This window comes from Bos indicus, chromosome 10, assembly GCF_029378745.1.
Source record: "Bos indicus isolate NIAB-ARS_2022 breed Sahiwal x Tharparkar chromosome 10, NIAB-ARS_B.indTharparkar_mat_pri_1.0, whole genome shotgun sequence".
Classification (NCBI taxonomy): Eukaryota; Metazoa; Chordata; class Mammalia; order Artiodactyla; family Bovidae; genus Bos; species Bos indicus.
The window spans coordinates 91,179,043-91,251,131 of NC_091769.1; positions in this window are offsets into that span (position 1 = coordinate 91,179,043).

The following is a 72,089-nucleotide window of genomic DNA, read 5'->3' on the forward strand; positions in this document are numbered from 1 at the left end:
TGGTAGTCTGAAGACTTACAGGAAGTCACTGGGCTAGGGCTCAGAGACGTGGACTCTGGGCCTGACTCTGCTATCCTCCATCTGCAAGGTGTTTGGCGAGTCAGTCAAGTTTCAGACACTTCAATCTGCTTATTTAAAAGACTGTGACTAAGGAAATATTCAGTGTCTATTTCAAAAGGCTGCCATGAGGTTCTAAACAAGGTAATGAATGAGAAATCACTTAATAAATGGAAACCTTGTATTTATGTCATTATGGTGTAGCAGGCACTGAGATGCATTATTCTCCAAGCAGTCAAGGAAAAATTGATGGTCAGACTGCAACAATGTGCTTATCTGTGCTGAACTGGATTAATGATTTACTTGTGAGCAAGTTCCTTGGGGTCATAGCAAAAAAAAAAGGTCTTATACTTATTATGAATTCTGGCCAAGTTGTTGATTGTTTGTTTTTGGTTTTTTAAACCTAATTTTGGAGAGCAAAGACCAGAAGAAAGATGGGAAACTGTCCACAGCCCCTGGTGTACATGATCTCTCCTTATCATTTCCATTCCCACCATGGGATTTTGCTCTGTTGAGGACACAGACCTATTTACTCACAAAGCCTGGGATGCTGAGTCCTGCTAACTCCCCTTAGAACACAACTGATCTCATTACCTAGAAGCTACATGAGGAAGTAACAGATTAAACAAGCTCTTCTGTACATTTTGCTGGATATTTTTGGATTTCTTAGGAAAGTGTTCAGTTACTTTAGTGGTGTCTGTTATCTCTGCGGTCCTAGATCACAAATACACACACTGACATAGATGGGGAAAGGAGGAACAGTTACTACTTTCCAAACCCTTCCCTTCATGAGGAGCCCACTGGCACAAGTGGATATAAAAAAACATTAAAGCAAGAAGAGTCCAGTTGTCCTAAACCGACAACCGTTCAAAGTTTTCATGAAAGCCCTGGTGGCTGTTTCCTGAGACGCTATTATTCCCTTTTATATACATAATATTGAGTATTAGGAGGCTTGGGTTTCCTTATTAAGTCAAGCGTTTGTCAAATTTAGCTCCCAAGGGACAAGAATAAACTTATTTTCTTTCTTTTTCCTCAACCAAATTCCATAGTCCCTCCCCTCCCATACTTCTCTGTTTGCCCGAGGAAATGAGTTTTCGCCCACACTCCCCAGTTCCCAAAGAGGTAACTATGTTTTCTATGTTAGCTGACACCCACTGCTGAAGGAGAGACAGAAGGCGGGAATATGGAGAGAACAGCCAGGCCTGCTAGAGGCCACGATGAAGACAGTCAAAAATATGACCAGGGCTGGGACTGTGCAAACAGCGGGTCACCACTGCTCTCAAGATGGGTAACATTAGAATCCCCAAAGAGTGTTTGGTGACTGCAAAAGTCTACCCTTGAGTTCATGATTCTTGGCCCAGCTGCAACATTCCCCTTCAAAGTCTTCTTATTTTTAGACAGCACCTCCTCCCAGTGGCCTGAGAAGGTTTCCGTTATTTCTTATCCAGAGTGGGAGCGGACTTTACTCTGCAAGTCTGTATGGACTCTAGGTCCACTAATGAGATGCCAGCCTCTTAGGGTTTCAGTCTCCTCCTCCCCGACACACACCCCACTAGTGGTGAGAGAGAATCTGAGCCACCTTCCTTGGAAACTAACTTTGTGAAAATAAGGAAAACAAGTGATGGCTCTCCTCTCTACATGGTACAGCTACTTTTTTTTTTCTCACTGATCTGCTAATATATTAAAGGCCTGTGAAGTCTGAATGGACGCCAGTGACAGAGTCCTGCTGAATCTTCTGCCAGCATGACAGACGCACGTGACCTCTTTGGGTTTACAATTTGGATCCTTTGGTTCTGTTTTCCACCTTAATTCCCCACTGAGGAAGAGCCGCCTTTTTAGAAAATAAGTCACCATGTCATCCACTCTTGACTTCAGTGTCCATTCCCAAATCAGGAACACAAAATGGGAAATTTAAGCAAAACTAAACTTGAAGCTAAAGGTCAAGTTCACAAGGCTGCCTATTGGCTGGGAGAAGAGCTCTGAACCAGCTGACTGGCTTGATGAAGGAGGCATGAGCGTCAGTTGGACTGAACAGTTTAGTCCACAGAAAGAGGTGAAATCAGAAGACCAAGTTTTCCACCTGGGAAGTTGGAGTCTAGGTGTCAAAATTAGATATACACACTGCAGCAGCCTAGAGACAACAGCCAAAATAAAAAAGCAGCAAGCCACTTAGGAATACAGTTTTTTGTTATGAATTTGAAAACATTTCATACTGCTATTTTTTTTTTTTTTTGCTTATATGGCTTTCAAGAACCAGCCCTCTTAGAGGGCTGATTTATCACTCTGCCTGGTTAAAAAAAAAAAAAAAAAAACTGATAACCCTAAATTAGGTAAAAGAAAAAAGTAGTCTTACAGTTCCTGGGAAGCAAAGAGTACCAGACTCCAGCATGGGAAAGCTACTGGGAGGACTTAGCTGATGCAGTCTCATGCCCTCCACAGGGGCAGGAGGAGGCCTTTAGCCCTCACTTGCTCATGAAACATAAAGTTGTTCCCAAGAGTGGAGACGGACACCATCCTTCCAGAAAGCCTTCAGAGACATGCCTTACACAGACAACCACCCAGGAGGCTGCTGGCCGGAGGATCCCCGTGGGGGATATGGCCACACAATCCAAAGGACTAGTAATGGGAAGAATCACTGGGTAGAACCCTTTCTTTTTCTCGGGTACAAGGATTGAGGCTCTGCAGTGACTCTCAGCTGGGCTCACACGACTCTGGTTCTCAGGGGTCACCTGTGAATGCTGTGAAGGTGTGCACAGGACAGAATATGGGGCCAGGACTGTCTTAGGAAGCCTGGCCTGTTGCTACTTTAACCGTGGCACAGCTGGGCAATAGAGGAAGAGGAAAAAAGTAAGAAGATTATTAAGGGCGTTTTGCCAAAAGTTAATTAGATTACTCTATTAACATGCAAATTTCCCTCTCTCATTTGAGCCAAGATACCAGTATGTGTGGACATCGAGGAGTGTATCTGCAGAAGACAGTGGATTTTTAAATTATGAAACAGCATGTTGGCCAACAAGAAATCCATGTGCCACTGGGGGAGAAGCACTCCCTTGTCGCCGGTCGGGCAGGCAGCAGCTGCTAGCCCTGGGGCTTATGTAAGGCACTGCTTCAGCCCTTGGGCCCCAGTGCCCGGTTTCCAGCCAGGATCCAAGGGGTCAGCGTGCCAGGTGAATGAAATCCTGCCTTTGTTTGACTGCCCCAGAGTCTCTCGCCCTGGGACGTTCCGTGCAACAGAAACCCAGACGCACTTATTATACAGAAACCCGGGAGGGGAAGAGGAAGTAGGCTTCTAGGTGCCAAAGGCAGTGGCAAAAACTGAATAGGCAAGAACGTTCTCCCAGCCAAGTCAGCAGAGTGTCCCCAAGTCTCAGAGATTCCACAGTCTATGAGGTTGGGAGAGAGCGTTCTCAAAAAGCAATCCAACTACTGTAACACAGCACACACATCAAAGGTAGCCCTGTTTTAAAACCATGGAGCTCTATACAGAGAATATTTAAGTGTTTTTAAAATGCATTATAATACAGATTTTTAGTTGCATGTATTGACTAGATTGAAGGCTGTTGGGTCCCTGCTAAACAGACACAGACTATGTAACCTGATAATGACATCATGGGTCCATTAAATTCAAGAAGACACATAATTCAGTTTTAGGTAGTGTCATAAATTATATAATTGTGTTTATTATAAAAGTGGTAGAGAAATGGAAAATACTACTTAAAATATCACAAATCTAGCCTGATCACCAGTATATGCAAAACAACATAAAACATTTCAGTTGAGACCTTAACCTCATATTTGAATTAAGTCTGTTCTTAGTCTTGCCTCTTAAGAAGCCAACAACAGCAAAGAGATGCTATACGGGGTATTTACAAACACTCACACATACATAAATATGATAGGAGGCACAGTGAATTTTAAACCCAGTGAAACATCAGATATTTATGGAAACCCTACGGTGTGATTGACACAATATTATTATTATTAATAGTATTATTGCTGCATATCAGGTGATCTGTGGCTCCTACCTTCAAACATAAAGCAAACAGTATAATAAATTCATATTTGCAAGACTTCCATGTTTCAGTTATTTCTTTGATATGTGCTGGAACGCCTGAAGATGTACATCCTTACATCAAGGTGATAGCTTCACAGGATGTGGTAGAGCCCTACCATGAGATGTAAAAGAATAATTAGCCTCAAAAGCCAGGGAGGCAGTCAATAATACTTACCAAGCACCCCACCCCAAGTGCAGCTGGGGCCTGCAAGAAATCTGGTTAACAAGCAGTTTCTGACTCAGTAGGCAATCCACTAAGTGCTGCGAGAAATAAGAGAAGGACACTGAAAGCCCAAGCTCATGAAGGATTTTCTTCTAAACACAAAATCCACACATGGAAATTGACTTGGGAACACTTACAGAGAAGTGTGAGATACTCACCTGCATCTAGCTGATTTTAGAAAATACATATAGGATTCATAACAGAAGAGCCATCAAGTTTAGGCAGGGTTTGTCCCAAGCTTCTCAGAGAAGGGAGAGGTGTGTAGACTGGCTCATTTCATTAGGAAGTCACATGTTTCACTCTGCGCTTTATTTCTGTAATTCAAGGGTTTTATTTTGCTTAATTGCCAAGTTAAAAATTCAATCTGAGAGCACTATTCTCTGACATACTGTTGGAGACCAGGCTTTGTAAGAACACCTGGAAAGAAAGCTTAAGTGACTTGGCACTGCTGGCCAGGGGTTGTAACCCCTCCGAAGCAGTCCCTGAGGCACTCTTTAGGAGGTCTCTCTAGCCATGATTGGTCACGTAGGAAAAGAATGATGGGACTTCAAAGTGCTAAAAAGTCTTTTTTTTTTTTCTCTCTGGGACAGCTGGAGTTTTAAATTAAATTACAAATTTGCCAGTGGTTTCAGCTTTAATTTAATTCTTTAAATATATATTGAATTGGTTCTGTGGGCACTGGAGGAGAGGGTCTGTGATCCATCCCAGCTCTGTGAGATGGAAGAATCTCTGGTAAGCCACACTGGGAGCATCACAGAGGCCTATGGTACCCACAGTCTTCTGGATCAGTCTACAGAGAAACATCCCTATCCTTTGCAAAACAAGAGAGTACTTCAGAGCCATTCCCAGATAGCCAAGAGGAGAGACCAGTGGAGTCAGGAAGGATTGCTTGAGGCCAAGGTTGAGAATGCACTGGCTGTGAAGAGAACCAGGGAGGGGCCGTGGAGACACTAGCCTAGTGGATGAAAACTTTACAGCCTGGGGTTAGTAAGGCAACACCACCAATGACGTCCCTGGTCCTGGAGCTTTGCAACCAAACATTAGAGACCTAACAATGGAGATTCTCAGTAGGCTTTCCTTTTGTTTGTCCTTTATAAGACAAACACTAAAATAATAGACTTCTATGAGTATATTCACAGTATGCAATTTCCAGCTGTAATCCTATTTCTTTCTCATTCAATAGGATATCCCAAAGAATGTATAAATATCCTTGAATCTGTTCTGGTTTAATATTTTAATTGAGATTAGTTTTCAGGGACATAAATTAAACATTTTTATACAGAGGTTACTTTTAATGAGTATGTTCATAGTATATAAAATGTGACACAGTTGTTAAATTATTCTAGATTTTTAAGTATGTAGTCAATTATATAGAAAAAGCATTACCTTTATATATAATAAACTCAGGTATGTAAAAATAAATTGGAAAAAATTTGAGTTTATTTATATTTATTAAAATATCAAGGATATTATCTTCATCACTTCTGAAAGATATGATGTTTTTAAACACTGCTGCTGCTGCTAAGTCACTTCAGTCATGTCCGACTCTGAGTGACCCCAGGGACGGCAGCGCACCAGGCTTCCCCGTCCCTGGGATTCTCCAGGCAAGAACACTGGAGTGGGTTGCCATCTCCTTCTCTAATGCATGAAAGTGAAAAGTGAAAGTGACGTCACTCAGTCGTGTCTGACCCTCAGCGACCCCATGGACTGCAGCCTTCCAGGCTCCTCCGTCCATGGGATTTTCCAGGCAGGAGTACTGGAGTAAACACTAAAGGCCAGTAACTGTTAAAGTCAGGGGAGAAGGGAAAAAAACACGGAAAGATTATGTGCATTTTCTTCTTCCTAAACCTCTAAAATATCACATGCACCATTGTTTCTTAGCTTAACTTGTCTAATTCTAAAATTGCGATCCCTCTTCCCTAATCAGTATTGTACTGGTGAATTGCTAATTCCCTTTCTTCCTCTCTGATAAGAAATGCACTTCTCTTCTTTGTACCTAATTCTGAATCCTGTTTTAGATTTCTCCTTTGTATTTGAAAAAGCAAATTATTTACAATTTTTGGTAGTTTATCCATTAGCAATTACAGTTGCTAATAGCTCATGAATAACAGCAGTACACTGGGAACCACTGTTTAAGAGGACTCGGCTGCTGGGTCCTGTACTGAGAGAAGAAAACCAAAGAGAAAGGGCAGTGTTGAGAAGCAATGCTAAAGACAGCTTAGGTTAGCCCAAGTTTCAGGAATTAGGAAAACACTGATGGAGCCCAATGTCCTGGAAAGTGAGCTGGAAATACATAGACTTTTCCTACTAGGAAATGGCAACCCACTCCAGTATTCTTGCCTGGAGAATCCCAGGGACAGAGGAGCCTGGTGGCCTGCAGTCTACGTGGTCGCACAGAGTCAGACACGACTGAAATGACTTAGCAGCAGCAGCAGCAGCCTACTAGAAAAAGAGAAGTGGCACCTCTTTAGTGAATCAATGCGATGCCCAGCATGTGTATGCACAAAGAAATAGAAACCAATGTATGGCAAAAGAGTAGTAATCAATATTAAGACAGAAAATTGTGTATATGGAATGAGACATAAATTAGTGTTATCTAGGTACTTATAATGGAGAAGGAAATGGCAACCCACTCCAGTGTTCTTGCCTGGAGAATCCCATGGATGGAGAAGCCTGGTAGGCTGCAGTCCATAGGGTCACACAGAGTCGGACACAACTGAAGCGACTTAGCAGCAGCAGCAGCAGCTACTTATAAACCAATATCTAGAGATGTGAGCCCAACAAAAGAAGACTAAAAATAGATAGCATGGAACAGAGGTAGCCAGATTGATATTTAAAATATGTTCCTAGCAAGTTCAATAGTTCTTAAGTGAAGAAAGACACACAATTAAATGTAAACCACACCTCTAGTATTCTATTTATAATCAGTTACATGAGTTTATATAAAATGCCATGTTTTTTAAAATCCAGTATAAGAATTCCTTAACTCATCTAAATCAAGATTCTTATTAAAAAAATAAAAATAATCTTATTTCCAAAGTCTTAATATTTGAGGATTGTAAAAACAGAAACTCTCTAATTTAGGGTGAGCTTGACTAAGAAAGGCAGTGCCAAAGAATGCTCAAACTACCGCACAATTGCACTCATCTCGCACGCTAGTAAAGTAATGCTCAAAATTCTCCAAGCCAGGCTTCAGCAATATGTGAACCGTGAACTTCCAGATGTTCAAGCTGGTTTTAGAAAAGGCAGATGAACCAGAGATCAAATTGCCAACATCCACTGGATCATCGATAAAGCAAGAGAATTCCAGAAAAACATCTATTTCTGCTTTATTGACTATGCCAAAGCCTTTGACTGTGTGGATCACAATAAACTGTGGAAAATTCTGAAAGAGATGGGAATACCAGACCACCTGACCTGCCTCTTGAGAAACCTGTATACGGGTCAGGAAGCAAGAGTTAGAACTGGACATGGAACAACAGACTGGTTCCAAATAGGAAAAGGATTATGTCAAGGCTGTATATTGTCACCCTGCTTATTTAACTTCTATGCAGAGTACATCATGAGAAATGCCGGGCTGGAGGAAGCACAAGCTGAAATCAAGATTGCCAGGAGAAATATCAATAAACTCAGATAGGCAGATGACACCACCCTTATGGCAGAAAATGAAGAGGAACTAAAAAGCCTCTTGATGAAAGTGAAAGAGGAGAGTGAAAAAGTTGGCTTAAAGCTCAACATTCAGAAAACGAAGATCATGGCATCTGGTCCCATCACTTCATGGCAAATAGATGGGGAAACAGTGGAAACAGTGTCAGACTTTATTTTGGGGGGCTCCAAAATTACTGCAGATGGTGACTTCAGCCATGAAATTAAAAGATGCTTACTCCTTGGAAGGAAAGTTATGACTAACCTAGATAGCATATTGAAAAGCAGAGATATTACTTTGCCAACAAAGGTCCGTTTAGTCAAGGCTATGGTTTTTCCAGTGGTCATGTATGGATGTGAGAGTTGGACTGTGAAGAAGGCTGAGCGCTGAAGAATTGATGCTTTTGAACTGTGGTGTTGGAGAAGACTCTTGAGAGTTCCTTGGACTGCAAGGAGATCCAACTAGTCCATTCTGAAGGAGATCAGCCCTGGGATTTCTTTGGAGGGAATGATGCTAAAGCTGAAACTCCAGTCCTTTGGCCACCTCATGCGAAGAGTTGACTCATTGGAAAAGACTCTGATGCTGGGAGGGATTGGGGGCAGGAGGAGAAGGGGACGACAGAGGATGAGATGGCTGGATGGCATCACTGACTCGATGGATGTGAGTCTGAGTGAACTCCGGGAGATGGTGATGGACAGGGGGGCCTGGCGTGCTGTGACTCATGGGGTTGCAAATAGTCGGACATGACTGAGCGACTGAACTGACTAACCAAGGTCATAATTTTGGTGCTTGAACAAGATCTACATTGACTGAGTTTTTCTTAATGAGTACATATATTTATTTATTTATTCCATAGATAGTCTGCCTCCTGAGAAATCTGTATGTAGGCCAAGAAGCAAAAATTATACCTGGACATGGAACAGTGGACTGGTTCAAAATTGGGAAAGGAGTACGTCAATGCTGTATATTGTCACCCTGCTTATTTAACTTATATGAAGAATACATCATGCAAAATGCCAGGTTGGATGAAGCACAAGCTGGAATCAAGATTGCCAGGAGAAATATCAATAACTTCAGATATGCAGATGATACCACCCTTATGGCATAAAGTGAAGGGGAAATAAAGTGCTTCTTGGTGAAGGTGAAAGAGGAGAGAGAAAAAGCTGTCTTAAAACTCAACATTCAAAAAACTAAGATCATAGCATCCATCCCATCACTTCATGCAAATAGATGGGGAAACAATGGAAATGGTGACAGTTTTTATTTTGGGGGGCTCCAAAATCACTACAGATAGTGACTGGAGCCATGAAATTAAAAGACACTTGCTCCTTGGAAGAAAAGCTATGACCAACCTAGGCAGCATATTAAAAAGCAGAGACATTACTTTCTCAACAAAGGTCCATATTATAAAAGCTATAGCTTTTCCAGTAGTCATGTACACATATGAGAGTTGGACCTTAAAGAAGGCTGAGTGCTGAAGAATTGATACTTTGAAACTGTGGTGTTGGAGATGACTCTTGAGAGTTCTTTGGACTGCAAGGAGATGGAACAAGTCAATCCTAAAGGAAATCAATCCTGAATATTCATTAGAAGGACTGATGTTGAAACTGAAGCTCCAATACTTTGGCCACCTGATGCCAAGAGCTGACTCACTGGAAAAGACCCTGGTGCTGGCAAAGATTGAAGGCAGAAGAAGGGGATGACAGAGGATGAGATGGTTGGATGGCATCACTGACTCAATGGACATGGGTTTGAGCAAGCTCTGGGAGAGGGTGAAGGAAATGGAAGCCTGGCATGCTGCAGTCCGTGGGTTTACAAAGAGATGGACATGACTGAGTGACTGAACAACAACAATTTTGTGGCACTTACCTTGATCAAGGCACTGTTCTAGACCCTAGGACTGAAGCAGTGAGCAAGGTAGACAGAATATGCCCTTATCTGAGGCCCAGATAGAAACATTCTGCTATATGCTTTATAGAAAGCCAGGTTGCATTTGACTCATCTTGCAACCTTCTAACCGAGAAGGCAATGGCACCCCATTCCAGTACTCTTGCCTGGAAAATCCCATGGACGGAGGAGCCCGGTAGGCTGCAGTCCATGGGGTCTCTAAGAGTTGGACACGACTGAGCAACTTCACTTTCACTTTTCACTTTCATGCATTGAAGAAGGACATGGCAACCCACTCCAGTGTTCTTGCCTGGAGAATCCCAGGGATGGGGGAGCCTAGTGGGCTGCCGTCTTGGGGTTGCACAGAGCTGGACACGACTGAAGTGACTTAGCAGCAGCAGCAGCAACCTTCTAAAGTCTCCCTAGTTGCAACTATCTTAGAAACTTATCTCCATGTGTTAAACCAGATATCCAATATACAGTTCAAATCAAGGCACAGTGATTTTCTTCCTATGATTTGAGAAGAAAGCTACTTTGGCGATGTGAATAAAGACTTTTTACCCTCCACGAACAAGGAGTTACTCAACACTCAAAAAATAATTAGGCAGATTATTTCCTTCTTCTCTGACTGGATAATTTGCGTGTCTGTGTGTGTGTGTGACCTTAGACTGAAAACTAGAAAGCCAGAATAAAAAGAGGAATGCTTATTAGACATCCCCAAGCCAATCTCCTAAATGTCCATGTTTTGTTTTTTATTGAGTTTTAACCTCAATTCAGCAAAGGCAAACATGCAAGAAAGAAATGTCAAGAAGGAAAAACTGGGGCTGATAAAAAGTACCAGATTTTTATAATAAAATACTTTTCCACTTATTAACTCATTCACAATGTCCTCAAGTGAAATATTCCCCTGGTTGCATGATAATCCAGTTCTGCTCTGAATTGTGGACAAATGACCTTTCAAGGAATACATTTTAGTAACACATAATTTGGGGCAGCATTTGCCTCCACACACAACTGGGATGGGAATTGTCTTCATGTGATTTGTTTTCTCTGGCAACTGGGTTTCCTTGTTATAAGCCTCAAACTTAGGGCAACATAAAAGGTAACTGCATGTTTGCAATTTTTGTTTGTATAATGTATGTATGTTGAATGTGTCTCTGGCACGATGTAAGGACAAATTCCTAGAAACAAAACTGCTGGGTATTAAATAAATATATATATATATAAATTATTAGAAAGCCATAAGAAGCAATTCCTTACAGACATTGTATGAAAAAGAGATTTTATGACACACATATAAAATAAAACCAAATAGGCAAACGAAAAGCGGAACACTTTTTCCTGGTATCCTCTCAATAAATAAATAATTCATCATCAACACCCCGAGTTGCTCCAATCTTTGTACTACTTATCAGACAGGTCAACAATTATATTAAAATATCCTTAGGCTGAAATTCAATCCACTTCCCTCATAAATAGATTATTCTCTTTCCCTGTTACCAAACTAGGGTCAGTAAATTCAGGATTGATTACCCTCACATTCCCATACCACACCCGCAACAGCAAGAAAGGATGCCGTGACTGGTTAGCAATCATCAAGCTATAAGTCTGTTGTTGTTTTTTTTTTTTTTCAGTTGGAGTGTAATTAATTTACAATGTTGTGTTAGTTTCTGCTGTACAAGGGAGTGAATCAGCTGTATGTATGCACATATCCTCTTCCTTTTGAATTTCCCTCCCACTGCCTTCCAATAACTCTTTGAAAGTATGCTCTCCATAGCCTTCCAGGCAATCCTGAGCAATCCACTGGGGTGGCCACAGATACGAAATCTCTTTGCCATCAAACCAGTCAAACTGAGAAGATGATTTTAGGGAATGAAGTGAGCACATGTGTCTGCCAGGAATATCCAGATAGTTAGAAAATTCAATTAATTATCTGCTGAACATTTGGAAAATCCACAGCACTTTGTTAGGAGAGGTAACAATGTTTTTTTTTTTTTTTTTTAATGTATGTCATCTTGTAAGTCAAGAGGATTGCAACCTAGATGAGGAGGCAAAATTAGCCTATAAACATAAATAATATGTTCTCCATTGCATAGATACAGAGACACATTGCATGCACGGTCAGTCATGTCCGACTTTGCGACCCATGGGGTGTAGCCCACCAGGCTCCTCTGTCCATGGGATTTCCCAGGCAAGAATACTGGAGTGGGTTGCCATGTCCTCCTCCAAGGGATCTTCCTGACCCAGGGATCGAAACTGTATACTCTGTGTCTTCTGTATTGGCAGGCGGATTCTTTTACCACTTAGCTACTTGGGAAGCCAATTGCTAAAGAAATTCAAAACAGACTGAAATCAGCCCGGTCTGGAGTTATGAGTAAAATTTTCATGGATGAAACTTGAAATGGAATTTAAGCTGAATAAATTTTTAACTATAAAAAGGGGAATTTGAGCATTCCAAGCTACAGGGAAAAAATCTAATAAAAAGCAAGGATGTGGGACTAGGTATGGTATAGTCATCAGAAAACAAGAAGACTAGAGTCATTAGAAAGGAAGAAACATGGCAGGAAATCAAAGAGTAAGTGAGAAATAAGATAAAATGGATCTGAAAATGCAAGACCAGAAACAAAAGACACGCATACTTAGAGCTGATACAGGAAGAAATGAGTCCGTGAGAATGTTCTCCTTTTCACATCAACTCAGTAAGTTTTTAATAGGTATGTGAACTGGGATCCTGATATATGAATTGGAATCCTGGGACTGCCACTTATTAGCTCAAAGGTTAACCTCTCTGCCTCAGTTTCTTTATTTTTAAAACAAGGATTGTATTATCACCACAAAGTGGAGGTCAGGAATAAATGAGTTAATATTTGGAAATGTCAAAGGACAGTGCTAGGTATATTGTAGGTAGTGTCTGGAAGTGTTAAGTGCGTGGAAAGTGTGATATGGTCTTCAGAAACAAGAATAGATCTGAGATATCCAGAGCAGAGCAGAACCTATGGCCCATCGTCTTTTCTCTGATTTTTTTTCCTACTCCTCTTAAAAGTGGTGTCAAGGAAGGTCATCTGGCTGAAAGTACACGACTCCTGAGTGTGAAGACATAAATCAGGCTCCCATAGGCAATTTGGAGTACTGAGAAATGGAACACACCCATGGTTTCAAAGGATGCTTTATTTTTTCAAAGGACACTTTATTTTATGTTCCTGGAGATGGAGGGGAGGCTTGAGCAAACAACCTGCCAAAATGATCTTGGATTTCTTTGAATGTGGAAATGAACTCTCACATATGTTCTCTCAATTTCACACTCCATGAGATACCACGATGCCAACCACAGAAGCTCAAGAGGTCAAAAACTCCCTCTTTTTATACGGAATTTTAGAGTATGTTTGCATAAATTGGTTCCCAGAATAATACCCGAATCTGTGAGAGGTATTCTCTCATCATATTTTGCAGAAAACAAAACAAGTCATATTGAATGGGTGAACATTATGACCGGTTGTCATAAAACTAGTCTGGGTGAGAAGGGGACCCACCCACTACAGGAAGCTGAAGACAGGGTAATGCAGTGATGGAAGCGTCAAATAGATGCGAGCTCGAACTCAGTCTGCAGCTCTAACATTTAGCTCTGTACTAACTGTGTGACCTTAGTCAATTTATTTTACCTATCTGAGCCTAAGTTTTCAAACAACACTTACCTTACTGGGCAATAGGGAAGAATAGATGAGACAAGCAGACACACACACACACACACACACACACACATACATATATAATATTATATAATGTATATATTTACAGACACATGATGTATAATAAATAATTGTCAACTTCTATTTTTATTACTCTAAAGCTTACTGTTTGCACAAGCAAAATGAAAGATGGTGAATTTCTATCTGCAGAAGGTACTAAGTCTATTTCAGTGGGATCAGAGTGACACAGGGGTCAGAAATCAAGTTCCCTCTCTCCTCCGCTGTACTGGAAAGTACCATGGGACTAAAACGGCTGGGTCTGATGCTCCTCTAACACTTGCTGTCAGATCTTGGGAGAACGCCCTACACTCCTCCAAACTTCTAACAACCAACAAAAAAGGCAGAGAGTGGGGAGTGGATGAGGAGTGTAGCAGTGATGGAGAGTGCACACAGAGCCTACCCTGCCTACTCGTCAGCGCTTTACAAAGGACGAAATGTGACGATGTATGTGAAACTGGCATACTAAGGTCAAGGGGGCAGGTGGTTTGGTGGTTTAGTTGCTAAGTCATGTTCAACTCCTGTGACCCCTTGGACTGTAGCCTGCCAGGCTCCTCTGTCCATGGGATTTTCCAGGCAAGAATACTGGAGTGGATTGCCATTTCCTTCTCCAGAGAATCTTCCCGACCCAGGAATCAAACCCAGATCTCCTGCATTGCAGGCAGATTCTTTACTGACTGAGCTATGAGGAGGAGGAGGGGGCAGGTAAATGCCAGGAATTAACTCAGGGAGTTTTGAATGTCTTCTACTGGCTCTCTGTTGCATGTACTTTTTACAAGGTTGTGTTTTCTCTTTAAAATCTGTAGCTAACATTTGATCAAATAAAACTCCACAATACCTTTGGCAGTGATTCCCTTTCCAGCACACACTTGATTTTCCTCCCCATCAGCACTCACCTACCTTTTGTGGAGGTGGCCAACTGACCTGCCTAAGTTCCCTACCCTCAACTATCAAGGAAACTCTCCCACCTTTCCCTATTTTGCTGCCCACGAAAGGAATGCAGCAAACAACATCAAGGTGATCCCAATCTCCATATTCACTGCAAGTTGTAAAACGTCTGGGGCAAAGAACCCAGAAGTGAATGAAGAACTCCATGTCTACCAGGAAGCTTGATGACTTGCTTAGTCAGGGAGGATCTGATGCAGGTACAATAGGCTCACCCTGCCCAGACCTGGTGGGATCAGTTAGACTCAGAAAGGCAACTTAGAATCTTACAAAGGAGAAATGGCTCTTTCTGGTAATGAAATCTATTTGAGAATCCAAGGTTAACAGATGTTTTTTGAGTACCTGATATGCACAAAGCACTATGAATACTATAAGGACATCAACACTACTTTTAAGAAGGCTGCAACCAAATATGGTATATCAAACTCACATCTTAGAACAGGTTTTGTTGGAATGTAGGATTCTGATAGAAAAGTAATGTGGAATATATTTCGAATCATGCTGTAGAAGGCTTAGGATACAGACAGCTACTGTTTTTTGAGTACATTTTACCTAGTATCTAACATTAGAGAAGGCAGTGGCACCCCACTCCAGTACTTTTGCCTGGAAAATCCCATGAACGGAGGAGCCTGATAGGCTGCAGTCCATGAGGTCGCTAGGAGTCGGACATGACTAAGCGACTTCACTTTCACGCTTCACTTTCATGCATTGGAGAAGGAAATGGCAACCCACTCCAGTGTTCTTGCCTGGAGAATCCCAGGGACGGGGAAACCTAGTGTGCTGCTGTGTATGAGGTCGCACAGAATCGGACACGACCGAAGCGACTTAGCAGCAGCAGCAGCAGTATCTAACATCTTGTTGAATCGTCCCCAAATTCCTAAGAAATAGTTATCATCACCTCTGTATCATACATGAAAACTTTATTTCAGAGATATGAAATAGCTTTCCCAAATCACCTAGCTAGAAATAGGCCAAACTCAGATCTGAACCCAAGTCTCTGATGCCAATGCTAATGGAATTTCCAAAACACCTCCCTCCCTCCACAGATGCCTGCACAAGACACTTTTATTAAAGCCTATGTAGTTAAGAATCATTGAAAATTATTGAACAGGGAAGAAGAAGATCAATTCAACATTAATTAGTAAAATAGATTAGAAACAGGGGAGAGATAATAAGGGAGATGGCTCAAAAGCTGTTTTAATTGTCTGGCTAAAGGAGATGAAGGTCTGATCTAGAATCCGTGGCAACAAGATGCAAAGAAAGGGCAGAAACAAGAAACACTGCAAAGATTAATTTACTAGGCATGGCAAATGTCTAGCTGTGGAGAAAACCACACTGAAATGAGATGGGTCACTGCTGGCTGAAGTGAGTACCTCCATGAAAGATGCCTTAGAACAGCACGGTGACCTTGTGCTTGACCTTCCAATGAGATAAGCTCCTTTTTAACTGCAATGTTCTACGATTTTTAAGTTGGGTCAATAGGGCCTATTGTGCTGCAAAACTATTCAGATAAACACAAGAGTCACTCCAGTTGGCCTGAATTCATGGTCCACCTCTCCAAAAAGTTTATTCGAAGAATAGCCTTGGTCCCCACTGACTCCAACTAAGGATATGTAATCAATGGTCATCTTGTCACAAAAGGGTCTAGCTGGTCAGGTGACCAGGAGTTCTGGTCCAACACGAGCTGAAGTTTGATCCCTAACCTCATAAGAAAGCTTTCAAGCATTTTAAAATATGTAATTTACTTTTTTTTTTTTTTTTCAAAAAGAATAAAGGAGGAAGAGAAATAAGAATTTCTGAATTTCAAAAAAAAATGCTGTTTTCCAAGAGAATGTGCAATTGTAAAGCTTTTAGACAGTCATTTTAGGTAATACTTATCTCTTTTTAAATTAATAGGACTTGCTGCCTCCAAGAATCTCTCTGGTCACTTAGGATTTGTCCCACATGTTGTTAGCAAGTGGCAATATATAAAAGACAAGATCTAATACTCAAAATGCTTGTAATAGCAAAGTCCTGCCTGCCAATTTTAATAGCATTAAAATGATCTCACTCGTCTAGTAAATCTGCTGCCTTTCAACAACTGGAAGCAGACCAGATTCACCTTCTGTCTGCTGCATGAAGCCAGAACTCTGAAGACAAGAAAAAAAAAATTAGTCCTGGTATTAACTCTGACCTCCTGACGTTCTATTACCCCCATTAGACTCAACTCAGATCAAAGCCCAACTTTTCTGTCTTTCTAAAAAGGGACAGCTGGATAGCAGAAAACAAGGGTATCCAGGGCCTTGTAAAATCACTGAGATGACACTGCAGAGAGGAATAAATGAGGCAGATGCACCCTTTCCTATGTACATGGAAAAGAAATTAGACTTCATCAAAAGTAATATGTATAGAACGGAGACAAATGTAGGAAAGGCCTTTCAGCTGTACCAGGATGGAAACCAAAAATGATCTAGGGTGGACTAGAATTGGGGTGAACACCAAAGAGTAGAACCGGAATGTTACTGAGCACCAAAGTAAAAACCAAGGCAAAGAAGAGAGAACCATTTCTCAAGGAAGAAACTGGTCATCCCAGAGAAGCTCCTTAGTTACGCATCCTTGCTAAGTCCACAGTGAGGAAATCAAGGAAAAACAGAGTTCTCACTGGAAACACAGTGAACTACACACAGAGGCAGCTGGGTGCCCATCTTGGTCAAGCTAGTAGGTAACCTGAGCAAGTTATTTAAATTATCTAGTCCTTCCTTCCTCAGCTGTAAAGGTGGTCCCCTTCCAACTCTATGGTTTTGTACACTAATTGAACATCTATGCGTTTCTAATCTGACCTCTAGAAGTTGGAGGATTGGAAGAGCTTTTGAAATCATTGAGTCCAGTTGCTTTTTCCAGGACTTAATAAGGGCAATAAAGGGAGATGGAATTTTGAGACTGATTTTTCTTTACTTAATCCTAGAACATTCTGATAAGTGCAAATTAATCTAATGAGAAATTTTACATAAATTACCTTTAAAATTCCTTTGAACATATCTTACCAGTGCTAGTGCTGTGAGCTCAGTCATGTCTGATTCTTTGTGACCCCATGGACTATAGCCCGCCAGGCTCCTCTGTCTGTGGAATTTTCCAGGTAAGAATACTGGAATGAGTTGCTGTTTCCTTCTCCAGGGATCTTCCTGCCCCAGGGATCAAACCTGCATCTCCTGTGTCTCTTGCATTGCTGGCAGATTCTTTACCCTCTGAGCCATCAGCTTAATACCTGAATAAAAATTATACATGCACCTAGCCTAGGAAAAAATGATGTGGAAAATAAATTTATAAAACCAACAAGTCAAACGGCAACTTCTTTATAAGCAATTCACCTTAGCAATCTTTTGTGTGGAAATTTTCCTTTTCTGGAGCATTTAAAAACTAAATTTGGTCAGGCAAAAACAAATTCCAACAGAAAATGTTTGTATAAATCTAAATGCCCTCAATAAAATATATTCAGAAAACCGCTCTAGAGTTGAATTGTTTTGTATCGGGGTCAAGTTCTGAAATTACAAAAACATATCTGCATTTTGTTATAAATATTTTACCAAAGATCTAATTGCACTGAGAGTAAATGTCAAATTCCGTACAATGACCTGCAACCCTACCACATCTCTCCAACAGCTCCACTGGGTACCACTTTATCTTCATCTCCTACCCACGTCTCCCACTCTGCCCAGGCCACGATGTTTATTTTTCTCCAGCCACACTGAACTCCTCAGTGTTCCTATAACATACCAGGTACGGCCCTGCCGGAGAGGCTTTGAACTTGCTGTTCCCTCTGATCAGAACGCTCTTCCTGCCAGATATCCAAACAAATTGTTCTGTTCCTCTCAGTGGAGTCTTCCCTAGAGGCTCTATGTAAAATTGCAAAATGCTTTAACACTTTTATTTTCTTCCTTTTCGAACACATCACTATTGACAGAGAGGGAGGGGATATATGTATGCACACAGCTGATTCACCTCATCGTACAGCAGAAATGAACACAACCTGATAAAGTGCTTACAGTCCAATGTTAAAAAAAAAAGATCCAAAGAAATTAGAACACATCCTATCAAATGCACGAGACCTTTTACTTATGCTCTAGGATGCAAGGTGTTTTATCTGTTTTGCTGTGTTTTAGCACCTTGAGCAGTAGTGGCATGAATAAGGTCAGTCCAGTTCAGTTCAGTTCAGTCGCTCAGTCGTGTCTGACCCTTTATGACCCCATGAATCGCAGCACGCCAGGCCTCCCTGTCCATCACCAACTCCCGGAGTTCACCCAAACTCATGTACATCGAGTCGGTGATGCCATCCAGCCATCTCATCCTCTGTCATCCCCTTCTCCTCCTGCCCTCAATCCCTCCCAGCATCAGGGTCTTTTCCAGTGAGTCAACTCTTTGCATGAGGTGGCCAAAGTATTGGAGTTTCAGTCTCAGCATCAGTCCTTCCAATGAACACCCAGGACTGATCTCCTTTAGGATGGACTGGCTGGATCTCCTTGCAGTCCAAGGGACTTGCAAGATTCTTCCCTAGGACCACAGTTCAAAAGCATCAATTCACTGGCGCTCAGCTTTCTCTACAGTCCAACTCTCACATACATACATACATGACCACTGGAAAAACCATAGCCTTGACTAGATGGACCTTTGTTGGTAAAGTAATATCTCTGCTATTTAATATGCTATCTAGGTTGGTCATAACTTTCCTTCCAAGGAGTGTCTTTTAATTTCCTGGCTGCAATCACCATCTGCAGTGATTTTAGAGCCCCCCAAAATAAAGTCTGACACTGTTTCCACTGTTTCTCCATCTATTTCCCATGAATAAGGTAGGTACCTAATAAATATTTGCCAAATTAATGAATTATTAAAAAAAACAGCACTGTGGAATTTATTAAACATCTACTTCTGCTTTATTGACTATGCCAAAGCCTTTGACTGTGTGGATCATAACAAACTCTGGAAAATTCTTCAAGAGAAGGAAATACTAGACCACCTGACCTGCCTCTTGAGAAACCTGTATGCAGGTCTAGAAGCAACAGTTAGAACTGGACATGGAACAACAGACTGGTTCCAAATAGGAAAAGGAGTACATCAAGGCTGTATATTATCACCCTGCTTATTTAACTTCTATGCAGAGTACATCATGTGAAATTCTGGGCTGGAAGAAGCACAAGCTGGAATCAAAATTGCCAGGAGAAATATCAATAACCTCAGATATGCAGATGACATCACCCTTATGGCAGAAAGTAAAGAAGAACTAAAGAGCTTCTTGATGAAAGTGAAAGAGGAAAGTGAAAACGTTGCCTTAAAACTCAACATTCAGAAAACTAAGATCATGGCATCTGGTCCCATCACTTCAGGGAAAATAGATGGGGAAACAGTGTCAGACTTAATCTTTTTGGGCTCCAAAATCACTGCAGATGGTGATTGCAGCCATGAAATTAAAAGACACTTGCTCCTTGGAAGAAAAGTTATGACCAACCTAAACAGCATATTAAAAAGCAGAGACATTCCTTTGCCAACAAAGGTCCATCTAGTCAAAGCTATGGTTTCCCAGTAGTCAGGTATAGATATGATCGTTGGATGATAAAGAAAGCTGAGTATTGAAGAATTGATGCTTTTGAACTGTGGTGTTGGAGAAGACTCTTGAGAGTCCCTTGGACAGCAAGGAGATCCAACCAGTCCATCCTAAAGGAGATCAGTCCTGGACATTCATTGGAAGGACTGATGCTGAAGCTGAAACTCCAATACTTTGGCCACCTGATGTGAATAACTGAGTCATTTGAAAAGACCCTAATGCTGGGAAAGATTGAGGGCAGGAGGAGAAGGGGATGACAGAGCATGAGATGACTGGATGGCATCACTGACTCAATGGACATGAGTTTGAATAAACTCCAGGAGTTGGTGATAGACAGGGAGGCCTGGCGTGCTGGAGTCCCAGGGGTCACAGTCAGACCCGACTGAGCAACTGAACTGAACTAAAAATGACATTCCTCCAAAAAAATAAAATAAATAAAATAAAAATGACATTCCCTCATTCATTTTGGGGTTTCCCTTATAGCTCAGTTGGTAAAGAATCTGCCTTCAATGCAGGAGACCCCGGTTTGATTCCTGAGTTAGGAAGATCCACTGGAGAAGGGATAGGCTACCCACTCCAGTATTCTTGGGCTTCCCTTTCGGCTCAGCTGGTAAAGAATCCACCTGCAAAGCGAGAGACCTGAGTTTGATCCCTGGATTGGGAAGATCCCCTGGAGAAGGGAAAGGCTACCCACTCTAGTATTCTAGCCTGGATAATTCCATTGACAGTCCATGGGGTCACAAAGGGTTGGACATGACAGAGCAACTTTCATGTTCACTTCACTTCATTCATTCATTTTACAAACTATCAACAATGAGAAACAGGGCATAGGTGTACTCATTGAAGGAGTTTCCCAGGTGGCTCAGTGGTAAAGAATCCGCCTGCCAATGCAGGAGATGTGGGTTCAATCCCTGGGTTGGGAAGATCCCCTGGAGAAGGAAATGGCATTCCACTCCAGTATTCTTGCCTGGAAAATTACACAAACAGAGGAGTTTGGTGGGCTAATGTCCATGGGGTCAAAAAGAGTTAGATATGCCTTAGAGACTGAGTATGCAGTATGTACTCATTGAAAGAATAGTTGTGAATCATGTGATTGGAAATGCATATTTGTGGAGTTCCTAATTTGTTAGGAAATACATGCATGTTTGTTCAGTCACCCAGTCAGATCCGACTCCTTGTGATCTCATGGTCATCAGTCTCTGATGTTGGGAAAGATTGAGGGCAGAAGGAGAAGAGGGCATCAGAGGATGAGATGGCTGGATGGCATCACCGATGCAATGGACATGAATTTGGGGAAACTTCAGGATATATATATATACACACACACACACACAGTTGTTTATATATATGCATACATGTATTGATATATTGATATTTAGTCTTAATTCAAAAGGGTTCAAAACAGATGTTAACCTGACAAATGATATACTTATAGCCTAGCTGTAACTACGTATAAACTTTCACTAGTCAATACAAATATTAGTATTTGATAAGTTGACTTATTCTCAAGACTTCTGGTATTGTTTCAAATGGAGAAACACCTCAAACTGAGATAGAAATGCCAAGAGATCTAGGCTTCATGTTTGGTTCCATAAAATTGCAAGGCTTATTAAACCATGATTTACTTTCCTGTTAAACATTTCCCTCAATGACTGACGTAAATCTAGAGGTTTCCCTGCATCAATGGCAGCTGCATTCATCAGAGTTTGTGAATCTCTCCTAAAGTGTGGCTCCATTGCCACCCTCTAGAGGTGATTCTGTCTAACCCATCCTACATTATCCTATGGAAAATAAGAGCAGGATGAAGACAAGTGTCCTTGACCTGGTTTGAAAATGGATACAAGTACCTCCCTGAATAAACCCATAATTCTCTTCATCTCCCTTCTCATAGTTTTAGGTCACTTTCAATGTTGATTAGAATGTGTCCAATGGAGGACAAGGCTAAAGACTTTCAAATTTTGCTGTACATTGTTGATTTGGTAGAGAAGGAAGGCGTTTGTCAAATTCTTTCTTCGTATAAAGTAAAATTATATTTTACTATGATATCTTTCAAATATCACACAGCCTAGTGATAGATAAGACTGTGGACGTCAAGAAAACTCACAATCATAATCTCTTTCTTCATCACATCTTGTAATTTAACTAATTCACACAATTTTTAAAAAAATATTTAAGTACTTTTTTAAAATTTATTTTTAATTGGAGGATAAAGTTAGCCACACAATTGTGTGCAGCTCTTTGTGACCCCAGGGACTGTTGCCTGCCTGGTTCCTCTGTCCGTGAGATTCTCCAGTCAAGAATACTGGAGTGGGGTGCCATTTCCTTCTCCATGGAGGATAATTGCTTTACAATATTATGCTGGCCTCTTCCATACAACCATGTGAATCAGCCTACCCATCCTGTACATATGCCCCCTCCCTCTTGAACCTCCCCCCATCCCCCACCCCATTCCACCCCTCTGAGTTTTCACAGAGTATCTAGGTGAGCTGCCTGGGTCATACAGAAACTTCCCACTAGCTGTCTATTTTATATATGGTAATGTATATGTTTCAATGGTACTCTCCCAATTCGTCCCACCTTCTCCTTCCCCTGCTGTGTCCGAAGTCTGTTCTCTACATCTGCATCTTTATTCCTGCCCAGCAATTCTGTTCATCAGTACCATTTTTCTAGATTCCATATATATAATACACCTTTATGAAGAGTGATGTAAAGAGAGCTAGTAACCAACCTTTCTTTCTGAGCAAAACATTTCTAACTTTCCTTTTTCCTCTTTCTCTAGAAAATTGAATCGATTTTCCCTTCCTTAGGCTAAACATCTCAAATTCCTTACTAGTGGGGGGTCAGACCACACTGGTTCATGTGTACCAGTTAATCTGATAAAATCTCTTTTGCTGAATTTTCAAGCATGAAGCACCCTAGAGAAAGGTAAACTGGGTTGGACCCATGGGCTGAGTTTTGGAATAAGCCCTAGATTATGAGTCAGATGACCCGAGTTCCCGTCTTGTACTGTCAGTCACTAATTCTGGGAGGAGGGACAAGTCATTTAACCCCACTGAACCTCAATTAACTTTTCTATGTAATAAAGGGGGGAGATATTGTGCTTTTTATTTCACTATCTGATGGATATTTGAGCACTAAATAACACATTGTCATTACACTGTTTTATAAACTGAATGATATCATATAAATGTGATAAATTATTATAATTGCTCCAACTTTTGCCAGCTGAATTTTGGTCCATGCCTCATTTCCGGTTGTGCTGTGTTCTCATTATTTATCATTAGGTCATTACCTTTCACTATCCAAAACCTGCAAAAATTATTTAGCTGCTCTGGACATTTGTAATGGTTAATATTGCTGGGGATAAAAAAAAAAACAAAAAAAGGTCTGAGGATGCTCTTTGCTGAGATTTTCTTGTGTTTTTTTTTTTGTTGTTGTTGTTGTTGTTGTTTGAGTTAGATCAACCCTGGGAAAATTTATTTTATTTATAGCACATCCCATTATTCTCTGGCAAGACCAGTTTTCTCTTTTCTAGTGTGTCTAATGCTTCGTCTGGCTCTAATGCCAAAAGAAAACCTTAATCCAGTAACTGTGGTACTTTATCCTTGATGGCCCACGTAGATGGCATCCCCAGTGATCGCCCATTCTCTTATACACATGTAGCTGGCTAGCGCTTCATTCTTGACCACTAGAATCTGAATAACTAGTTCAGTTCAGTCACTCAGTCATGTCCGACTCTTTGTGACCCCAAAGACTGTGCACGCCAGGCTTCTCTGTCCATCACCAACTCCTGGAGCTTACTCAAACTCAAGTTGGTGATGCCATCCAACCATCTCACCTCTGCCGACCCCTTCTCCTCCAGCCTTCGAGCTTTCCCAGAATCAGGATCTTTTTTAATGAGTCAGCTCTTCGCATCAGGTGGCCAAAGTATTGGAGCTTCAGCTTAAGCATCAGTCCTTCCAATGAACACCCAGGACTGATCTCCTTTAGAACAGACTGGTTGGATCTCCTTGCAGTCCAAGGGATTCTCAAGAGTCTTCTCCAACACCACAGTTCAAAAGCATCAATTCTTCAGCACTCAGCTTTCTTTATAATCCAACTCTCACATCCATACCTGACTACTAGAAAAACCATAGCTTTGACTAGATAGACCTTTGTTGGCAAAGGAATGTCTCTGCTTTTTAATATGCTGTCTAGGTTGGTCATAGCTTTTCCTACAAGGAACAAGCATCTTTTAATTTCATGGCTGAAGTCACCATCTGCAGTGATTTGGGAGCCCAGAAAAATAGTCTCTCACTGTTTCCATTGCTTCCCCATTCATATTCCATGAAGTGATGGGACCAGATGCCATGATCTTAGTTTTCTGAATGTTGAGCTTTAAGCCAACTTTTTCACTCTCCTCTTTCACTTTCATCAAGAGGCTTTTGAGTTCCTCTTCACTTTCTGCCATAATTGTGATATCATCTGCATATCTGAGGTTATTGATATTTCTCCCGGCAATCTTGATTCCAGCTTGTGGTTCTTTCAGCCCAGCGTTTCTCATGATGTACTCTGCATATAAGTTAAATAAACAGGGTGACAATATACAGCCTTGACGTACTCCTTTTCCTATTTGGAACCAGTCTGTTGTTCCATGTCCAGTTCTAACTGTTGCTTCCTGACCTGCATACAAATTTCTCAAAAGGCAGATCAGGTGGTCTGGTACTATCTTATATTTTACTTTTCATCTTCATGCCCCTGGGCCTAGAAAATAGCAGGCACTTAATAAATATTAAATGAATTGACAGGCTCATTGATGGAAAATTCATGTTTTTTATTAGGGAGACTTTACTTTTGAATCACCTCCTGAAGGTGATCAAAAAGGGTCAGTGGGAGTTCTAACCTGCAAGCAAAATTTGACCCTCATTCTGGCTATTTTGAATAAGAGTGGATTTATTTAAAGGACTTTTCAGGTAAATGGCAGCAGGCATTCACCAACAAATGAACTGGATGCTGGGAGATCAGCTTATAAACTGAAATAAGGGTACTATCGATATTTGAAACCAGAAGAGAAAATACAGTTATCTCTTGGCAAAACAGGAAAAGTTGGTCTGAATGTCCCTTCTGTTGCCACCAGCAGTATTGGCTCTCCTTCCTCTGTAACTTCCATGCCTGTTTATGTGCTGAAATGAATGTCGTCTCCAAACACTATCATCTTTCTGTGTCAATAACTAAAGTGTAGAGCCTATCTGGGTCATAGAAGTTTGGAGGGAACAGGGAAATGCTTGTTTGGCTAAGCTCAGGTCATATGCCAGACATGGATAAGAGAAGGATTTTCAGTGGGAAAAGACCATAGCAGGCAAGTGCAGGTGTGAGGAATTGCAACCCAACCCAGACTATTTCCATTTAAGAGAAAGAATTCCATGGGAAAATCAAAGGGATAAATTCTTGGCATCAAAAAAATCTCATTGACATCAACTACCAGCAAGTAAGAAGTCAACATAATTTCAGCTAAAAAGAAAAAGATCTGAAAATAATAGAAGAAAATAAGAGGAGAACATTGAGACTACTTCTCAAAGATCCAAGAAGATGTGTGAAATACAGAGATGATAAATTCTGCTCAGGTTCAGATGTAAGGTTTAATATGGACTCTGCCAGTCTTTCTACATCAGAAGAATCATTTATGAATTAGAATCCCACTTAAGCTATTTTTTTGGGGGGGAGGGGGTGACTATCATCATCTATGACTAGCAAAGATGGAACACTATATTCCCCAAATAAACCTATGCCAGAAGTTAGAGGTCAAAAGCTAGATTAACAGAAAAAAACTTATTTAGCTATTAACTTATTCAGTTATTAGAATGCAATGCAACTGGATATTGTAGCCATATGCTTAACACATTGAAAAGAATCAGATTATTAATACTTACTGTCACATGCTGCTCTGTAGAAACTTCCATATCATTTCCTGACTCACTTTTCATTGAAATTTAACTCAGCAGTACTCATATCTGTGTATATGGGTCTCTCTAAAGTGAGTAAAATCCAGGTGAAGCTGAGGAGGAGAAATGAAGAAAGTAGGGCTCTTGTCTGCAGGTAAGGTGCCCTCCTCTGGTCTAGGAGGTTGTTTTCTGCAGGGTAAGTCCTGGTGCAATCATAAGAAGAGAGTTTAAAATGAGAACATCTGGGTGGGCGGCATGCTGCGGGCGGCGCTGAGCCACGTGCCGATACTGATGAGCCGCGCGCGGCCCCGCGGGCCCAGCCCAAGGTGGCTGTGGGGTCGCCGGGCCCGCCTGCAGGCCGCGGGGACAAGGCGGGCCTGGGGGTGGGGCTGGCGGCGCTTGAGCTCCGAGCCGGGACCCGGGCCGGCGCACTACCAGCTTGTCTACACCTGCAAGGTCTGTGGGACCAGGTCCTCGAAGCGCATCTCCAAGCTCGCCTATCACCAGGGTGTGGTCATTGAAAAATAAAATAAAATAAAATGAGAACATCTGGCTGGGGAGTCCCCAGAGGTTAAAGACTCTGTGCTCATCCCAAGCGGGTCATCACTGAGGTTATGAGAGATGTTTATTCTCTTGCATTGTCCAGCTTGCATTGCAAACAGGCACCAGGTGCTCCAGGCCTCCTCTGCTGTACAATTAGTAGCAAACCATGCATGGAGTACAATCGCCTGGCCCCTGAGTGATTTGGCTTTTTCTACTGGAGAGGCCAAGAGCAAGTTGGCACTTCCCCCACCACTCAAATCCCAGCTGGCTTCTCTTTGCACAGGACGCCATCTCTACCTCATCAGTGCGCATCCAGCCTGCCTGGGTTCAGGGAATCTTGGAGGGAACAGAAGGGAACATTTTAGCTTGATTGCCTTCAAGGACAATTCACCACACTGATTGTTCATCTATAAAGGGAAGTGACAGTGGGTCTTAAGATTTTATTTTACTTGCAGAGGAATTTATACCAATACAGTCAATTGTTCAAAATAAAGCTGCAAAGGAGGGGTCATTTATTCCACATTTTTATTGGCAAAAATTAAACAGGAAAAACTTTTTATATAAAAAGAATGAACCAAATCCTTGAACTCAGGATGACTTCAGCCATTTATCTACATGATCTTTTAAAAAGCATAAATCAGATTATGTCATTCAGTGGCTTAAAATCCCCAGTGGATACTCTTGTGCCTAGAATAATCCAAATACTTTACCCACCATGTTCATTACTGCTTCAGGACCATTACTCTCAATCTTCCCTCTTAATTTATTCTGTCCTCAACCCGTTGCATAGAAAACTTCTTTGACCAGTGATTGAACCTGTGGCCCTGCAGAGGAAGCCCAGAGTTTTACCCACTGGGCCACCAGGAAAATCCTTCTTTCTGCTTTAGATGTTTTCATCCCCCTCTCCCAACATCCCCAACCTGGTTGGCTCATTCCTACTATTTGATTTTCAACCCAAGTGCGACCTCATGAGAGAGATCGTTTCTGATTATTTTAATGGGCATATCCCAAGCCTAGGTATTTGCCACCTTGTTTTGTTTTTAGTTTAGCTTATTTCTTGGGTTTCCCACTAGAACAGAGACTGCATGAGGCAGGGACCTTGATTACCATATTCACCATGGTAGCCCCACCTCTTGGAAGAGTGCCTACTACAATGTTAGGCACTCAGATGATTTGTTGAAATATAGCAACTCACACACTTTCAACAGTTTGAAATATACATATGTAATACAAAGACAAATTTTTATATTTAAAATATAAATATATAAATCATATATAATAGTTACTACAATATGTAGTAAGGGAACCTTTCTACCTATGGTAAAGTGTAAAATAAAGTAAAGTAAAATCACTCAGTTGTGTCCGACTCTTTGCAACCCCATGGACTGTAGCCTGCCAGGCTCCTCAGTCCATGGGGTTTTCCAGGCAAGAATACTGAAGTGGGTTGCCATTTCCTTCTCCTCTATGTATGGTAATTGTATCAATTAATGCCATTAATTGATAATACCTAGTAAAGCATACTAGGGCAGCCTAGTGTGCTTAAGATTCATCTTAAATTGCTATTCTGGTGGCTTCATGGCTTGTGGAAGCATAACCAGTCTCTGTCTACATCTTTACTTGCCTTCTCTCCTGTGTTCCTGTGTTTCATCTCAAATCTCCCTCTGCTTGTGTCTTGCAAGGACTCTGTCATTGGATTTAAGGCTCACTATAAATCTAGGATAATTGCATCTCAATATACTTCATATCTGCGAAGAGCCTTTTTCCAAAATAAGGTCACATTTACGGGTTCTGGAGGTCAGAACTTGGACATGTACTTCAGCGGAAGGTGCAGGCACTATTCAATTCACTACCCCTGTACTCAAGATAGCCTCATTTCACTTATCTTCCTAGTCACATGCAAGAAGCCGGAAACTGACAGTCCCCATGTCCACCCCAGTGGGCTTAATGCCTGGGCATCAGGAGAGAAAGAGAACCAGAGGACAGCACACCTCTGGGTGTGAGCACATTCCAGTCCAAGAGATCAAGACAGACTGGTCCTTCTAGCCATGAGTAATGCCCTCCATAGAGAAAGGTGACCCACCGGAAGTAGACTTCTCGCCATTCATATTCATGACTCCTCATCCTTGGAGAGTATTCAGAAAGATACAGGAGGGAGCCTGGATAACCATTCCAAACCATTCCCGAGCTCCTGGGAATGAAAGAAGTCTTCCACTTATAGAAATTCATAAAAAGAGAATATGGGATCCTGTACTCACATCTCCTTTTTCTGGCCTTTAAAAGAAGCATTAACATGAACAGCTAACAGTATAAGTCAGTCTAGAATGTTAAAAAATACGGCTTCTGGAGGTTAGAATGAATATACATAGGTATATTCATTTAGTCATTTATTCAGTAATGTGTGTAAGTGACACCTAGGTTCTGTAAATGCAGTGGTGATTGAGGCATTTATGGCCCCTGGCCAAATAGGATATATATTGTGGTTAGTGGGACAACATGCTGTATTATGTAATTGTATCTTCCATTGTCTAAGTGTTGTGATACAAGAACATATACTAGGGGCTTTGTAATATAATTTTAAAGGGGTTAGGGAAAGTAATGGCATCAAGACTTAGAATAAGACTTAGAACCAAAGACTTCACCAAAATGTCTGGGTGAAGAGAAGCAGGTTGGGGCAGGTGACAGATGAGGAAGAATCTGGAATTGCAGCAGCTGATGAGATAAACAAGAATGAAAACAAAAGGGCCTTGTGAACGTGCTAAGGTATTTGGACTCGTCCTACGAGCTAGTGGCATAATTAGATTGCATGTTGAAAGGTTCACTCTGACTATAGCATGAAGAACTGACTAGAGTAGCATATACCAGCGGTGCAGAGGCCAATTTAGAGTCTCTTGAGATAAACCATAGTGTTTATTGGCATGTTAGATACCAAAATAAATCAAAATCCCCTGTGGCCCCCCTATTTAGCCATCCTCATCTCTAATTCCCCAGTCTGTGGGTTACAATGGCCAGTCCAGGGAAGAAGGAAGTTAAGAAACACTGCTTGAAATTCACTGAGTTGCATCTTTTAGCTTCAAATTGGAAGTCAAAATAAGAGATTATTGGCCTTTGTAAGCAAAAATTGGCTTCCAGCATAGCTAGATCTGGAGACTCAATATCGTCAGGACTATGTCTCCATTCTCTTTCCATTTCCTAATTCTGTTCTGTTTTATGTTGGCATCATCTTTAGTCAGGTCTTCTCCAGAGTGGTGTCCCCTACATTGACTCAAGGCACATCTTCCTCATCCCGTGGTCAGTAGGAAGAGTACATTGTTTCTTGAAATGATTGTGACAAAAGTCCTCTTATTGGTAAAAATTAGATCTTTCCAATTCTGAACCAACAAATATGGCAATAAAATAGAACACATTTGTTAGGTTGAAGTCAGGTGCTCATCCCTAAAGTGGGGCATAGATCCATCTTATATAACATACATAGAGTGAGGGACGGGTAATTTTCAAAAGTAAATTCTAAGTGTCATTATCAGAAGTAAAGAATGTTGATTCTGGACTAGCAAAGCTAAAAGCTGTCTACCATACATCCTTATTCTTCCAACCCACCGAACACAGACTTACACTATCAATATGCAGTTTTCCATTAATAATTTCAGGTTGTGGACAAGAATCCTGGCCTTGGGAAAGAAAGGTTAGAAAAGCTTGGACTTTTTTTTCTGAGTAAACCTGGCTTCTTAGCCCAACCAGGCTGTGGCATTATCTGTGTGTGGCATCCAGGTGGACTGCATTTTAGGGATGAGAAGAGTGCCAGCTGATTATTGCATGCCCTAAATTCCAATTCAGGTCTTAATGAAAAGGATTAGCTCCTTGACTAAAGTTATCTTGTACTCTGGAAGTGAAACCCAGAGAACAATTAATAATACAAAACCCAGGACTTTGTCTTTCTCATTGGAGAACTCTCACATTTCATATAGAGCAAAATTTCATTCAAATTTCATTCCCAGAAAGTGCAACTCTGTCAATGAAAGTATCTGTGGGGGATACAAAAATTACCTTGGCCGAATCAATTTCCAAGAGTCTAGGAGTAAGGACTCTGGCCAGACAGAGATGTAAGGAGGCCATTTTGGCTATAAAACCCCCCTGGAAATCCAAAAGTAGCAGTGAATATAGGAGAATTCTTGGTAGCTAACACCATTGAATAGCATCAGATTCTGATATGTCTTATCTCTGGTTACTCCTCTTTGGCCAAACAGTCATGAAGTTACAATGGAAATAATGACTTTTCTTTAGGATATGTTATTATTGAAATTTTGGACAATGGACCAGAACTTGGCATTGGTTTCTATGTGTTTGCAATAGATATCTGTCTTTTCTATCTGCTTAAAGTTTATTTCCCTTTACTGTAATAATATCCCCATCTCAGTGATTCGGGTGAAATTCCAGGAGAGAATATGTAGCCCTGGCCTGAGAAAATACTTTGGCCATCAGTGATTGGGTCATTGATGAGCATGTGACCTAACTAAGGTCAGTGAGAGTCAGACCAGGGAAGAAATTCAGCTTTGGCACCCTTTAGCAATAAGCAATTTTACCCCCTTCTATATAGGCCCAGCAGCATTAGGGAATTCTGAAGACAATAGTTTTATTTCCATTATCTACTGCTGCCTAGCAAATCATCTCTCAAAATTTATTCAGTTAAAAATGCAATTATTTTATTTGCTCATGATTCTATGAGCTCTGGCAGGTACAGTGGGGGTGGTTTATCACTGCCTCTCAAGGCCTGGAGCTGTCAGTGAGAGGGCTCAAGTGGTGAGGGGTGGTTGAACAGAAGTCATGTGTTTGGAACCCTGGTTCTAGTTCTTTCTCAGATTTCTCAATGCACTTTCTGGCCTCTGTACATGACTAACTTGGGCTCTCTCATGGCATGGTAGATTCAAGGTAATACAATTTCTTTCCTGACAACTGGATTCTAAAACAGAATATCCAATAGAACAAGATATTGAATATCCAGCATTTGTACAAGCACTTACTAATCTATGACCTGAATCTTTTTTTGGCTAGAGTCACATGGTCAAGGCCGGAGTCAATATAGAAGGGGTTAAAACAAGAGCATAAATACTGAGTAATGATGTTCAGCTGTGAGGAAGGAACACTCATACACCAAGTCTACTATAGGTTTAGATGCTGAATTTCTCACAAAGATAACGAACCTCTCTTAAGTTGCTTCTCAGAGGCTATAGTTAAACGGTAATTACTCAATCAGGAAAGAAAAATCATAGTAGCCAGCAAAATATTGCTATAGCTCAAAGACTGTCTTGTACAAGGAAAGCTTTACCTTGGGCTGTCTGAGAAATAACATGATATCACACATGCATGCATGCTAATTCACTTCAGGCATGTCCAACTCTTTGCAATCCTATGGACTGTAGCCCGCCAGGCTCCTTTGTCCATGACATTCTCTAGGCAGGAATACTGGAGTGGGTTGCCATGCCCTCCTCCAGGGGATCTCCCCAACCCAGGGATCAAACCCACATCTCTTATGTCTCCTGCATTGGTAGGTGGGTTCTTTACCACTAGTACCACTTGGGAAGCCCACAGGATATCATGAGGAGTTCTAATTTCCTACTTGAGCTTGGTGCCCTACAATTTTGGTGTAAATGGAAATGCAACGTCCTTTTCTAGTTAAAATGTGATGAGCTCTGAACCTAGGACTTGCAGAGAATAGCAACAATAGCAATGATAAATATGTGGTATTTTAAAGCCCAGACAATTTCTTTAGCTGTCACCCAGTTCCTCCACATAACATCTGAGTCCGATAAAGCCAGCATTTCTATAATATTTTAGAGCAAACTAATCAAAGAAGTATAAACTCCTTCATGAGGAAGAGTACAAACTAACCTGTGATTTTAAGAATTATAATAAACTTTTATTACAGGGAGTCAGCTCTACTACAACTTATCAAAGTAAATATTTTCTATCTTTTCCTCATTAGTCTAATGTTGGTTCTATTAGCCAGCGTTCTCCAGAGAAACACAATCAATAGAATATATACAGATATATAAAAGAGATTTATTGTAAGAGGTTGGCTTGTACAATTACAGAGTCTGAGAAACCCCATGATCTGCCATCTGCAACCTGGGAGTCCAGGAAAGCCAGTGATGCTGGTGGTTAAGGCAGGAGAAGATGGATGTCCCAGCCCAATAAGAGAACAGATCTGCCCTTCCTCTAAATTTTTGTTCTACTTAACACCCTAAGTGGTTCAGATAACATCTGGTGGCCTTGGTGAGAATGATTTGCTTACTTAGTGTATGAATCAAATGTGTCTCCTCCAGAAACACACACAGATACAGACACACTCAGACACACCCCAAAACACTCACAGACACACTCAGAAATAATGTTATACTACCTATCTGGGCATTCCTTAGTCCAAACAAATTGATGCATTAACTTAACCATCTCATTGGCTGCTGCTGCTGTTGCTAAGTCGCTCCAGTTGTGTCCAACTCTGTGCGACCCCAAAGATGGCAGCCCACCAGGCTCCGCTGTCCCTGGGATTCTCCAGACAAGAGCTCTGGAGTGGGTTGCCATTTCCTTCTCTTTGGCTAGGACTACACAATCTGCTTTTCTAAGAGGAAATGCTTCTGAAGGGATTTGACTTAAAAGCTTACCACTTGTCCTTTGCCCTTAACTCGTCTCACCAACAAAAGGAAACTCAAAATTGGCCTCCTTTACCAGTTACTGGTGACAACGGCAGATCTCTTTGAGAAGAAACCAAAGTGAAAATTGACAGCTCAAATGGGAGGGTAAGTTGAACCCCATGTGATATTACTATATGTTTCAAAGACATCCCTCAAAAAAAAAGTAGTCTGCTTGATATGAGAAGTTCCCAGTACGGGAAATATCATGAAGAAAGTGTGTCATCTCCACATATGAGATGAGAAGACTGACATTGCCTATAGAAAATAGAGTCCTTCTTATTCTAGTTTTGCTTTTTTTATTCCTTTCTTCTGGCAAACTCTCTTTCATTAACACATTTCAGCCAGGCTGAATGTCAACCATTTAATTTGTACAAACTCGGTTGGACCACAGCGAAGGAGTATAAGACTGATCTAATGAAAGACAATATCACTCCTGAAACTAACACAACATGTACGTCAACTACAGTGCAATAATTTTTTTAAATGAATATCAAAACTTCTCCTCTAACATCTATCCTCTTCAGCATTAAAAGTCTTTGACTTTGGTTAGTTAGCCATCATATTTGTACAGCATGTCAAGTGTACTAGGTACTCCTCTAGGTGATTTTCTAAGTATTCCTCTAGGATTACAGGAGTGAAGAAAACAAAGCTCTTGCTTAAGGACTTGCATTTATGTGTGCAGGAGGGGCAAGGAGTGAGGGGAAAGACAGTGTACACACAAAAAAAAATAATTAGAATTCATGAATTGATTAGTGCTATGAAGAGTATAAAATGGAGATAGGATAGCAAGTGCTAAGGGAAGGAAGAAAAAATGGGCTGAATGAGAACAAGGACTTGGGTAAAGGAAGATGAGGTTGTTTTAGCTGATACTGAGACTCATTCTGAGACCAGAGGTTGGTAAATAGCTAGTGTGAGGTCACAAATGGGCAGTCTAGGACTATCACCTAAGTCTTCTGACTCCAAGGGCTTTATAGTGACTGTGTAATTTATTGCTGTTATGACTTTGCCAAATTAACATTTGTTCAGTGGAACACAGGACGCCAGATGATGAGCCATGGTTCAACCACTGATTACAAGAACAACTGAAATAAACAAGTTTATCACAGGTCTTGGAGGAAGTACACAGCATGCCTTAAGAGCCACGCAGGGGGCTCAAGGCAGACAGAGAAGGAGGCCGGACCTGGAGTACATGTCCATAGGTGGAGTGCTTTGGGGTTCTCAGGCTAGGACTTTATTGGTCAATTCAAACCAAAAGAGCAAGTTTTGACCAGCCCCACACGGGCCTTAACTAAGTGGAACATAGGCCTATAGGTATGGGAGGCAGCAGAGATCATTGCTCACAAGGGCTACTGGGGAAATTGTACCAGGAACCCACATTTTTTTGTGACCCCACGGCTGCTATGTAGGGCATGTGTTTGCATGAGGGGCTACTGTCAATTTAAGGCCCCTGCAGGCTGCTTGACCTAGTAAAATGGCAACTGAGGCATCAATACCATCGAAGAGCTTAGAGAAATTGTCAACACTTGTCCAAACAGGGATGCTTCTGAGAGCAACAAGGGGGCACGCATGAATGAAAAAGGTGATAATAGCTTAAGTATGGTATTTATCTCTGGAGGAATTTTGGTCCTTTCACATATATTATTCAGCCTATTCTCCTAAGGAAGAGAGAGCTTCTCACAAATAAGAGACCTGTTGCAAATAAAAGACAAAATATTTCACAGAGATTTCAAGAAACATCCTTACATTTTACAAAACCAATATAGAAACTTGAGAGGCCCTAGGTAAATGAAATACAAAGGATCTCAAAGGGAATACATATGAATATCAAATTAGGAAATATTTACTATGCACATAATAAACACCAGGACCAATGCTAGGTTCTGGGAAACAAAGATAAATATGAGACTATTGCCTGGAGAAACCCTATTCAGCCAGCTAAAGAATACTGTCTGCAACTTAAGAATATGTCAAAAATAAAGACCATGAACGGTTTCTGCCTTCTGTTTTCTCTTCAGTTCAGTTCAGTTCAGTCACTAAGTCATATTCAACTCTTTGCAACCCTGTGGACTGCAGCACGCCAGGCTTCCCTGTCCATCACCAGCTCCTGGAGTTTACCCAAACTCATATCCATTGAGTCAGTGATGCCATCCAACCATCTCATCCTCTGTTGTCCCCTTCTCCTCCTACCTTCAATCTTTCCCAGCATCAGGGTCTTTTCAAATGAGTCAGCTCTTCACATCAGGTGGCCAAAGTATTGGAATTTCAGCTTCAGCATCAGTCCTTCCAATGAACATTTAGGATGATCTGCTTTAGGAGATCTGGTTGGATGCTTTCTCTTATGTTTGCATAATCTCTAAATGAGAAGACTTTGACTACCATTGGGTACACACTCCTAACTGGCCACTTGTACTACTGTTCCCAACATGTCTGTGAAAAAGTGAAAGCGAAAATCACTCAATCATGTCTGACTCTTTGAGACCCCATGGACCGTAGCCGGCCAGGCTCCTCTGTCCATGGAATTCTCCAGACAAGAATACGGGAATGGGTAGCCATTCCCTTCTCCAGAGTATCTTCCCAACCCAGGAATCAAACCCAGATCTCCTGCATTGAAGGTGGATTCTATACCTTCTGAGCCACCAGGGAAGCCCTAAGTATTCCTCCAAAAAAGAATATTATGATAGCTATGACTTCCATCTTCACAGCAATGTTTGGAAGACAAAAGAGATAAAGATATGAACACTGTTATGAGAAAACTGTCTAAGGGCAAACCTTGAGGATGAAAACTTCTCTGGGTATCTCCAGTTTAATTTTTTTTCTTCCCCGCCATGGAATTCTCCATGAAATCAGTATCTACTTCTAGATTCCCTATTCACTATGAAACTCAAGCCTTGGGGACAAATCTGATGTATATCAAGTTGAATCAACTGGCTTCTCATCCCTGGGTATTCGTGGCTCAAAACTTATTACTAATTACTAAAGAAAGGCTTTGTTCTTGGTTGGAGAAATTTCAGAAATCCTGGAGAGACGACGGAAGAGGAGTCCTGAGAGGTAAGGTGCCTGTTCAGATGAAGTGAAAGCCTAGCAGAAGGGAACACTGAATCCAAGATATTCCAGGAGAAGAAGGGCTTTCTAATATCCCAAGGGCCCTGAGAGATGGCCATGCCTTTCAGAAGGTGAGTCTGGGAGTGGTGGTGGAGAGAAGGTGAAAGAAAACCAAGGCTGACATTGTGAATAGTCCCACTTTCTCCTCTTTGTGACCACTTTTAATAGAGTGATGGATTCCAAATGTTTTCAAAGTCACTCAGCAAGCTGGCTTGGCTAATAAATCAGAATCTATAAAAAGCTGGTATTTATTTTCTAAGAAAGCCATAGGAACTCAAACTTAGGAAATGCTTTCCCCCATTCATTCCTTACTGACAGGAGATAGTGAACCAGGACCTCCAAGGCAGCAGGGCAACAACCTGTCAGCTTGTAAACCCAGACGCTTCTGGTTCGAAAGGGATTTGTGTTACTAGCCTGGCTTGACCGCCTGCACATTATGTAACTAAGTTTCTTCACACGTAAAGTTGGGGAAAGAGTAGAAATTTAACCAGAGGACGGTTGTACAGGTTTTTGTTAAGCCAAGGGCAACAGAGAACGTGCACTGAGAAAAGTCAATACACATTTGTCAATTGGCTTGAAATGAAAGAGAGTCACAGTGGGAAGACTGGTGAGTTGTAACCTGCCCAGTCTTCCACTCCTGTGAAGTAACAGCCAGCCTAGAGGGAGAGGATGGTCCAATAAACACCCTGATGATTGCACCCCTTCCTTGCAAATCACTCCAATGAGACCTCCCAGGTGGGTGTAGATGAGAGGAACCCCATTGCCAGAAGAAGGGGGCCAATCTGAAGACCAGGAAAGGAGCTCAAAACACAGCCAAAGCAACTGCCTCCGTGTCTTCATGATGCCTCCTTTATGCATTCACTCTTTCATGCGTTCATTCATTAAAAGAATGAGCATTTATTAAGTTTCCACTCTGAGCCAGGCATTGCTCTGGGCATATGAACTCAAGACCCTGTTCCTGCCCACAAGTTTACAGGGCAGTAAGGGAAGACATAATTCAGTGAGTGATGTAAGTGTCTTGACAAGGACACGGGGAAAACCAGAAGAGGAACACCTAGCCAAAACATCTGGAGGGAGAATTAGGTAAACCCTTCAGAGGAGGTGATGTCCAACCTGAAACTGAATGACATGAGTTATTCCAGCAAAAGTGTCAGGAGTAAGGGAGTAGTGGTGCTGGGAGAGGCTTTCAGAAAGGGAAATCATATGCCCAGAGGCTCAAAGACCTTTGTAGAGTGGCCTCTACAAGGTAAGCAATGTACTAGATACAATGTGGTATATTCAGATGAGCAAGGTACTACTCTAGGAAGCAAAGAACATAAAGCCTAACGAATAAGATGGCTTCAACAGTGCGATAGGCAATAATAGTCTTATTGCACCTCAGTGAGTCAACATTGCTTTACTCTGTCTAATCAGTAATCTGAGCTTCTGTAACTATTACTTCTGCATCCTCTTATTCACCATTTACCCTCAACTACCTTATCTTGTAACAGTGACAACAGTAACCTACAATGACCAGAGCACATTGAAAAGGCCCTGTGGGGAGAGCCTCTGGCCCCGAACTTGTGTGTTCCCTGTTCAGTATCTAACACAGAGACATCCATTTCAGCAAACATTTGTTCACTCATTAATGGCTTTACCCAGGGCATGAGAGTGCCTGAGAATAAGGAGTAAATATCTGAATGGTACAAACACCAAAGAGGAAGGGCAAGCCATTGGTCATGATTCAAGGACATAAAGTGAAGAGTTGCAACTGGCCCAGGAAATTGGCTTCTGAATGCCCAGTAATGCTTTCAATCTGATGGGCCGTGGGCTATCGCTTCCAAGAATTACTGAAACCCTTAGGGCCCTCTAGATGCCGCCTGACCTTGAATAACACTGGAGAAGAAATCTCAAGGACTACTGCGATCTCTCCCTGGCTCCTGGTAAATGGAGCACCTGACCTTTCGTCTTTCCCATCTCATGGTTCGGGATGATTCAACTGGCCTGGAGCTCCGGTGGAACACTGTCTGCTTCAACTCTGGTGTCCTGCCTCATGGCCTCGGGTCTAGCTGCCGAGTCCCCGTGGCAGCCTGAATTCCTGGACTTCTGGTTTTTCCTTGTCATCATCTGGTTGTGAAATAAAGTGCAGCCTCTGCTCTCCTGGCAGTTTCCAGTGTTTGCTCCATTTCATTGCATGGACTCCACTGGATTTTGACAGGTTGCCCTCTACATGAAACCACAGTTGAAAGCAGTCTCAAATGAGGCTCTGACAGACTCTCTCTGGGAGTGAAAGAGAAGCCGATGACAAATAAAAGCAAATCTTTGAAGCAGAGCATTTAGAGGTAACGTTCCTGGTTGTGATGTCCTCTCTCTGCCTTGTCACTTCCTTTGCTCTGCTTATGTTCCCTTCTTCCTAGTGAAGTAGCTCAGTCGTGTCCGACTCTTTGTGATCCCATTGACTGTAGCCAATCAGGCTCCTCTGTCCATGGAATTTTCCAGGCAACAGTGCTGGAGTGGGTTGCCATTTCCTTCTCCAGAGGATCTTTCCCACTCGGGGATCTAACTGAGGTCTCGCACATTGAGGGCAGACTCTTTACCGTCTAAGCCATCAGGGAAGCCTCTTCTTCCAAGTAGATACTAACTGATCAGTGAAAAGCCACATAAGCAAAGACCTATCAGAGATCTTGAGGAATATGCAACCTGTTTTACGTGTTCTGATGATATGGCAAGTAGCTTCAGAGCTACATTTTAGAACTGGTATCATCTTGGTTGATCCAAATTCTCCTTTAGAGTGTTGTAGAAATACTATGGGCTTTCAGCTTCAACAATGAGAAGTTAGAAAGTTTTACCTCTGCCTGTAACCAGAGTACATAGCCCTTACTTGAGAATCAAAATGCCAGCCCTGCATTTCAGAACATTCTTCAACAGAGGAAAGTCACTTTCATCTCTGCACCCCTGTCTGCCATTCTTATTATGGTTCTAAACATCACTCTCTCTTGCCACCTCAGAAGTTAACAATGAAACAAGAGCCTATCTTGAGAGAATACAGAATATTTTAAGCAAGTCTAAATGCATACTGTGGAGATAAAGGATTTACTGTTGCCAGAGCAAATCATAGATTTGTTATCCTAGGCTAAAATTATTATTTGAAATACAAATATCCAAAATATAAATGATGATTCTCTTGTGGCAAAGTTGTGGGGAGGGTAGTTAAGTTTAGCATTAGTATTCTCCTCGGGGTTATTGTTTTTTATCACTAGGGATGCCTGAGTTGCTAAGCTCACCCAAGATTAGAAATGTTTCCAAACTGCCTCAGTGTGCACACAGGTCAGAATATGTCCCCGTGGGACCACTGGCTCTTAACTTCAACTCTTAATCAGGTTCCTCTGGGGCACTACTATGCCACAGTTTCATGAACATCATTATCAAGCCTGATTTTTGCCCTGTGGCTGCAACAATGGACTTTTCACCTAGTACATGTTTTCACTCTCCGAACGAAGTCACGTGTTTTCTTTTTTTCCCCCTCAGGTGAGATTTTTGGGAGGGAATGTGACATAGAGTTCTGGATTTATTCCAATAATTTTGGTAAAATAGTACCTTAACCTTCCTACCTTGGGATTCCCTGGTGGCTCAGATGGTAAAGAATCTGCCTGCAGTGCAGGAGACCCAGGTTCAATCCCTGGGTCCAGAAGATCCCCTGGAGAAGGAAATGGCAATTCACTCCAGTATTTTTGCCTGGAGAATTCCATGGACAGAGGAGCCTGGCGGGCTACAGTCCATGGGGTCACAAAAAGCTGGACACGGCTGAACGACTTCCACTTCACTTCACTTTGACCTTCACTTTCCTGATTCCTTATAACATATGTCCTTCTTCTCATGGGGAAGTAATCACCAGATTCCCGGACTGGGGAGTCTCAAGGTAAACACTAGGGTTGGTGCTTACAAATCAGGGCTGTTCAAATTCAAATATGGGCAGAGGAAAGCGAACTCCATCCTCTGCTAACCTTCTCTTTCAACAAATTCTTCCTTCTTGACAGAACTACAGCTGACTGAAAACATAGATCCCATCTCTTCATGGAACATGACGCCTCAATGTCCAGTTCTTCCTTAACATCTTCTAACAATAACATCTACCTTCTACATTTCAGGCAGATTTTTAATGAAGCTTTGGATTGGGGTGTCAGAGCAGCAAGTGGCTGGACTGGTATTCAAACCCTGACAACTTCTTCATGAGGCAGAAGAGTGAAGAGGTAAGGCTGGGGGCTGGAGGCTGATGTTTTCAAGGCTTTGAAGTCTCTCCTCCAGTCAACCCCTTGCCCGTGCACCTATTTGGGAAAAAGAACCCAATTCTAGAAAGGTGGAAGCATGGAGTGTTGTATTGCTGGGAGCTGCATGTGGAGGCAGGGGAGAGGCCAAGGGTGGGGATGTCTTGGACTACTCCTGTTCCTAAAGCACTTAAGAATATCTGGTGACGAGTGATCCCCTCCTATCCCACCTCCTGCTGGAACCTGGGAGAAGGATCTGGCTTGACCATTGCTAGCAAGATGTATAATGCATGGGAATGAAACCAAAACTGATTTTAAGAAAAGTCCTCTTAAATTATAAAGGAAACTCTGGGGCTTCTCAAGTGGAAAGAACAAAGTAATAAATGACAGTGACTCTGCCCCGAAAGCTACAAGGTACAGTAGAGCCTCTCAAATGGACATGGATTGTTTGATTAATGCTAAAAAGGCTCTGCCTTCTTCCCAGGGGACAGAACGCAGGTGTCAGAACACAGGTGAACGTCAGAGAGTTGGAGAGCTGACGCAGCTGCTGAAAGTTTTGATATTCATTTACTCAAGCAAGGTCATCATGGTCCTTTACTCAATTACAAGGTCACGGTGGAACTAACTTAGGTATTTTTTCACTGCGTCACCAAAATTCTTCCTCTCTATTATATTATCCCTATTCGGAAAACATACAAACGTACCCTAATAGTATCTTCCTTTAGAATTAAATTCTTTGTCTGGTTATATCTGATTTTCTGTTCCCTCCACAGGAAAACTTCCAGAAAGTTGTCTATGTGCTGTCTCTATATCCTCACTTACATTCACCTTTTTGCTTTTCCTATTATTAATGGCTTACCAGTCCAACCTGGCTTCGGTACCATCATCAAATTCCACTGAAACTGCTCTTGTCAAAGTCAGTGACCTTCATGTTGTCAAATACACACAGCACTTTTTTCCATCCTCCCTCTTGTATAAAACACTCCCCTTTCTTGACTTCCAGGATAATACTCTTCTGGGTATTTTCTCCCTCTGTTACTGGCCATTCCTTCTAACTTTTGTTGTTGCTGTTGTTGTTTTTTCCTCTCTCTTTAACTTTCTTCATACAACTCCTTCTTCATAATACTCCTTCAGTATTCTTGCCTTGAGAATCCCACAAACAGTATGAATAGGCAAAAAGATACGACACTGAAAGATGAACTCCCCAGGTCGGTAGGTACCCAATATGCTACTGGAGATCAGTGGAGAAATAACTCCAGAAAGAATGAAGAGATGGAACTAAAACAAAAACAACATCCAGTTGTGGATGTGAGTGGTGATGGAAGCAAAGTCTGATGCCGTAAAGAGCAATATTGCATAGGAACCTGGAATGTCAGGTCCGTGAATCAAGGCAAACTGGAAGTGGTCAAGCAGGAGATGGCAAGTAATTGAATTCCTACCTCTGTGCTAAATATTCCTTTGTTTCTGTTTTTGGCCCATACCTCTTCCCTGAGCTCCAGATCTGTTCACCCATCTGCCTGTTTGACAGCTCCATAACCTCATGGTCATTCGAGGATCCACATTCCAAGGCAGACTCCTGTTTCCTCCTGAATTTCCCTTCTCCATGTCAGTAAGTAAGATCATCAGTTATTTAACATTAAAGTTATAAATGGAAGTGCAATATCCTCCCTTATTCTTCCTTGTCCCTCTTACCCTTCACACCTGATCCACTTAGTGTTTCAGTGCTAGTCACTCAGGCATGTCTGACTCTATGCGACCCCAGGGAGCATAGACCACCAGGCCCCTCCATCCATGGAATTCTTCAGGCAAGAGTACTGGAGTGGGTTGCCATTTCCTTCTCCATGGGAAGGGATCGAACCTGGGTCTCCCATGCTGCAGGCAGGCTCTTTACCATCTGAGCCACCAGGAAGCCCAATCCATCAGACCCTGATTATTTATCTCTAACATGAATCTCAGCTCTGTCCCAGATGCTACATCTCCATTGTCACCTCCACATTCCAACCATCATCCTCTTCTGTCCTAATGATCATAGTAGCCTCTTGGCATATCGCCCTGCTTCCGTTGTCATTCATCTCCTGCCAATTTTCTTTACCGCAGAGACAATGATCTTTATAAACATGTAAATAAAATTACATTGCCTTCTAATTCAATTCCTTGGATGAGTGCCCGATGCATTTAGAATAAAATCTGGACACCTGCAGCACCCTGATCTGATCTCAGTCTCTCTTTTCAATGTACCTCATTCCTCATCATTCCTTCAATGTGCCAATCTTCCTCATCATTACCCTCCAGCCATCAAGTATATCCTCATCATTATCTCACATCATAATCCCATGCTTATTTTCTTCATAAGGCATTCAGTAGGCTTAAAAATATTTCCTTAAATGATACCCACATTCTAATTCCTGGAATATGTGTCATTTTATGTGGCAGAAAAACCTTGCAATGGTAATCAAGTTAAAGATCTTGAGATGGGGAGATTATCCTGACTTCTCCAGAGGAAAGTTAAATGCCATCACAAGTGTCCTTTATAAGAGGAAGGCTGAAGAAGATGTTACCATGAAAGAGAGGGTGGCAACATGTCATGGACCCAGAAACTGGTATGATGAGGCCACAAGCCCAGGAATGCCGGTGGTCATTAGAAGCTCAAAGCGGCAAAGAGGGGCTTCCCCCCAGAACCTCTAAAGTGACGGCAGCCCTGCTGACACCTGGATTTCAACCCAGTGATACTTATTGGTCCTCAGGAGCATTAGCAAATACATTTCTATTAAGTTGCTGGCTTTGCGGTCATTTGCTACGGCAGCAATGGCACCCCACTCCAGTACTCTTGCCTGGAAAATCCCATGGACGGAGGAGCCTGGTAGGCTGCAGTCCATGGGGTCGCAAAGAGTCAGACACGACTGAGCGACTTCACTTTCACTTTTCACTCTCATGCATTGGAGAAGGAAATGGCAACCCACTCCAGTGTTCTTGCCTGGAGAATCCCAGGGACGGGGGAGCCTGGTGGGCTGCCGTCTATGGGGTTGCACAGAGTCGGACACGACTGAAGTGACTTAGCAGCAGCAGCAGTTACAGCAGCCACAGGAAAACGATTCAGGGTTATAATAACTTGTGATGATTTAATCTATTTATTTTAGTCATGTTCTCCCTTTTTAGTCTGTAAGCACTATGAGAGCAGAACTACATCTGTCTCTACTGTTTTCCATTGTATGACCAGTACTTTGCCATTAGTAGTTCAGTAAACGTATTCTGGGTGAATTGATTAATTTACCTTTCAATAAAGTGTTGCACTTTAAGAGATCATTCAAAAGTTTTACATCCAACCTTTTGTCTATAGGCTGTGATATCCAATATCAGTCAATGAAGCAGGAAACTTTTCTTCCTGTCTCAGCTCCACCCAACCCAAAGCCAATCCATTAGCCACTCTCCAGTCCTAAATGTGTATTTGAGTTGCCCGAAAGCTTTGTTCAGGTTTTTCTTTGTACAGTTCAGTTCAGTTGCTCAGTTGTGTCCAACTCTTTGCAACCCCATGGACTGCAGCACACCAGGCCTCCCTGTCTATCACCAACTCCCAGAGTTTACCCAAACTCATGTCCATTGAGTCGGTGATGCCATCCAACCATCTCATCCTCTGTCAGACCCTTCTCCTCGTGCCCTCAATCTTTTCCAGCATCAGGGTCTTTTCAAATGAGTCAGCTTTTCTCATCAGGTGGCCAAAGTATTGGAATTTCAGCTTCAGCATCAGTCCTTCCAATGAATGTTCAGGCCTGATATCATTTAGGATGGGCTGGTTGGATCTTGCAGTCCAAGGGACTCTCAAGAGTCTTCTCCAACACCACAGTTCAAAAGTATCAATTCTTTAGTGCTCAGCTTTCTTTATAGTCCAACTCTCACATCCATACATGACTATTGGAAAAACCATAGCCTTGACTAGACGGACCTTTGTTGACAAAGTAATGTCTGCTTTTTAATATGCTATCTAGGTTGGTCATAACTTTTCTTCCAAGGAGTAAGTGTCTTTTAATTTCATGGCTGCAATCGCCATCTTCAGTGATTTTGGAGCCCCCCCAAAATAAAGTCTGACACTGTTTCCCCATCTATCTACCATAAAGTGATGGGACCAGATGCCATGATCTTCGTTTTCTGAATGTTGAGCTTTAAGCCAACTTTTTCACTCTCCTCTTTCACTTTCATCAAGAGGCTTTTTACTTCCTCTTCACTTTCTGCTATAAGGGTGGTGTCATCTGCATATCTGAGGTTATTGATATTTATCCTGGCAATCTTGATTCCAGCTTGTGCTTCATCCAGCCCAGTGTTTCTCATGATTTACTCTGCATATTTCTTTGTAACCAACCCAATATAGCTTTCTCCAACATCACCCCACCTCCACTCTACTCCAAACTCCTAGACTCTCTTCTTGGACTAAAAAAAACCCTTCTTAACTGGTTTACCTACTTCACTTCTTTTCCCTTTCTAATCTGAATTAAAAATGACCTAATAAATAAAGTTGGTCCCATAACATTATGTTTAGTGTCCTTCAGTGACTTCTTTGACCAACATCATTAACACATTTTACAAAGATTTTACTGTTTGTCCACTCCTACTTCTCCAGCATTTCACCATGAAACCCACTTCTTACCTTTGTGCAGTAGCATGGGGACTCTTACTTTTGTACAGTAGCACGGAGGCTTAGGCTGACTAAGATATTCAGTTACTGTTCAGCCCCTTCACCAGACTGTGCACTCTAAGAGGGCATGAGGGTAGAAATCATATATTTTATTAAAATTATTTCTGTAGTCACAGAATTTATCAAAGGGTCCAATTTAGCAGTAGTTTCTTTCCAACAATTAAAAGATGTTGAATGAGTGAATGGTAACAAATAAAAATATTTTAACTTTTTTAAAGAAATGCTTTAATTTTTATGGAGACTTTAAATATTTTAAAGTGTTTTTACACACTATTGCACTTAATATTCCTAGGGATCCTGTAACAAAGACAGAATAGGTAATGTAATTCTTTTCACTTTTTGTAAGAGGAAGAATTGGGCTCTCAGAGGTTTAAATGACTTAGCCAGTATAATGTGGCTAGTAAGTTTTCAAAGAGGTAATTATGCCACACACAAGTGTAGAACACAACCTGCACTTTATGTCTAAGCATAAACTTACTGTCTGGATTGTAGCATGTCAAGCAGTGTGCACTGTAAGTGCATTAATTAATTTAATCCAGAAAATAACCCCATGAAGCAGGTACCCCTGTGTTCTCATTTTAAGGTTGAAGAAATTGATTTGTGGTTGAGTAACTTTAAAAAAAAAACCCCACAGTTGATGTTTGGGAGAAACAAGGCTTAAACTTAGGTCTGTGTCATTCCAAAGCCCCAGATTCTTAGTGGCTCACCTGGGAGATTCTTGTTTAATACTGAGGTGTTTCAGATATACAAAAAGCATAAAAAATAACATAATGTGATCCATTAATTTGCCATTCAGCGTAAGAAATAAAGCATCACAGATAAAAGGGTGGTTTCCCAGGTCTCTTATGATATTTTCTTCTCTCACTGATAGAGTTAACTAGTCTTCATTAAGAGTAACTTCAGTATAACGTTTACACCGAGAAGAGCAATCAGTCTTTGGAAGGAGGAAGATTTCTCTATTGTTCTAATCCATGCATGAGAAAAAAATGTACAAGGAAGAGTAGCTTGTGCAAGCCCCCGCCCCCCTACTCCTCTCTCATCCTCATTATATCACTGCAGCATTTAGGTTGAGAAAACAAATCATTGTCCAAAGTCAATTGATCTTTTGTCAAGCCTGATCCAATATGCTTGGTCAATGAGGAGCACCCTGTAAGCAGCCCTTTGGAAACTGCCTCATATTCCGGACACTTTGCAAGTCTCCTCTGACTAATGTAGCTCTGGACCCTCCTGGGAATAGCAAAATGTTTCTGCCACATCTCCTTAATCCCACATAGGGCTAATTCAAACTTTGATAAGATTTTAGATGTGGTAATTTTTAGAATACTTGGAAACCAGATCTTTGAGGGAGTTAAGCTTCTTCACCAGTCAACTGGTTCTTGGAAAAAAATCAATTAGGTAGAAATACCACCCTATTTTTTTTTTTTTTTTAACCAACTAATGGAATCTTTGATACAAAGAGGACATGATTATAGAATCCATGGAATGCTCCTTGGGCATTGCCCTACTTAACTTGGAGAGAGTCTACTTGCAAAAAAAAAAAAAATAAAGAAGTGCAGCAGATTGCTGTTTTCCATGACACAGATGTATAAAACATTTGGTCTTGAATTCTCTTTCAACAGCTGGTATTTTGAATCTGAACTCTGGGTTGTACTATTAGTTCAAAAAGCTTGTGATGCTCTGACAGTGTCCACTGGCTGTAATGTTTTCCTTAATTGTGCCTGCTGGCTAGTGTACCCTCTTCATGGGCTCTTCCATATTCTGAAAAATCGTACCAGTCCTAATAAGTGAAGCAAAGACCTATTTAATTAACTGATTATCACATATCATCTGTCAGATAACTGGAATATGGAATCATTCTGTAATCAGTCTAGGTCTCTAAAATACTTGCATACTTGTAAAAACAAAGAGAAAATTGGGACATAAAAAAGTAATAAGCAGCTTGTTTTAACTACAGGCTTGAACTGAACACTCTTTGGTTCTTCTTCAAGCAAATTTTTCCTTCTTTTTGCATAATAACATTGAGTTTAAGATGAGGACTGGATCAAAAGAAAAACAAACAAAGAAAAGAGGAAGAAGGGAAAGTTCCATCCATCCTTGGTAAATTAATACCCCTGAAAGAAAAGTCCAATATGGATATTCCTCTAAGGAAACCTGAAAAAAAAAATGCTTTTTAGTGCATGTCTCTGGAAGGCCTTTTACAAAGTCCAAGGACAGACTGACCATGGGAATGGACATGAGACAAGTCATTCTGGAACAGTCGAATGAACCTTGCTAAATATCCCCAAATCAAATAATGAGCACGCTTGGTTCCAGGCAGCTGCAGGTGGAAATGTGCCTGACATTGGTCACCAGTGTTTGCTCTTGTCTGGGATGCTTTCACACTTAATTCTCCACCGCCTGCCTCCCTCCCCTCCCCTCTGCCTTTTCTATTCCTTACAGTCAAGAAAGATTCATAATGGAATGTTGACTTGGTGATCTCATTCCAAGGCCCTGTCTATTTAGACACAATAATTTGAAGAGGAAATAAAACTAGTCATATTGGAAAAGGAAAACTAATAAAAAGGTTTTAGTCAGTCACTTAAAAGGAAGAAACTGAATTCAATCTCTGTTTCATTCCCAAGCTGGTTTGTGTATGTAGGCCAAGCCTGGATAATAACACAAGCTCAACAAATCAGGATTCTGTTCTTGAGAAATTCAACATGTAGCTGCAAAGCCCTCATCTGGGGGCCCTTCACTAATAGCTGGTTTGCAGTCATTTCTGAAGTGGAAGGTAGCAGCTGTCTCCCAGCTGGCTAACATCATGGACTGGTGATAGCACCAGCAAGTGACAAATAGCCTTTTGAATTTCAACTGTCAGATTGATGAAGGAAGAAGAATGTACTTCACAAAACCTTCAAGGAGGAATCTGGGTAAATTTTGTATTCAATGGTGCCGATATTAACAAAGAGACTAATTAGCCATGGAAATTCAGTTATAGTTTTACCCCTTCTAGAAACTGGAGTTGCTTCCTCAATACACAGAAGCCAAAAAGCTAAAAACTCAGGAATGATAACTTTCAACCAAAAGCATATTTTTAAATGAAAGTTGGCTTTTATATGTATTTCTTGGTATAAAATATTAAAAAGATATATATAGAGAACTAATATCTATTTAACACCTACTCTGGGTCAAGCATGATACCTGGAAATTCATACACATAACCCAGTTAAATTGCCACAACAGTCCTATGAGCTTCTGCAAAAAGAATAAAAGTCCTTCAGCAGTGTCCCACTGTGGAGTCATACACAGAAAGAACTAAGGTGCTTTCTAACAACACAACACTCAATGAGATTAACGTTGGTGATAAAACACAATAGAGAACAGATACATAGTCCTCACATTTACTCTAGACAGGGAAGAGCTTTTGAACTTCAGCTGAATTCTGACAACTCTCCTAGTGGGTGAGATACTTGGTCCTGGGGGACAAGTCTTGGGGGACAAAAGAATTCTCCATAAACAGTGGAAAGAAAGAGGTTATTTCAGTGGGAGAACTGTAAAAAGTAAGAAGGCAGCTCATTTAATAGGATCCAAAGAGACTTAATTTGGAATTAAACTAATAGATAATTCTAAAACTCCCAAAGCCATTTGCCCTCTGATCTTCAAATGCAGATAAAAGATAGAACTATTTACTTTGTGATACAGTGGGATTCCTATAATGATAACCAAAGTGTGGTTCTTTCTTTCAAATTACTTGCTATATAACTATTTATGGTTTATATGGAGTGTAGGTAGAAAAATTGCAATCTGAGTGGAAAACTACAGAGTTCTCTTAATTAAATTAGCGATTTTTTTTAAAAAATTTTAAACAGCTTAAAATAAGTAACTTTTAACCATCCCAGTAAGTTTTTCTAATGATGTTTTCTAATCAAATCATTCAGTAATTTTAATATTTAAAAGATAAGGAAACTGGTACTCGGAACAATGAAGTGACTTTCACATTTTCCATGGCTTCTCGGAACCCGGCTTTATTTCCTGGTTGCCTTGTATCCAGTGTGGTTTTTCCTATACCACTGGGTCTCACTGTGCCGAACTATTTCTCAACTCACTTCAGAGCCATAATGAATTAATTAAAACTATGGGTTAATGTATTTATTTACCTATAATTTTAAGGGGGTGAGTAGTTGTATCAGTAACTGTCCAGTTCAACTCACATGGTCAACCTTACAGCCTTAGGTACACCAAGCTTCCAAGAATTTTCTCATGGCATTAGGAACGTGTCAGTGTGTAAAGCTGTTTGTCAGAGACCAGCAGGAACTCATAGTCAGCCTGTTTGGTAAGATTCGTGTGACTAAATCTGATAATGGTGTCAGTGTTTTGGCAGCATAACCACAAAAATTACAGGTCAAATCCAGCCACTTATTATCCCATCTGGAGTTCCCTGATGAGAGAGGACATGCTATATTGCCAGGCCCATATGAGATTAAGGTAATCATCTTAATAGTAAAAGACAAAGGCGTTGGGAAATATTTATTAGCAACTAGTAAGCAATTCTACCTTGGATTTTGGCTTGAGTGTTGCACTATCATTACAGTATACCTGAATTACATGACTTGGATATTTTGACATAATCAGAAGAGTAATGTGTCCTGAATACTGTGTTGAGACCACTACCCAAAATATGGAGGGATATACATTTACGATGGAGAATTCTGATAGATTTGAAGGAAAAAAAAATTTGGAACTCCACCGAGACTCTTTATAATACCCTTGAAACTTTTCACTGACTCATGGTTTTGGGATTAAAAACCAGGCAACCTTGTTAAAAGAGTTGATGCCTTCTGAATGAATTCAACAGCCATTGTTTATCTTGGAAAATTATCTCAATGCTCAGCAGGCATTGAAACCATTGGGCCTAATGTCTAACTAAGGTAAATATCATCTTTGGAAGAGATAAATAGATTTCATTACAGTAGTTTCTTTCAAGTTTCTTGGAAAGGATCTAAGGTGAGATGCTGGAAGATTGGTTATCTACCTAAAAGATCAGCTTAAGCCTCTCTTAATCATCACAAAGGTAAAGCTATTAGGAAAGGGAATGAATGAGTGCATTGAATGGCAATCTCACTGTTGTCTCAAAGACAAGCTGGCATTGCCCGTTTGACTTCCCACTTCATGTTCTGCCCTTCATCTTATGCACTGGTCTCTTCCAAGGCTGCTCTGTATACTCATTGCTCCTCAAATATCCCTAGAATTTCACTTTTTCCATAACGTCTAAGTGTGATGTTCTGACTAGGTAATCTTATTGTCTAGAGCATAGGAGTAAGTGGTCATTTTGATTCTCTTTGTATAATGATTATGTTAAATGTTTTAAAATATGCAATGTTGTATATCTTACAGTTTGTTAAATATATGTTAGTAAAAATTATCTTAAATAGGATAATGATTTCCTTCTTTAAAGTTCTGAGTTTCCCATGTTTTCCTGCATTGAGGTGAAAAGAATTCTCAAAAAGCATCTAAAAAGCAAAATACAGATCACTGAGATTGTCATCTATCTGGCATTTAGGGAATAAGATGGACTCTTAAAGTTCTTTAAGACATTTGTGTCTAATGGCCAATTAATTAACTATTTTTTCATGGAACAATCAGCTATCAAAGTCATCGTGAGTCAATGATTTAGCGTGTGACTTCCCTGGATTTGAAATCTGCCTCCTTCCCTTTACAGGCACCTGGTCATAAGCAAGTAAACCAACATCTCTGTCTAGCCTTCCTCATCTCACAAAATGAGAACAGTAGCAGGTTCACCTCACAGGATTATTATAAATTAGATTAATACACATGTCTATGTTATATATATTATGTTGATACAAGTGAAGTGTTTAGAACGACATTTGGCACAAAGTAAGAACTCAATAAGCAAGCTGTTATTATACTTTTGGAACTAGTTCACTTTCACTCACTCAGATCAGCACTTTTTACTTCCCACCTAACTCATCTTCCTGCTAGATTCCTCTTCTGATTGACCCACGCCAATACCTCACCCTGACTCATAGTACCGCAGAAACTCCTTAGTAACACAGAAACTTCTTGAAGACCACATCCTTTACTTCTTGAAAATTTCCCACATGATCTAACATTATATTCAGCCTAGGATGGGTAAAAACTAAGTATTTATTGGAACCAATTGCCCTAGTCATCCCCGAACAGTAAATGGTCAGTCAGGCACAGTTCCCTCTCTGGTTCCTTGGTGAGATGACCCAGTGCCATCTTGAGAATTATTAGATGTTATAAGCCACATGACTCTAATTAAGCCTTTAAATCTTATAGGGTGTGATCTGCAATATATTCATGACTTTGTTCTCAGAGAGTTATTGAGCAAAAGGACAAAAGCCAAGAACACATGTGGAGATAGATGCCAACTAATAGACTCTGATATTCAGATTATGAACTAGATCAAATTGTTCTTTTGAAAAGAATAACCACATTATTAATAAGAGGTAGGCTGGAGAGAAATCAAATTACAAATCACTGACATGTAGCCAAGAATCCAGTCTACCGAGATACTTATTTTCTATTAATACCGTACCTACTTACCTGCGTGAGCTGAGAAAACAGCCATAAGTAAACATGTAGACAATTCAATCAGTGCTGGAAAAATGAATTAGAAGTGTTGCTCAACAAAAGTCATGTCACTTTACCACTTTCTACTTGGTTTCTTTATTTTTTCCTTCCTCATCTATATAGAAACAGAGGAAAGTTAACCTATTACATGATATATGAGGATTTTCCTTCCAGCTTAAGCTTTCCATGATTCCAACTTTGACCAGGCATCAGAAGCAGACTCTACAGGATCTGACATGGTCCGTGACTATAGGAAACAAAAGTAGGACCAAAGGAAGTGAAAATGAGTCTTGCAGAAGAAGTCAAAGCCATGCTTGTAGTACAGACCTAGTAAAATGACTTCAATGATACTTGTAAAAACAAAAGCGAAAGAGGAGAATCATCTTACTGGTTAACCTTATCTCTCCAAACGTTCTAAGCCAGGCATCTTTAGATTGGGTGGGGTTGACAAATAAATATGAGAAGTGTATATATTTTTTAATTTAAAACTGATATTTTTGGAAGTGTCTATCTAAATCAATGTTTTACGAATCTGGTAGTTGAAACTACCAGTTAGAAAAATTTGATATTTAAAGTAGCTCGAGGACTTCCCTGGTGGTACAGTGGATAAGAATCCACCTGCCAATGCAGGGGACAGAGGTTCCCTCCACGGTCCAGGAAGATTTAACATGCCATGGAGCAACTAAGCCCTGAACCACAACTACTGGAGCCCATGTGCCCTCCAACCCATGAACCACAACTACTGAGCCAAGTGCTGCAACTTCTGAACCCCACACACTCTAGGGCTTGTGCTCCACCAAAGAAGCCATTGCAACGAAAAGCCGATGAACTGCGACAGGCTGAAGAGCAGCCCATTAGCCACAGCTAGAGAAAGCCCTCCTGCAGCCAGGAAGACCCAGCTCAACCCGAACTCAGTAAGTAAACATAATAAAGCAATCTGTAATGATTCTTCCTACATAGCACATGATTGACAACTCATATATATGATTGAAATTTTCACTTCTTTCATTAAGTAGAGTGCATCTCTACCTCAAAAAGTAGTGCCACACATTGTTGGCATTCCAAGTTTGGGAAGTCCAGTAACTGAAGACAGTAAATATAGAGTCCATTTGTGGGGGGAGGGGAGTGGGGGGGTGGGGGAAGTAGTGCCACAATGTCAAGGATTCTTATCAGGTTTATTCTTGCCTTTGTTTTGTGAGGATTAAGCAAGTTAACATACAGTAAAGCCCTTCAGAGGGAGCCTGAAGCACAAAACACTCAGGAGTGTCAGCTATTGCTATTCTTGTTGCCTTTTTTTTTTATGGTAGTATGTCCATAAATTTCCAACTATTCCCTAGTGAGGTGGGTTAGAGAAATCTCTTTCTTATTTACTCCTTTTCTGTGAACCTCTCCTCACTACCAAACTCTCCCTGAAGCAAGTAAAAGCTCTAACTGGAAAAACAGGATTCAAGTAAATTCTTCAGAGGATTTCACAATCAGATTTTGCTCAGGCAATGCATAATTCATCACACTAAGTTCATATTTTTGCTAAGACAGAAAGGCGGCTATTAGCTTTAGTGATATTGATTTAAGTAGTAAAATCACACTTTTAATTCTATGTAGCCTTTTCTTGTCACATTTAATTGCTTGTTTATCTGCTTTATCACCTATAAAATTGTTCTATTTATTGACCCATTGTTCTATTTCTTTTAAATTTCACAAGGGGTTTTGAAAATCTTAGAACCTAAACCCATGCTTCCAATTTTGATAAATGCTACCAATTTTTCTTTTTAACATGCTACTGATTCTAATATAAAATACAGAAAGAGGCAGTATAGAATTAAAAGATGGGTTTCGGAATCAAAATTTAGTCCTTTCATTAATCATGATTTTTAGGCACATTACTTATTCTCGTCCAGCTTCAATTTCCTCATTTTTAATATAGGGACAATGATAGTTCAGAGTTCATAGAGTTATTGTGGGGAGTTAAATAATTTAAAATAAATGTCAAGGACCTTGAATGTGGTAAATTTTCAATGCTTATAATTTTATAGAAAGAACTGAGCAGGGCAGAATCCCAGAGGTCTTTAGAGTAGCCTTTAAAGAAAATTATTAGCCTCAGCAACTATTCTTTTAAAAGAATAAATGGAAATATAATATATACATTGCTCTTTAAACATGGATATTTACACTCAGTTTGAGTTAAGTGTACATATGTACACAGAGGCACACATTCAGGTAGCAGTGTATTTATATGTGCATTTACGTAGACAACGTGTATTATTGGTCTGTAACTTTCTCTGAACACGTTTGAGCATACATTAATGAGTCTCTTCTGAATTCAGAATTGGCCCAGTATGTCCTCAGTAAAACTCAAATTTTCGGTGATCTAACGTTTTCCTACAACTTTTAAAATATTTATAATGTTTATTCTTGATCCATTATCTCTTTGGTTTCTAACACTTTACATTTAAATCTGTACCGCCCCCATCAAAACTTTGGAAAGAGCATCCTCTTCCCATAATTATCTCCAATCCACCTGTTTTCAAATACATTAATCATATTTCAAGGTCACTTCCAAGCCCTGTTGTGTTTATTGGACAACACCAAAACTACTCTTGCTAAAAGTAAGAAAACCACCCAAGAACAGAAGAGCATTCAATTGATTTCCATATTGGTAAACTGGTTTTTATCAATGGTACAGAGTTAAGTAACCTACTCATATTTAGCAAATATATAATAATAATTAAGATGATGCTACTGACTTATCTTCATAACATAGGTGCTTTGAATTATTTTCCTAGTGTTGTCACAGATTATACAAACTATGCATATTCTCCTTGTTAAATAAATTCTGCCCACACACTCTGCATGCCTGCCACCAGCACTCCATTTATTTCATGACCAAATACACTGATGACAGGGGTAACTGGGGGTAACTGGTCTTAAAAGTATAACACATGTCCTCCAATAGATAAAACTTCACTGACTCATACTGACCTCATGATCCTGCCTTTGTTAGGAGCTTATACTCGTTAATGAAGCTAACGGGCCTACATGCAATTGATATTAATTAGGTTATTGAATTGGAGAAGGGAATGGCAATACGCTCCAGTATTCTTGCCTGGAGAACTCCATGGACAGAGAAGCCTGGCGGGCTACAGTCTGTGGGGTCACAAAGAGTCGGACACGATTGAGTGACTAACACAGGTTATTGAATAAATTGAATTAACACGAATATGGTTTCTATGCCCTTATGGTCTCAGGAAAAGGCCTGTCAAATGAAGTTGTATTATGCACACCCTTCTACATAACTAACCTTGCATGTGGGGACTTACACAGATGGTCTCTGACCCTTCCGGGTTCATTTTTCTCACTAATCGGTGCTTTTTTACATTGTGCGTGTGTCAGCTGTTACTGTATTTAGAATTATTTGAAGCTTAAATCTCATTGTTTTTCTTCCCTATTTCCCTCATTATTTGTAAACATGCTATTTTATATGGCATTATATTTCTGGTTTTCTGTGATATTGGTTGTCTCTGTATTATTATCTTGCCTCTACCTCTCTTTTAGAAATGTATCTTCTGTTTTCCCTATAAATTTACTTTCCACTGCTTTCTGAATTTTCATTTAAGGCAGATGCGCATAGAGTGGAATTAAGACAAAAGACAGGAAGATATGCACTCACCTAAACTCGTCAGGAAAAAGAATTCATGCAGGCTAAGAAGAGGTGGCAAGAATACACAGAAGAACTGTACAAAAAAGAGCTTCACGACCCAGATAATCACGATGGTGTGATCACTCACCTAGAGCCAGACATCCTGGAATGTGAAGTCAAGTGGGCCTTAGAAAGCATCACTACGAACAAAGCTAGTGGAGGTGATGGAATTCCAGTTGAACTATTTCAAATCCTGGATAATGATGCTGTGAAAGTGCTGTACTCAATATGCCAGCAAATTTGGAAAACTCAGCAGTGGCCACAGGACTGGAAGAGGTCAGTTTTCATTCCAATCCCAAAGAAAGGTAATGCCAAAGAATGCTCAAACTACCACACAACTGCACTCATCTCACATGCTAGTAAGATAATGCTCAAAATTCTCCAAGCCAGGCTTCAACAATACGTGAACTGTGAACTTCCAGATGTTCAAGTTGGTTTTAGAAAAGGCAGAGGAACCAGAGATCAAATTGTCAACATCTGCTGGATCATCGAAAAAGCAAGAGAATTCCAGAAAAACATCAATTTCTGCTTAATTGACTATGCCAAAGCCTTTGACTATGTGGATCACAATAAACTGTGGAAAATTCTGAAAGAGATGGGAATACCAGACCACCTGACCTGCCTCTTGAGAAACCTGTATGCAGGTCAGGAAGCAACAGTTAGAACTGGACATGGAACAACAGACTGGTTCCAAATAGGAAAAGGAGTACATCAAGGCTGTATATTGTCACCCTGCTTATTTAACTTCTATGCAGAGTACATCATGAGAAATGCTGGACTGGAAGAAACACAAGCTGGAATCAAGATTGCGGGGAGAAATATCAATAACCTCAGATATGCAGATGACACCACCCTTACGGCAGAAAGTGAAAGTGAAGTTGCTCAGTCATGTCCGACTCTTTGCAACCCCATAGACTGTAGCCTAACAGGCTCCTCTGTCCATGGGATTTTCCAGGCAATAATACTGGAGTGGATTGCCATTTCCTTCTCCAGGGGATTTTCCCAACCCAGGGCTCGAACCCGGGTCTCATGTATTGTAGACAGATGCTTTACCGTCTGAGCCACCAGGGAAGGCAGAAAATGAAGAGGAACTAAAAAGCCCCTTGATGAAAGTGAAAGAGGAGAGTGAAAAAGTTGGCTTAAAGCTCAACATTCAGAAAACGAAGATCATGGCAACTGGTCCCATCACTTCATGGGAAATAGATGGGGAAACAGTGGAAACAGTGTCAGACTGAAATTAAAAGACGCTTACTCCTTGGAAGGAAGTTACGACTAACCTAGACAGCATATTCAAAAGCAGAGACATTAATTTGCCAACAAAAGTCTATCTAGTCAAGGCTATGGTTTTTCCAGTGATCGTGTATGGATGTGAGAGTTGAACTATAAAGAAAGCTGAGCGCTGAAGAATTGATGCTTTTGAACTGTGGTGTTGGAGAAGACTCTTGAGAGTCCTTTGGACTGCAAAGAGATCCAACCAGTCCATCCTAAAGGAGATCATTCCTGGGTGTTCATTGGAAGGAATGATGCTAAAGCTGAAACCAGTACTTTAGCCACATGATGCGAAGAGTTGACTCATTGGAAAAGACCCTGATGCTATGAGGGATTGGGGGCAGGAGGAGAAGGGACGACAGAGGATGAGATGGCTGGATAGCATCACCGAATCGATGGACATGAGTTTAAGTGAACTCCCGGAGTTAGTGATGGACAGTGGGGCCTGGCGTGCTGCAACTCATGGGGTCGCAAAGAGTCAGACACGACTGAGTTACTGAAATGAACTGAACTGAAGGTCTGTTTTGGGGAGATTCTAATTTCAATTCAGGAATCCACAGATGAAATTAAGGGATTTAAGATCAGCATAGAGGCTTTGTATTAAATAAAAATAATAATAATAATGAATTTATATTAATATAATATAAAATAATTTAAATAGTTCAAGTCAGAGTAAATTATAATATAGAGTAATATTATAAATCTACAATAATATCACCTAATAATGTATATTATATGTAGTTGTATATTTCTATTATAATATGGATGTGAGAGTTGGACTGTGAAGAAAGCTGAGCACCAAAGAATTGATGCTTTTGAACTGTGGTGTTGGAGAAGACTCTTGAGAGTCCCTTGGACTGCAAGGAGATCCAACCAGTCCATTCTAAAGGAGATCAGTCCTGGATGTTCTTTGGAAGGACTGATGCTGAAGCTGAAACTCCAGTACTTTGGTAACCTCATGCGAAGAGTTGACTCATTGGAAAAGACTCTGATGCTGGGAGGGATTGGGGGCAGGAGGAGAAGCGGACGACAGAGGATGAGATGGCTGGATGGTATCACCGACTCGATGGACGTGAGTTTGAGTGAACTCTGGGAGATGGTGATGGACAGGGAGGCCTTGTGTGCTGCGATTCATGGGGTCGCAAAGAGTCGGACACCACTGAGCGACTGAACTGAACTGAACTGAATATATGTCAATATTAATTCATAGAATTAGAATTGCTATGATACTAATATATGGTCTTATTTATATTAAATAATATGGTTTTAATGTTATTAATTGACTTATATGATTAATTAATTCCAAGCACAGCATCTTTTATGCTATTTTTAGTTTCATTGTGACATTTGGCAAATCTAACTCAGGCACCAGCAGATATCCCATTTATCTCTTCATTCATTTCTTTATCCATTCATTCAATTAACATGCACTGAATCCTCTTCTCTGCGCTCCGTACTTTGCCAAGAACTGAGGACACAACTTAGAAACAAGACTGAGAAGCACCCTGATGCCCTTATGTAATTGGCATTCTAATTGGCATTCTCATGTGGTGAGAGCAACGTAGGGTAACATTCCTTCTACCTGTAGGGTAACATTCCTTCTACCTGCCTGCCACCATTTCTAGTTCTCCTCTCCTTCCAAACCTGAGAGCTGATTGCACTTTTTTAACCCCTTAATATTAGGTCTGGCCTTTACTTTTGCACTGGTCAAAGGGCAGGGGGCATTTGTCAGTTTTCCACCTGGATGTATTTAAGCACTAATGTGCCAACTCAATTCTGCACTTTCTCTGTTTAGTTCTACCGAGGATACTGCAGAAGTGCTGAAATGCCACATCCTGTGAGTAAAAAGCATCCATCAGTCTAGGCCCACAAATGACTACAATGCACAGAACTCCCCTGTTGAGCCACTTTGAGCATGAAGTGCGAATAAGAAATTGACCTTTGCCAATTTTAAGCCATTGAGATCTGGAAAGTATCAGTTATGGCAGCAGAGGTCAGATCAAGAAATATCTTTCCGAGGAAGCCGAGATATGTTTACGTTGATGCTGAGGCTAAAGAAAGGCTCCATACAGAGCGAAGAGAAAGATTTTAAACATAAACTGAAATTTTAAATATAAACTGAAGAAACAGCAGGCACAAAGGCCCTGAGGAGATAAAGAGCCCAGAATATTTAAGGAACTGACAAAATTCCAGCTCGAACAGGGTCTAAAAGCAGAAGACAGTGGCACAGGGATTGCGGGGCCATTCGTTCTGTCTTCTGGCCTTTGCAAAAGGTAAGGAAGAGAATATCCACCCAGTAGTCAGCATCTGTGTCCATGATTGACCCAGGATATTACTGCTTTTCCTATTCACTGTTCCTGATTTTCCTGTTCACTGAGAAGGCGCAGACAAAGTGTTTAGGAGAAAAGTAGAGACAGATGACTTAGAGAAATAATTTCCTCAATAGAAGATCACCATTCTTTGAGTCCGTAATATGCAGGGTATCATAGTGGGCATGGATGCAGTCAGTAGGGAGAGAGTCAAGCTTCGAGGGCTCTGAAGCTTAGACAGCTTTCCAGGAGGGGCCTCTTTAGGTCCTGAGAGTACAGATTGCAGAAGTTCCACCTTTATTAGCTTCAGAGCCCACTGATTTTATTGTATTTATTTTTAAATTAATTTTTGTTGGAGTATAGTTGGTTTACCATGTAGTGTTAGTTTCTGCTATACAGCAAAGTGAATCAGTTATACCTATACAGAAATCCACTCAGTTTTCGATTCTTGTCTCATTATAGGTCGTTACAGAGTACTGAGTAGAGTTTCTCGTCCTATACAGTAGGTTCTTAGTAGTTATCTATAGTAGGGTGTATCTGTCAATCCCAATCTCCCAATTTCTCCTTCCCCTTTTCTCCTTGGTAACCGTACATCTGTGACTCTATTTTTGTTTTGTAAATAGGCCTATTTGTACCATTTTTTTTTTAGATTCCATATATAAGCAACATCATATAATACTTGTCTTTCTCTGTATGATTTGCTTCACTCAGCATGACACTCTCCAGGGCCATCCATGTTGCTGCAAATAACGGCCCACTCATTTTTACGTTTTTCTGATTTTAAACCCTTAGGAGCTCCTCAGTGTCTATTAGCGCATTCTTCAAACTTTCAAAAACTCAAATTTCTTCTGAGATACATAAAAGTCTCATGACTTCCTACTCCCTATTATTACGATTATGACAAATCCATTGTCCTTCCCTCATCATTAGTTAACCCCATAAAGCACCAAATCGCTTAGTCAGTTACAGTTCAGGCTTTTGGGCGTGATGTTAAAGTCCTCTCCCAGACAGACCCCGGTCTGCATTGGCAGACCTATCACCTTCACACCCACTGGGCAGCAGAGCCTGTCCTTTGGCCAAACTACACGGCTTACTGTGTACCTTTAACTCATGCCAAGTAATATTTTACGCTGTGACTCTCTTTGTGCTCTTTAAGATTCAGCTAAAGTGCCTTCCACTATATTACCTCTAAGTTTCCCAGACATATTTATTCAATTAACAAAGTTTTTTCTGTGTTCCTTAATATTCTATTGCAGCATGCAATAAATCATAGCTTTGTTATTTGTGTCTCTCGCCACCATTGAAATATAAACTCCCATAGAGAAAACAGGTTCTTGCTGGGGAGTCACCAAAGTTGCAATTGAAAGCCTTGAAGGAAAGGAGGAAAAGCATCAAAAAGGTCTAAGACAGCTCTGAAGTTGACAAGTATGTATTTTTAAATTCTTTTACCAAAAGTTGGCTTTGGCCTCCTTATATTTTTTTTCTTTCAGTTTCATAGGTGATGCATGTTATATGCAGAATTTTTAATATAAATAGTTTAAAGGAAAAAAATCACTTGTGGTCCCCTTAATATTTCTCATTGACACATTTTCCCCTTTGAGCTTTTAAATTTTCTACATGCATTGAAAATTCCTTTCTGTGCAAGATGTGAATTTTTTGTTACTTTTGGATAACTGTATTCATTTAAAAAACAAAACAAAAAATGCAAAACATATCCTACATCTTTATATGATTTGCCTATAATTTGTGACTGTACTTGCTGGTAGGCAAACATATAAAAAATATGAAAATGGTATGTTCACTCTGAAAGCACATGAATTTAGATAGCCTAAATAGAATATGAACTTATGATGTATTCTATTATTTTTAGCCATTGTTTTATAAATAACTATGAAATATTAGCATTATGTTTTATAGTCAAATGGAAGACAAAACTCAACAATATCAGCCGAAAAATATTTTTTAAGGAAAGGTAATTTTTACTTTTTAGTTTCTAAAGTAATATATGCTAATGTTAAAATTCAATTAGTCAGAAATACAGAAAATGAATTGGATCATCCAAGATGTATATAATATAAACTGCTTCTTGGGCATCCTTCTAGAATTTTCTATGCATTTAGAAATTTTTAAATCAAACAATTCTATATCCTTATAAATTATCTGCAATTTATTCTCTTCAGGTAACAGACTATTTTATTTTAACCATAGCTACATATTAGTATATGTATATATATGTTAAATATATATATATAGGTGGATAGATAAATGGATATACATAGATATACATATAAATAGATGATAGATATCTCAGTCTTCTTTCTGTGGTATGCTTGGGCTCAAATGCACTCAACCTAACATGTAGATTGTTGCCAAGATTTTTTATAGATAAATAGATATACATAGATATATGTATAGATATGTATATATGTGTATGTATATCTATCCATATATGTATATCTATATCTATATATATCTCTGTATATCTATCTATATCTATTCAAAGTTTTATATTTTTCACTATATAAATTATTTGATTGTTTTTATTGTAGTTTGTCTTAAATCCAAGCTAAAAATTCTTTTAAAAAAATTTTATTATAGCTATTGTTAACAGGTAAAACTAATATGTCATACATAGTTTTTAAAATTTCTTTGCTTTCTTCCTATTGTTATTGAGACTTTATTGTACTTAAAGTTATTGTACTTTATGTTACAATAATTTTCTTAATGGTTATGTTTATAATTTAATGATATTTATAGTACTCCCAAGTGCTTCCCAGGTGGCTCAGATGATAAAGAATCTGCCTGCAATGCAGAAGGCTGGGTTCGATCCCTGGGTCAGGAAGATCCCCTGGAGAAGGGAATGGCAAAACACTCCAGTATCCTTGCCTGGAAAATTCCATCGACAAAGGAGCCTGGTGGGCTACAATCCATGGTGTCGCAAAGAGTCGGACACGACTGAGCGAATTTGACTCACTGACTCATAATATTCCTAATGATTATATTTAGAATCTAATGATATTTATAATTTTCATTAATGATTATATTTACAATTTAATATAATATTTATAGTTCTTTATTTTTCAACATTAGGCAGTATTAATGCTATATAATATTTCCAGTTATGAAATATGACATTTCTCCACTAAAATTTTCTTCAACCTCTCCTTTCCTATTATGTCAGAAATTTATATGCCATATTTTAATTTTACATTGTCAAGGTTTTTAACATTTGCATTCAATTAATTATCATAATCCCTTTGTTTTTCAAGCTAAGGCCCATATTTAAATTGAATCTCCATTTCTTGACTATTCTTACAAGATATAGCTTCTCTTAGTCTTTAGTTGATTCATCTCTTAGGATGAATTTTAAAATTCATTTCAGGAGGTTGAATTTTACCATAAGGGAAGTTTCTCTCTCTCTTTTGATTTTTGTTTTTTGTTTTCTTTTGTAATCCAGGAAAGGCTCATGAGTCCTTGCATGTTTCTGTGTGTGTATATATGTGTGTGTGTGTGTGTATAATATTTTGTTTCAGAATTCTGTGATGACAATGAGAAAACTCTAAGACTAGATCACACTTGAAATTAAACTCTTTCTGTTTCCATGTTGATCTTACACTCCTACACCCTGGAAATTCTTGTCTTCCTTTATCTGTGAAATTTTTTCCGTTTTATCTTTGAATATATATTCCATTTCTGTATGTTTTATACCACAGATATACTAGCTATGTGGTACTTTGATAGCTTCCTATAGCTATCAAACTTCTATAGCTTCCATATCATGAGCTCTCTAATTATATTTTCCTTTGTGACATCCTCGGGTCTAAATATCACATCACCAACATGACATTTCTCAGTTTTAAAATACTATCAGTACTATAGAAATCTATTTTTTTGCTGCTGGTTTTAATGTCATTACTTTTTATGCAATAGTGTATTTTTTTTCTTAGCCTTATTTTTGAGCTTTGTCAGTGTCCCTTCCATCTCCCAATATTGTTTTGTTACCTCTTTTAACTACTTTTATCTCATTTTTTTTCCAAAGTAATTTTTTGTCTCTCAATTAATTCTTTAAGTGTACAAAACATATTTGGTAGAATTTTCTTCTATTTCCTAGAAAGTTTGTGTTTCCCTAAAATGTACTTTCATTTGCTCTTTAATATAAGTCATGTATTTTTTCATCTTCTTGTTTCTGTAGCGTTTGTGCTAAGGTCCTGCTTTGGATCCCTCCTGATTATTGCTCAGAAGAGTATGGGGAATGGGCAGGTGGTTGACTTGTGTTAACTGCTTTGTCATTTCTGCACTTTTTCCATCAGATTGGCTCTGTCTTCTGTCCTGGGTAGATCTTTCTGCAACTGACCACTCAAGTAAGTCTATGTGACTTGCAAGGAAGCACCTCATCGTAAAGGCATGTTACCTGAGGATTTGGTGTTTCTCTTAATCATTTTTCTTACTATCCTTCAAACACTTACTTCTTACTGTTCCAAATTTTAAAAAAAATCATTACATGGATCTATCAGGACCTACTTTAAGAAGAATCTGTACTCTGCTTAAGGCTCAGAAAGATGAAAACTGGCTTTCGATTTCTTCCTTCTGTTTGATCCAAGTCCTACTAAATGGTGGCTGAGACGGTAAAGTGTCTGCTTACAATGTGGGAGACCCGGGTTTGATCCCTGGGTTGGGAAGATCCCCTGGAGCAGGAAATGGCAACCCACTCCAGTACTCTTGCCTGGAGAATCCCATGGATAGTGGAGCCTGGTATAGGCTACAGTCCATGGGGTGGCAGAGTTGGACATGACTGAGCAACTTCACTGTCTTTCTTTCTTTCCTACTGTATTCAATGGACGATTACAATTCATAGACCATAATTGGGAATTTTTGTCACTTTTAAGTTTTAATGCAAATATGAGTTTATATTTCCAAATTTAAGCTTTTGTGTTCATTAGATTTCTGGCATGGGGAAGCTATAAGAAGTAGAATAAATACGTCTACTCCAGCATATTTTGTAGGAAATCCTCTTTTGCTTTTAAACTGTTTGATACCAGTCTGTTTTAAGGAATTTATTCTCACACATGTCAATGACAAAGCTTTTAGTGAATTTAATTTTAAAAAATGAATAAGTTATATTGATGTCTACTATCTATATTATATCTATATTCCAGGTTGTGAGGATGTTCTAAATATTCCCAATATTTAAAAAAAAACAAATTTCTTCTGGGGATAGAAGTAATGCTGAAATTTTAGAACCATGCCTATATTCTAAATCAGATCAGATCAGATCAGTCGCTCAGTCGTGTCCGACTCTTTGCGACCCCATGAATCACAGTATGCCAGGCCTCCCTGTCCATCACCAACTCCCGGAGTTCACCCAGACTCACGTCCATTGAGTCAGTGATGCCATCCAGCCGTCTCATCCTCTGTCATCCCCTTCTCCTCTTGCCCCCAATCCCTCCCAGCATCAGAGTCTTCTCCAATGAGTCAACTCTTCACATGAGGTGGCCAAAGTACTGGAGTTTCAGCTTTAGCATCATTCCTTCCAAAGAAATCTCAGGGCTGATCGCCTTCAGAATGGACTGGTTGGATCTCCTTGCAGTCGAAGGGACTCTGAAGAGTCTTCTCCAACACCACAGTTCAAAAGCATCCATTCTTCAGCGCTCAGCCTTCTTCACAGCCCAACTCTCACATCCATACATGACCACAGGAAAAACCATAGCCTTGACTAGACGGACCTTTGTTGGCAAAGTAATGTCTCTGCTTTTTAAACCACCTATAATTTCACTACCTTATAACCATTATATTTCAATTCATTTTAAGGTGAATATTTTCTCACATGCAAATTTTCTGAAATGGCTTCTGCCTTACAACTGGTGGCAGGTTATAAATGAATTAGGAGTCTGTTGTATGTAGGCTTCCCAGGTGGTGTAGTGGTAAAGAACACACTTGCCAATGCAGGAGACAGATGTGGTTTCCACCCCTGGGTCAGGAAGATCCCCTGGAGGAGGGCACAGCAACCCACTTCAGTACTCTTGTCTGGGAAATCCCATGGACAGAGGAGCCTGGTGGGCTACAGTCCATGGGATCACAAAGAGATGGGCACAACTGAAGCCACTTAGCCTGCACACATGGTATGTGAAAAAATGCTGAATCATATTGCTGATCCCCAGTTATATGTACTATTTTAAATCAAAGGTGGAATCATATTTATGTAATTTTGTGGCCAACTCTAAATGAAATGCAACAATTTGAGCTCCTTGTAGGATCAAATAAAGCAGCATTGCAATATAATAATCCCTTTAGAAACATCATGTAATTTTATAACTGGGTGATCTAAACACCTACATGATTTAAAACAAAGAGAAGAATGGTATCTGCTCCAAAATCCAAAGGTAACTTAACTTCTCTAAGCCTCAGCTTTTTACTTATGTATAAAATGAGCCTACTAACGATACATACCACCTAGGGAAGCCAATGCTTCTTCAGTGAAGTGTTTACTTCAATGGGGCACATGTTAAATACTCAAAAAATGTGAATCATCTGCATTATGGTTACTAGGATCATTAGTGATGATCCTTCAGGGAATGGCTCCTTTGCGTTTACCTCCAAAGACCAGTGGCTGATTCCATTCTATTAACTTGACCTGCTTACTTCATGCCAAACACTAGCTGGGCACAGGGAATACAAAGACAATCACAGCTCTCACACAGACTCCCCTATGGACCAGTTTACTTTCAGGATCTCATTCACTTCTTTTGGTTGAATAGATCAATTTCCTCTGAGCATTCACTGTTTTCCACTGACCACGGGCCACATCTCTTCCCTGCAGGTTATACTCACGTGTAACACTTGCCATTCTCCCCACACACCATTTGTGCCCTATTCCTGCAACTCTCTTCCAGTTACCCCTTCATTTGTAGGGGTAACTCTCCTCTCCTCTCCTCTCCTCTCCTCTCTCCAGAGGCCCAAATTTCTCCTAACCCAACAAATATTCAGAATTCAGAAAGAGATTCCTTATCGTCTGATTTCTGTTCAAACAGAAGAAAAGGAACAAGAACTAGAAAACAAACCAGTTCACCAGTTTATTGGGCAATGCCATTCACACTGAACTCTGCTTGCATCCTTCAGGAATCCAGCCCCTCTGACATCATTGCTCCTTCCTCCGCAGTCCCCAGAGCATTATTTGCAATATTTCTTATCATATTCTGCATCATGGTATTTCTGTGCATGTCCTATTCGGCCTACATTGTGATGTCCTCAAGGGTAGAAATGTTATGTTATTTGTCCTTGTCACCATAGCATTTGGCACACAGCACATGCTTAAATAAGTGCTTTTTGAATTGAATTATTTCAGCCACCTTACTCTTAAGACCATTGTCAGGATTACTAATTGCCTGAAGTAAATCATTCCATCTACTTACTTGAAAAACAATCAACATCTGATGTTATCATATATGTGTGTGCATGTGTGTGTGTGTATGTATATATATATGTATGTGTAGTTGTGTGTATATATATATGACTCCATCCACTTACCTGAAAAAAGATCAACATTTGATATTTTCATATGTGTGTATGTACATGCGTATGTGTATGTATGTGAAAAATATGTTTTCCAAGCCTTTCAACAAAAACAGCCATCTCTTTGTGCTCATTTCCATGTATCAACTTCAGAGACAAACCTTGGTAACTCCTTAACTATTCTTTTCTTCTTCATATTTACAAAGCATGTATACAGGGCTCTTTCCTAACTTTCCTATGTTCTTAAGTGGAAGGTAAGCATTGATTTTTTTACACATCTTGCCTTTCCTCACATATAATTTGCCCCTCTCCAAAATCCTAATATAGTTCAACTGAATTTCTCCTTGGGTCCTCAACCCTCCTGTTCCAATCAGGACTGTCATTCCTGACAGTGTCACAGTTGCCATCCTGGGCATTTCCCTGATTATTATGCTGACTATTCCTTTTAGCCCTCTCCTGTGTTTGCTTCCATGTTTCCAGGATCTCAACTATTTGTGTTTTGGGTTTGTTCTTCACCCTGGTGCATCATATCTTCAGCAGTCTTCCAAGAAACTCCTTCTAATTCTTACTTTGGGGGCGTGGGGAATTACTAGAAGTTTGACTTACAATAGAATCCTTGGTTAGATATGACCATCTCTTAGAAATTTGAAGGCATTGCCTGCCTTAAGAGATTCTGATATATGATGTGAGAAGTGAAATACTGTTTGTGGATTGCAAGACACAAAGTCAGGTAAGTTAATTGGAGAGGCAACATTAGAGGTGAGTGGGGAGGGGACAGAGCTGAACTGAAAGCCAGGCAGATTTTCCAAAGCATCATTGCTTTAAACATGAAAGAACATGGTAGGAAAGCTTGCTGAGAGGAAAAGGATTGGAAGTAGAGGCTGTTATATGGAGCCAGAAAAAAAGTGCCCTGGAACAACAACAACAAAACTATTTCCAGCCACTTTCTACTTGGTGCCAGCCCCTGAGAGGGAGATGCTTCAGGGACTGACCAAGATCTTGACACCCAGACACTCTCCCACCCCAATTGCATTTTCTTAGATGAGATTAGCTTAGCGCTCATGAATTCATATATGACCCTGAAACATAAAATGCAGTCACACCAGGGAGCAAAGCTATTCATGTTTCCTTACAATTGAGGATCTTTCCAGTCTAGCAACTAAGGCCAACAACCCAATGGTTCAAGCGCTCTTTCAAATCATCCTGCTCAAGAGGGCCCTTTCGTTCTCTATCATTAGGCAGCTGCTGTCTCCGAAATGGAAAGGTTAGGAATGCTGGCCAGGCCAGCAGCAACCTCACTGGTACTGAGAAGTCTGAATAGCAACCACATGCAGAATTCTATGAAGATGCAAAACTCCATTTGAATCAATACCAATAAATGATGCACAGTTATACCTATCTTCCATTAGGTACTGCCCCATGCTGTTGGAAAACATCTCTTCAGCACTGTTATTAATGTGCTACTTGGTCTTTCATTGTCCTCATGAACATTCAGGATCATTCCCCAAATGGTGCCTCAATGTGCCTTTTCTGTACCCTGTGAAACAAAGTTTTCTACTCATGGGCACCAGATAATATTAACAGGTGGAGCCTATTGACAATTGTTTCTAAGTGAAGTATGCTTAGAGGTCTTACCTCTTCCAAAACAGATGGGGTACATATTTGTTCCAAGAAAGGAAAACTCTTACCACGTGCAAATCTCTCACTTAAAATTTTCTGCTTAGTCATGATACTTATTTGAGCTTTGGGTATATACGATTGCTAAAAATACACTGGAGAAAGAAATCTCAAATAAGGTAAACGAAAATCTGGAGGAGGGTTATAAAAGCAATGAGAATACTCTCCTACCACCCAGCTCCCCCACTGCTGAAAAGCTCACAGGGCTTTTCCTACAGGCCTTGATCTGCAAAGTGTGATCCACTTGACAGCATTGTCAGATCACAAGGATCTTACTAGAAATTCATGATTTCAGGACCCGTCCCTCCTCAATCAAAATCTTCATGTTTAACAATCCCTAGGTGATTTGTATAAATACTAGAACTCAAGAAGCACTGCCTATAGGGAAACTGTGTCATAAGAGGAGTCATAGGTTGCCAATAAGTTTCATTACTGGTGTTGCTTTTGATCATTTGTAAATGGCGGTATCTGCTAAGTTTCCCTACTATAAAGTTACTTATTTTCTTTTTGTGATTAATAAGTATTTTGGTTTCCCTTCTGGCTCAGCTGGTAAAGAATCCGCCTGCAATGAGGGAGACCTGGGTTCGATCCCTGGGTTGGGAAGATCCCCTGAAGAAGCGAACAGCTACCCACTCTAGTATTCTGGCCTGGAAAATTTCATGGACTGTATAGCCCATGGGGTCACAGAGAGTTGGACATAACTGAGTGACTTTCACTTTCACTGATACAGAGACACTTTGAAACTACACAAGCATCCTATTTCTCTTTGTATTTTGCTTACTAACTTTAACATCTATTGATAATACTTGACTGCAGTAATTCTGGTATTAACCAAATGGTGATTTTAAAAATCTTTTAAATAAATTCTTTCTGAACAGTTTTAGAATACACATATACCCCATACCTAGTTTCCCTGTTACTAACAGTTTACAAAAATAAACTTTTTGTACCAATATTGATCCATTATTATCAAATAAAGTCCATAGTTTATTCATATTTTCTCAGTTCTATGTACCATCTTTCTTATTCTAGAATCCCATCCAGAATGACAGACTACATTTAGTTACCGTGTCTCCTTAGGTTCACCCTGCTTGACAGTTTTTCAGACATTTATTTTCTCTATGACTTCCTCATTTATTAACTTAGAATTCAATTTAAAGAACGGCCCCTTCTCCACCACTTATTTGCTTATATTTGTATGGGCTAATGGATGTTTATTTTATTCTACATATTTTAAGCTATTGGAATCATTATTTTTTTTATTACACAAATTGTCTCAAATGTGTTTGGAATTCTTTCAAGTTGACTCCTTGAGATGATCCCATCTGCTTTTGAGCACATCCGACTTTCTGGCATCATAAAATGTTTCAGGCTCATCATGTACTTTTCTGATCCCAGCCTGGAATCAGATATTTCCCTGAGGAATAGGGATCTTCCAGTTGGTGAGTGGTGTTAGAAACCAAGATCTGAAGGGGGGGGCTAGGTATTTTTTTGCTACAAGGGTGTCATTACTTCTAGTCTCTCTCTATGGCAGAGCCAGAAATTATAGAAGTATTCCAAACCATACATACAGATATACCTCTTTCTATTTCCATGTACATTCAAAATCATGAGTTTATACTCAAATATGACTGAATTTATAATCAGGTAACTCTGAATACAATTCAACTGATTCTCTTTAGCCTTCACTTTTTACTTATTTGCAAGTTCTTTATCTGTCAAAAAGCTTGGATTTCATTATCATATCACCACAATTCACTTATTTATTCACTCACAGAATACAAATAAAGAAGCTGCAGAATTGGTAATCCATACGTCTTGAACACCTCTTCATAGATCGTAGCCTTCTCACGGTGAAGGGGCTTGTGCAACTCAGTGAAGCTATGAGCCATGCCATGCAGGGCCAGTCAAGATGGACAAATCATAGTGAAGAGTTCTGACGAAATGAGGTCCACTGAAGGAGGAAATGGCAACCACTCCAGTGTTCTTGACTCAAGAACCTCACAAACATCATGAAAAGGCAGAAAGATATGACACCAGAAGATGAGCCCCCTGGGTCAGAAGCCCCCTGGGTCAATATGCTACTGGGGAAGAGTAGACAGCAATTACTAATAGCCCCAGAAAGAAAGATGCATCTGGGCCAAAGCAGAAATGATGCTCAGTTGTGGATGTGTCTGGTGGTGCAAATAAAGTCTGATGCTGTAAAGAACAATATTGCATAGGAACCTGGAATGTTAGGTCCTTGAATCAAGGTAAATTGGACGTGGTCAAGCAGGAGATGGGAAGAGTGAACATTAACATCTTAGGAACCAGTGAACTAAAATGGACGGGAATCGGTGAATTTAATTCAGATGACCATTATATTATATTTTTTACGGTGGGCAGGAATCCCTTAGAAGAAATGGAGTAGTCGGACATGACTGAAGCGACTTAGCAGCAACAGCAGCAGCAACATAGTCAACAAAAGAGTCTGAAATGCAGAGTACTTAGGAGCAACCTCAAAAATAACAGAGCGATCTTGGTTTATTTCTGAGGCAAACCATTTAACATCACAGTACTCCAAGTCTATACCCAGACCACTGAGGCCGAAGAAGCTGAAGCTGACCAATTCAACTTCACTTTTTGGTGCTAGTTCTTAGAGGTGTTGTGGGTCTATGAACACCTTCAAGAAGTAACACCAAAAAAAAAAAAAAAAAAAAGATGTCTTTTTCATCACAGGGAATTAAATGCAAAAGTAGGAAGTCAAGAGATACCGGAAACTAGAACACTTTCTAACACCATACACAAAAATAAACTCAAAATGGATTAAAGATCTAAACATAAGACCAGAAACTATAAAACTCCTAGAGAAGAACATAGGCAAAACACTCTCTGACATATATCATAGCAGGATCCTCTATGACCCACCTCCCAGAATATTGGAAATAAAAGCAAAAATAAACAAACGGAACCTAATTAAAAGCTTCTGCACAACAAAGGAAACTATAAGCAAGGTGAAAAGACAGCCTTCATAGTGGGAGAAAATAATAGCAAATGAAGCAACTGACAAACAACTAATCTCAAAAATATACAAGCAACTCCTACAGCTCAACTCCAGAAAAATAAATGACCCAATCAAAAAATGGGCCAAAGAACTAAATAGACATTTCTCCAAAGAAGACATACAGATGGCTAACAAACACATGAAAAGATGCTCAACATCATTCATTATCAGAGAAATGCAAATCAAAACCACTATGAGGTACCATTTCACGCCAGTCAGAATGGCTGCGATCCAAAACTCTACAAGCAATAAATGCTGGAGAGGGTGTGGAGAAAAGGGAACCCTCTTACGCTGTTGGTGGGAATGCAAACTAGTACAGCCATTATGGAGAACAGTGTGGAGATTCCTTAAAAAACTGGAAATAGAACTGCCTTATGATCCAGCAATCCCACTGCTGGGCATACACACTGAGGAAACCAGAAGGGAAAGAGACACGTGTACCCCAATGTTCATCGCAGCACTGTTTATAATAGCCAGGACATGGAAGCAACCTAGATGTCCATCAGCAGGTGAATGGATAAGAAAGCTGTGGTACATATACACAATGGAGTATTACTCAGCCATTAAAAAGAATACATTTGAATCAGTTCTAATGAGGTGGATGAAACTGGAGCCTAAGCCAGAAAGAAAAAAACCAATACAGTATACTAACGAATATATATGGAATTTAGAAAGATG